We start from the raw sequence: 72089 nt of genomic DNA, 5'->3' as shown, positions 1-72089 counted from the left end.
CTCCAGAAACTTGCGTTCTGTGAATGAACGTCGCCTCGTGGTTCCATCCCAAAGAGGGAAGAAATCACTTTCGCGAACGCTCACGCTCAATCTGCCCAGTTGGTGGAATGAACTCCCTAACTGCATCAGAACGGCAGAGTCACTCGCTATTTTCAAGAAACGACTAAAAACTCAACTATTTAGTCTCCACTTCACTTCCTAATCTGCAATTGCCTCTCTGGATATACCACTAACTGTACCCAAAAAAAAAAAAAAAATTACTAATACTTTCCTTGTTAGACTTTAAAGACCTGAAACTTTTAAACTGTTTTTTTTCATGTATTGGTACATCATTATTCATTATTCATGCGCTGTTATTGTAAGGCGTTACCGATGCCTTTAAAAAAACTGGATTAAACGATTGGTTAAGCAAAATATTAGAGCTCCTTCATTCCCAGCAGGCACCTTAATGTCAAAACGTCAAGGTCTTTAGATGAATAAAACTGTTCTTATATCATTTTACTGTGTGTGTCATTATTTTGGTGGTCAAAGGGGCATCAATGTGTGGATGTCTAAGAGACGTCAAGGTTTTGACATCAAAGAGATTTGCTTATTTGATATGTTTTAGATGTCATGCACCGAGATAATGTAATGACAAAAATTCAAGACAACAAAATTTTTTTTGTTGCTTTAACTTTGATGAGCAACTATGAACAGCAGCTACGCTAATTATTCTCTTTTTTTTTTCTCCATTTCCATCTGGGGATACTTATCCCGAGTTCTTTAGATTATGCGGAGTCACTGATTAGATCCAAGACCAGCGATGAGATGATCCCAAGGTGTCCATATCCAGGACCAGGCAGTATCCTGAGCTGCTGATTCCAGTGACGCTCCAGGGACAGACGAGTCTTTGCTGAGGCCACCTTCCAGCCTCTACCGCTGAGACTGCAGCTCTGCACAAGATTTTGGCCAGCGGAGAAATTAAAGAGGTCGTGCCCAACTTAGTCTGTTTCTCTTAAAGTTGTTTTTTCTTCACTCTCCTATTGGTGAAGTTTTTTTTTTTCTCTCTCCGTTGTCGCCTCTGGCTTGCATGGTTCAGGATCTGTAGAGCTACACATCGATGAATTTGCTCTTCAGTGTTTGGACTCTCAGTAATGACTTTAAACCACACTGAACTGAGCTAAACTGAACTGAACTTAAAGACTAAAAACTGAACTACACTGTTCCAGTTACTATGACCATTTATGTGAAGCTGCTTTGACACAATCATTGTAAAAGCGCTATACAAATAAAGCTGAATTGAATTGAATTGGATAATAGGTTTATCAGGTTTCAACTTAAATGTTTAAGTAATGCAAAGTTTGACTTAATATTTGAGTCAGTTTGATTGATGTATGTTGAGATGACTAGAACAGTTAATTTGATTCAACTAAAACAATTTTGTTTACCGTATGTTTGTTGTCAATTTTATTTCGTTTTGACATCAAGGTGGCCGCTGGGTTATGTCTGTCAGCCTTGTCTATTTTCTTGTTTCCCCTGAAAGATTTTTTGAGACATGTTCATACTGCTCTAATGAAGAATGGGGATTGGGTGCATCAAGCAAAAAAAAGGAATTTATTAGATGGTTAAATATGAGGTTTGCTATTAGCAGATCTCATGTGATTGACAGATAGATCCCGTCCTAATGCTAATCAGAGAAGAGATGTTATTGATTTTATAGCCACTAATTTACTTTAAGCAGAAACTATATACTACATACATAAACTAAAAACTTATAATATACTAAATATAAACTATAAAGTAAAAACTATTATAACTCCTGTTGTTTTTTATTTATTTACCTTTTTAAATATTTCCTAAATGATGTTTGACACATCAAGGCATTTTCACAGTATTTCCTATAATATTTTTTCTTCTGGAGAAAGTCTTATTTGTTTTACTTCGGCTAGAATAAAAGCATTTTTTTAAAATAACCGTTTAAAAGTCAATATTATTAGCCCCCTTAAGCAACATTTCTTAGTTTTCTACAGAACAAACCACTGTTATACAATGACTTTTACCCTAACTTACCTAATTAACCAAGTTAAGCCTTAAAATGTCACTTTAAGCTGATTACTAGTATCTTGAAAAATATCTAGTCTGATATTATTTACTGTCATCATGGCAAAGATAAAATAAATCAGTTATTAGAAATGAGTTATTAAAACTATTATGTTTAGAAATGTGTTGTGAAAATCTGCTCTACATTGAACAGAAATTGGGGAAAGATTTACATTTGGCTAATAATTCAGGAGGGCTAATACTACTGAATTCAGCAGTATATGAATTATCACCTCTTTGCTGTTGGTGACACTGGCCTTAAAATCTTGAAAACGGGCCTTAATATTACTCCAAAAATGAATGGTTTCGCCCATCGCTAATGAACAGAACTTGCAGTACTTTGCACTTTCAGGAAAGCGTGGCAATCAATGTCCTTAAAAATCTCTCCTAAATATCTCCTCTTACGCGCATCTCATTACAGAGTCCCTCTGAAGAGTGTTTTCTAGTCTCAGCGGGCGCTGGCAGTCTAGTTTAGATCTGCTCTCGATAATGTCCCCAATGCCTGACCAGAGCGCACACACTCACATGCTTTTACACCAGCTTGTGCCAAATTTTATATACGCTCCACTCAGCAGGCCAGAATACAGTATGAGGCTGATATCATGCTGAACCTGAGAGCAGTCATACTGTTATAATCATACTGTTACTTGAAAGTCAACAGGACATCAAAACCGTTCTCATTTGCTTCCCGATTGCATGATTATCGGTTTATGGGGAATGATTCCAAGATGTCCTCGCTGAAGTCTGTATCATGTTGACGTACTAGAGAAGGTCCATGCATAGTGGATCTTGTAACCAACCCGTTTTGTCAGTTTGGTGGCTAATTCGTACAGTTCAGTCGTATGAAATTGTACGATTTTAAAAAGGAGGCGTGGCACCTAACCCCACCCCTAAACTCAACCGTCATTGGGGAATGAGCAAATCGTACTAAATTTTACAAATTAGATCGTACGAATTCATACGAATTAACCACAATCAAAAAGCTATGGATTGCCTTGAGATTGTGTTGGTAACACCCACTAAGTTAGCGCCCATGCTACTGTGACGGTTGGGTTTGGGGAGGTGTAGATGTTAATACACAACGTATTGTACTTAGTCCAGTATGTCATTAAGCTGTGAACTACAGCGAGGACCGTCTAAATGGAGTATATGCACAAGAACTTTTAAATTTCAGACAGCCAGCCCAATGTCTTCTAGTGAACCATATTTCCATTACAAAATTGTTACGTTAAAGATCTGTTTTCTATAAAATTTAGTGATCTTCACTGTCTGACACATGAAGTGGCTCTCAGACCGATTACAAAGCACTACATTAAAGGGTCATAAAACCCCCTTGTTTCAGCAGGGTGTTTTCACACCTCTACTTTGGAAAAAGTCAGAAAAGTGGGCGTGTCCAGCTCTGTTTAGGGGGGAGTGTCGGAGAAACTAAAGTGGGAGGGTGTGGGAGTGTCTATTTGGGCACGCGCGAGTTTCAGAGTCAAAACACACACACACACAGGAGAAAGTGATGGTGTTTAACCTATATGGACATCTGTAGTTTAACCTATGTGGACATAATTTTTTGCCAAATTATTAAATGGTGGACTTTAAATGCAGTTTGGCTTTTTCATTCAGGGAATTCATTCATGTCCCTCGTGACAAACGAGATATTTGATTCGAGGAACTGCTCTAAGCGTGTATTTTTCATGCAATGTTTGTTACCGCACGGCGAATGAGAGAAAAAAACCCTCCGCATTTCCCGGAAACTTAGATGCACACAGCAGGTAGCGTCAGAAAGCCGCGTGTGTTATTCCGGTCACAAAATGCGGTGAAAACTCTACACGAGGTTAAAGTTTGGTTGTGGTGCAAACATGTTTACACTCGATGCTATAGTTAACTTAGTTCGATACGAACAAACTGAATAAACAAAGAGCACTGGTCGCTCACTTACCAAATCTGTAGAGACAGGACAATCACCAGCAACTAGAGCCGCGTCTTTATTAAGAGGAGACTACAAGCGAATCCGAATCTCAGCGTTAGCAGATGAGAACAGCTCTCAGGTAAACAATAATCCTCCTTAGACACGTAAGTTATTGTTGTCGAGCGTCGCGTACACTGTTAATCCACACGTGACTCCAGCTGCGCTCTCACAGAGAGAAAATGAAAACAAAACTTAACTGCAGCAGACTATAAAAGCAACACTTCACGCTTGTTTTGCCAACACAACGTGGCGTCTCTGTCATCTAAACACTGTGACAGTAATGAATATTAATGAAGTTGCACAATAGAGCGTGCTGATTGGTTTGAACCAAGCTTTACTCATGTATTAATGCAACACACTGTAAGACGTAATAAGACACACTCTGGCACAGGCGTCCAGTCTGCACGCTGGAATACACGCTATTATGTCATGACCGTGACGCCGCTTAAAAAATTCGTTTCAAACCGGAAGTACAAATTTTGCTTGAAATAACGCAAAAACAACCAATTTACACTTTTTAGTGAAATATAGGTGTCCTAATAGTGTTTATAGCAGTGTGGGACACATACACGACTGTCAACAGCTCAAAAAATGTGTTTTGGTGTTTCGTGACCCTTTAAATTCTATTTTCCCTGCCATCTCCTTAAAATATATACATTTATTTTACCGCAGTATTTTCAATGGAGTTTCTGCACTCACCTGCTGATCCTGACGGCGCTAGAGTTTACATGGTCTATCATCTTGCTTTACGATTGAACCACTAAATCATCTGTCTCAAACTCAATTCCTGAAGGGCCGCAGCTCTGCAGAGTTTTGCTCCAACCACAATCAAACACAGCTGATGCATCTAATCAAGGTGTTCAAGACTCTTTGGAACAACTTATACATGACTAATATAACATGAACTATGAACAATACTTCTACATTCATTCATTCATTCATTTTCCTTCGGCTTAGTTTCTTTATTATTCTGGGGTCACCACAGCGGAATCAACCGCCAACTTATCCAGCATATGTTGTACACAGTGGATGCCCTTCCAGCTGCAACCCAGTACTTGAAAACACCCATACACACTCATTTACACTCATACACTACAGCCAATTTAGTTTATTCAGTTCACCTATAGCGCATGTGTTTGGACTGTGGGGGAAACCGGAGCACCCAGAGGAAACCCACTCCAATACGGGGAGAACAAGCAAACCCCACACAGAAATGCCAACTGGCCCAGCCGGGACTCAAGCCAGTGACCTTCTTGCTGTGTGGCGACAGTGATAACCACTGAGCCACAGTGATGCCCCACATGACAAAACATTATTATTATTAGTCTAAAAAAAAGGTGTCCACTAAAAACTGCACATCAGGACAGCATTTATGAAGCCTTGAATCGCTGCAGGTTCTGGAAGAGAGCCTACAAATGCGAGTTTAATCATCATAATGACAGCAACATTGGCAGCTCCTCTCCTCTCCACATATTTATAGACATCACTGTCACCTTAACGTTCCCAGGAAAACACCATCATTACAGTTTCCAAATTTAGACCGAGGGTTTCAGAGAGAACATCCACAAACACAGAGACATACGGTTAAAGACAAAACCATTTTACTGTTAATACTTAGAAAATATATATTTCATGTGTGCTGTTTAAAGGAGGGATGATATTTCCAACACATTTCTAAACATAATAACGGATTTCTTTTATCTTTGGGATGATGACAGTGAGTAATGTTTGACTAGATATTTTTTAAGATACTGGTATTCAGCTTAAAGTGAAATTTAAAGGCTTAACTAGGTTAATTAGGCAAGTCATTGTATAACAGTGGTTTGTTCTATAGACAATCAAAAAAATATATTGCTTAAGGGGGCTAAAAATATTGACGTTAACCCCTTTGGACCCTGTGTCCATTACAATGGACATCACATGTAAGCTCAGGTTTTTGTGGTATTTCATCTAATTGAAAGCCTGCAGTACATAAAAGTGAATGACTGTCATCGAATCAAATGACAGAAAAGCTCGGCATGTTGTAATTTGAAAAAAATCCTAAACTCATTCCTAGAAGGGCAGTGTCCTGCATGGTTTAACTCCAATTTGCCTCAACACACCTGCCTGGAGGTTTCTAGTATAGCAAGAAAGAGCTTGATTAGCTGGTTCAGGTGTGTATAATTGGGGTTGGAAGTAAACTCTGCTGGACAACTGTTGCCTAAGGATGCGATGCAAACCATAGTTTGGGGTAGTTCCAAATGCAGCTTTATAATGAGAATGGTCAGACAGGTAAGGGTGGAAAACCAGCATTAACAGTGTAGTAGAGAATCCAGAAATGTAATCCAAAAACAGGCAAAAGGTTCAGGGCAGGCAGCAAAGAATCAAAACACGATAAACAGTCCAAAGTCAAAAACAGAGGAAACAAAGAGAAACACTTACGTTTGGGCAGCAGCAGCTAAACAATGCTCGGCCCATGTGTGTGGAACAGAGGGGTTTAAATAGTCCAAATAATCAGTGTGTGAGCAGCTTCAGCTGTGTGTAATCAGTCTGGATCTGGAACCGGTTGTGTGTGTGTGGCATGACTCTGTGTTGTAGTCCATAACATGGCAGAATTGTAGTTCATATGAGAATGAATGTTTACCAGTGATCTCTGGTGGTTAGATCACTGGTCAACATGACATAATCATGACAACATCAGCCCTCCAGGACCGGTTACACCTGCACTACACTAAAAAGCATGGCATCATATACAGTATATATATATATACATATACATACACACACACACACACACACACACACACACACACACACACACACACACACACACACACACACATATACATGTATATGTGTATATATATATATACACACACACACACACACACACACACGTATGTATATATATATATATATATATATATATATATATATATATATATATATATATATATATATATATATATGTGTATATATATATATATATATATATATATATATATATATATATATATATATATATATATATACACATACACACACACACACACACACACACACACATATATATATATATATATATATATATATATATATATATATATATATATATATATATATATATATATATATATATAACAATTTTATATGTAGAATTTGAAGAGCTTGAAGTCCTTGAGCTTATAGTAGATGGAAATACAGTTGCAATCAGAATTATTAGCCCCCTTTGATATTTAAAAAAATAAATAATTTCCAAACGAAGTTTAACAGAGCATACATTTTTCACAGTATGTCTGATAATAATTTTTCCTTTGGAGAAAGCCTTTTTGTTTTATTTCAGCTAGAATAAAAATAGTTTTACATCTTTTAAAAACCATTTTAAGGTCAAAATTATTAGCCTCTTTAAGCAATTTTTTTTCAATATCTTGCCTAATTACCCTGACCTGCCTATTTAACCTAATTAACCTAGTTAAGCCTTTAAATGTCTCTTCAAGCTGTATAGAAGTGTCTTGAAAAATATCTAGTCTGATATTATGTTCTGTCATCATGGTAAAGATAAAATAAATCAGGTATTAGAAATGATTTATTAAAACTATTATGTTTAGAAATGTGCTGAAAAAATATTCTCTGTGTTAAACAGAAATTGGGGAAAAAATAAACAGGGGGGCTAATAATTCTGACTGCAACTGTATCTTAGATGGAGTTATGAGGTAGATAGCAAGGGCAATATGTTTTTATTCACTTCATTTTAATGTTTACAAAAAGTTTTTAGAATGTTTTGCACTGTACATTTTACACTATCTACATTTGAATCTGACAAGCTTAGTTTGCGATGTTTACATTGTTCTATGTACATTTAATCTAAATCCCAAATATCAGAAATGGCAACAGATCATTAAGATTTAATTAATGTCAGTTTTAATGTTATTGGCTTAATGCACTTACTCGACAGATTTCATTCATTTATTTTTCTTTGGCTTAGTCCCTGATTTATCAGGGGTTGCCACAGTGGAATGAACCACCACTTACCTGACAGATTTATGTATTTTTAATTTTGGTTGCATTGTGTAATGTGTTTTACGTTTAGTAAAATATTTGCATTTTTAGTGATTTTCAACTACAATACACTGTCCCAATAGGTGGATTTAAAGGTTTTTGCAAAAAAAAAAAAAAAAAAAAAAAGCACAAGTGGATTTAGCTGGTTTTGACGCAAAAGAAAATCTACTTTATTAAAAAAATCATAATTGACAGAAGTGACATTTATGAAAAAATGGTTTTTTTTTTTTGTTTTTTTTTTACTAGCGAATAACCTTATTATTATATATGAAACGAACCGTCTGAAACTAATCAGAGGAGCCTTGTAGAAAATGCTCATTTACAAGAAAAGAGGTCTGATGGATTTAGAGGGTTTTGCATCTGAACTCTTCATATAGTTAAAGGGTGTTGAATTTTTATTATTATAATTTGGTCTCATTTATAGGAGCCTCAGAACTGTGAAAACATAATTGTAAACTTTTTAGAACCTTGGAACATAAATCGGGACAAGTGGTTAAAATGTTTTTATTATATTTTAAAAAATTATTCAAAGATGACTCCTTGGATTTACTCTTTTTTTACGTTAAGTGGTTGTAAACAATTTATTTGTGTTGAATTTCAACAAACAAGTTAAGTTGAACATTATTAAACTTAATTTGTTTGTTTAAATTCAACACAAATAAATTGTTTGCAACAGTTCTGCATGCAACACTTTTTTCAGTGCAGAAGAAAAAAATATTATACAAAATTCTGTGAAAAATTCCTTGCTCTGTCAAATATAATTTGGAAAATATAAAAAAAAACAATTCACATTTCACAGGGGGGCTACTAATTTTGCGTACATATTTTATAAACAGAAAAACGATGCAAATAAAGAAATCAATGCACATTCAACAGTCTGAACAGTAAGAGATTTATTAGAATATGACTCCAGTTACACTTGGTTCACACAATGCGCTTCGAACCTGAAATTATGTACATGGTTCGACAGCGTTGCTACTACACACAGATCCTGTGTCCAAGGCCAGATCAGCAGACATTCAGTCAATCAGAGAAGAAGAAAAATCACATTCATATTACTTCCTCAGGTCAATTAAAGAGAGAGTTCGTCCCAAACGAACATTATTTACCCACATCATGTGTTTAGAAACCCATATGCTGGTATAAGTTTATTAAACAATGCAATGAAATTTTCAGCCTGATCTCACGAGAAAACGTAAGTATTTTACGTTTTGCCAGTTTAGTGGCGAATTCGTAAGAGTTCAGTCGTACGAAATTGTACGATTTTAAAAAGGAGGCGTGGAAACTAACCCCACCCCTAAACCCAACCGTCATTGGGGATGAGCAAGTCGTACTAAATTGTACGAATTAGATCGAACGAATTCATATTAGCCACTAAATGAAAAAGTTACGAATTGCCGTGAGATTGTGTTGGAAATTTAATATATACAGTTGAAGTCAGAATTAGGCCGTACTCACACTAGGTACAGTTGCCTCGAACCGGGCCAAAGCACGCTTGTCCCCCCTCCCATCTCCCCCGACGGCCCGCGCTCACACCACAAACGGGCTTCGTCACGCTTTCGTCATCGCTGCTGCGCTGTTCAGTGAGAAGCGCTCTCTCACTCAGCAGCACAGTGAAGATTTCTCTAGTTATATTGTTTCAGTCGTTTGATATGCCGTCAGACATTTCGCCAAACAGTCCTTAGGGATGCGGGGACACGCAGTCAGATATTTCGCCGAACACATCCGCCACTTTTGGCGCTCATAAACAATCATAAAGCTCTCGTGCTGCAGGAATGAGGAGGTCTGCTGAAGCCGCGCAGCTGTCGTGCTGTGAGGAGTTCTCGTCTTTAATAAACTACGGCAGTTTGCGTTCACTGAACAGTAAGATTGATTAATAAATCCATATGAAACAGCCCCTTAAAAGTCACGTCTCGCTTTCAGTTTCGGGGTTTGGCGCGTTTTGCACTCACACACAAGCGTACCGCGCCAAAGCCCAAGTGTTATAACAGTGGTTTGTTCTATAGACAATCGAAAAAAAAATATTGCTTAAGGGGGCTAAAAATATTGACGTTAACCCCTTTGGACCCTGTGTCCATTACAATGGACATCACATGTAAGCTCAGGTTTTTGTGGAATTTCATCTAATTTAAAGCCTGCAGTACACAAAAGTGAATGACTGTCATCAAATCAAATGACAGAAAAGCTCGGCATGTTGTAATTTGAAAAAAAATCCTAAACTCATTCCTAGAAGGGCAGTGTCCTGCATGGTTTAACTCCAATTTGCCTCAACACACCTGCCTGGAGGTTTCTAGTATAGCAAGAAAGAGCTTGATTAGCTGGTTCAGGTGTGTATAATTGGGGTTGGAAGTAAACTCTGCTGGACAACTGTTGCCTAAGGATGCGATGCAAACCATAGTTTGGGGTAGTTCCAAATGCAGCTTTATAATGAGAATGGTCAGACAGGTAAGGGTGGAAAACCAGCATTAACAGTGTAGTAGAGAATCCAGAAATGTAATCCAAAAACAGGCAAAAGGTTCAGGGCAGGCAGCAAAGAATCAAAACACGATAAACAGTCCAAAGTCAAAAACAGAGGAAACAAAGAGAAACACTTACGTTTGGGCAGCAGCAGCTAAACAATGCTCGGCCCATGTGTGTGGAACAGAGGGGTTTAAATAGTCCAAATAATCAGTGTGTGAGCAGCTTCAGCTGTGTGTAATCAGTCTGGATCTGGAACCGGTTGTGTGTGTGTGGCATGACTCTGTGTTGTAGTCCATAACATGGCAGAATTGTAGTTCATATGAGAATGAATGTTTACCAGTGATCTCTGGTGGTTAGATCACTGGTCAACATGACATAATCATGACAACATCAGCCCTCCAGGACCGGTTACACCTGCACTACACTAAAAAATGGCATCATATACAGTATATGTATATATATATATATATATATATATATATATATATATATATATATATATATATATATATACACACACACACACACACACACACACACACACACACACACACACATATAAATGTATATGTATATATACACACACACACACACACACACACACACACACACACGTATATACATGTATGTATGTATATATATATATATATATATATATATATATATATATATATATATATATATATATATATATATATATACACACACACACACACACACACACACACACACATGTATATATATATATATATATATATATATATATATATATATATATATATATATATATATATATATATATATATATATATAACAATTTTATATGTAGAATTTGAAGAGCTTGAAGTCCTTGAGCTTATAGTAGATGGAAATACAGTTGCAATCAGAATTATTAGCCCCCTTTGATATTTAAAAAAATAAATAATTTCCAAACGAAGTTTAACAGAGCAATACATTTTTTACAGTATGTCTGATAATAATTTTTCCTCTGGAGAAAGCCTTTTTGTTTTATTTCAGCTAGAATAAAAATAGTTTTACATCTTTTAAAAACCATTTTAAGGTCAAAATTATTAGCCTCTTTAAGCAAATTTTTTTCAATATCTTGCCTAATTACCCTGATCTGCCTATTTAACCTTATTAACCTAGTTAAGCCTTTAAATGTCTCTTTAAGCTGTATAGAAGTGTCTTGAAAAATATCTAGTCTGATATTATGTTCTGTCATCATGGTAAAGATAAAATAAATCAGGTATTAGAAATTATTTATTAAAACTATTATGTTTAGAAATGTGCTGAAAAAATCTTCTCTGTGTTAAACAGAAATTGGGGAAAAAATAAACAGGGGGGCTAATAATTCTGACTGCAACTGTATCTTAGATGGAGTTATGAGGTAGATAGCAAGGGCAATATGTTTTTATTCACTTCATTTTAATGTTTACAGAAAGTTTTTAGAATGTTTTGCACTGTACATTTTACACTATCTACATTTGAATCTGACAAGCTTAGTTTGCGATGTTTACATTGTTCTATGTACATTAAATCTAAATCCCAAATATCAGAAATGACAACAGATCATTAAGATTTAATTAATTTCAGTGTTAATGTTATTGGCTTAATGCACTCACTTGACAGATTTCATTCATTTATTTTTCTTTGGCTTAGTCCCTGATTTATCAGGGGTTGCCACAGTGGAACGAACCACCAGTTACCTGACAGATTTATGTATTTTGAATTTTGGTTGCATTGTGTAATGTGTTTTACGTTTGGTAAAATATTTGCATTTTTAGTGATTTTCAACTACAATACACTGTCCCAAAAGGTGGATTTAAAGGTTTTTGCAAAAAAAAAAAAAAAAAAAAACACAAGTGGATTTAGCTGGTTTTGACGCAAAAGAAAATCTACTTTATTAAAAAATCATAATTGACAGAAGTGACATTTATGAAAAAACTTTTTTTTTTTTTTTTTTTTACTAGCGAATAACCTTATTATTATATATGAAACGAACCGTCTGAAACTAATCAGAGGAGCCTTGTAGAAAATTCTCATTTACAAGAAAAGAGGTCTGATGGATTTAGAGGGTTTTGCATCTGAACTCTTCATATAGTTAAAGGGTGTTGAATTTTTATTATTATAATTTGGTCTCATTTATAGGAGCCTCAGAACTGTGAAAACATAATTGTAAACTTTTTAGAACCTTGGAACATAAATCGGGACAAGTGGTTAAAATGTTTTTATTATATTTTAAAAAATTATTCAAAGATGACTCCTTGGATTTACTCTTTTTTTATGTTAAGTGGTTGTAAACAATTTATTTGTGTTGAATTTCAACAAACAAGTTAAGTTGAACATTATTAAACTTAATTTGTTTGTTTAAATTCAACACAAATAAATTGTTTGCAACAGTTCTGCATGCAACACTTTTTTCAGTGCCGAAGAAAAAAATTATATACAAAATTCTGTAAAAAATTCCTTGCTCTGTCAAATATAATTTGGGAAATATAAAAAACAAATAATTCACATTTCACAGGGGGGCTACTAATTTTGCGTACATATTTTATAAACAGAAAAACGATGCAAAGAAAGAAATCAATGCACATTCAACAGTCTGAACAGTAAGAGATTTATTAGAATATGACTCCAGTTACACTTGGTTCACACAATGCGCTTCGAACCTGAAATTATGTACATGGTTCGAAAGCGTTGCTACTACACACAGATCCTGTGTCCAAGGCCAGATCAGCAGACATTCAGTCAATCAGAGAAGAAAAATCACATTCATATTACTTCCTCAGGTCAATTAAAGAGAGAGTTCGTCCCAAACGAACATTATTTACCCACATCATGTGTTTAGAAACCCATATGCTGGTATAAGTTTATTAAACAATGCAATGAAATTTTCAGCCTGATCTCACGAGAAAACTTAAGTATTTTACGTTTTGCCAGTTTAGTGGCGAATTCATACGAGTTCAGTCGTACGAAATTGTACGATTTTAAAAAGGAGGCGTGGCAACTAACCCCACCCCTAAACCCAACCAACATTGGGGATGAGCAAGTCGTACTAAATTGTACGAATTAGATCGAACAAATTTATACGAATTAGCCACTAAATGAAAAAGTTATGAATTGCCGTGAGATTGTGTTGGAAATTTGATATATACAGTTGAAGTCAGAATTAGGCCGTACTCACACTAGGTACAGTTGCCTCGAACCGGGCCAAAGCACGCTTGTCCCCCCTCCCGTCTCCCCCGACGGCCCGCACTCACACCACAAACGGGCTTCGGCACGCTTTCGTCATCGCTGCTGCGCTGTTCAGTGAGAAGCGCTCTCTCACTCAGCAGCACAGTGAAGATTTCTCTAGTTATATCGTTTCAGTCGTTTGATATGCCGTCAGAAATTTCGCCAAACAGTCCTTAGGGATGCGGGGACACGCAGTCAGATATTTCGCCGAACAGATCCGCCACTTTTGGCGCTCATAAACAATCATAAAGCTCTCGTGCTGCAGGAATGAGGAGGTCTGCTGAAGGCGCGCAGCTGTCGTGCTGTGAGGAGTTCTCGTCTTCAATAAACTACAGCAGTTTGCGTTCACTGAACAGTAAGAATGATTAATAAATCCATATGAAACAGCCCCTTAAAAGTCACGTCTCGCTTTCAGTTTCGGCTGAAGTGAACCATGCTCAGGCACACCTCTTCCAACCAGGCCAGGGCCGGCCAAGTGAACTGTGCTTGAGCCCGATTCAGTGCACTCACACTTCTCAAACGATCCGGGAAACGGGCCTGGGCACGGTACGGATGGCATAGTGTGAGTAGGCCCTTATAAGCCCTTCTGAATTATTAGCCCCCCTATATATTTTTTTTGTCCTCAATTTCTCTTTAACCGAGAGATAATTTGTCAACACATTTCTAAACATAACATTTTTAGTAACTAATTTCTAATAACTGATTTATTTTATTTTTGCATTGATGACAGCACATAATATTTGACTAGATATTTTTCAAAACACTAGTCTTTAGCTTAAAGTGACATTAAAAAGCTTAACTAGGTTAACTAGGCAGGTTAGGGTAATTAGGCAAGTCTTTGTATAATGATGGTTTGTTCTGTAGACTATCGAAAAATATTGCTTAAGGGGGCTAATAATATTGACCTTAAATGGTTTTAAAACTGCTTTTATTCCAGCCGAAATAAAAGAAAAAAGACTTTCTCCAGAAGAAAAAACATTATAAGAGATACTGTGAAAATTTCCTTGCTCTGTTAAACATCATTTGGAAAATATTTGAAAAAGAGTTTCACAAGAGGGCCAATAATTTTGACTTAAACTGTACATTTATATTATAAATGATCTTTATTAATTTGACATTATAAAAACTTGGTATTATTTATTGATAATAAAAGCAAAAAAATGCCTAAATATGTAAATATAAAGCATCATGTAACTTTAGATTTTTGTTACTGTATTGAGAAATCACCATATGGGTTTGGATTGACATGAGGTGAGCAAGTAAATGACAAAAGCATCATTATTTGGTGATTCACTCCATAAATCTCTGAATTGCAAAACTACAGCGGTAATTGGAATATGGATTTGGATGTGTATTTCAGAAATCCGTTCATAGTAAAAAACAATGTTGTTAGAGCAACTCAAGTGAACAAACAAATGAACCAAAATGTCATCCTTCTGTGCAAATGAACTTTCTTTTAAGCATGTTCACACTTCTATGTTTTGTTAGATTAAAAAGAACACTGGCTCTGTTAGAGGGCCATTCACACAGAATGTGTTTTGCTTTTTCACATTTTCAATGTAAACATGCGATTGATGGATGTGTTTGACCATTACGCTCGGGTCTTTTGAAGCACGAAGTGGTTTATATGCTTTGTAGCGGTACAAAATCCATTTTAATTTGTATTTGAAGCGTTCAGATGAACCAAATCTTTTTTATACTGTTGACCATACTTTTTGATGGGGAAGTGCGCTTGTATTTGGGATTGAATCTTCCGATTAGTTGGCTATGGGAGAAATTACTTAAAATAAAAAACTGCAAAAAACATAAATATACATAAAAAAGTTTAATAATATAATGAGAAAATATCAGTTTGCAACATCAAGCAGCATAACAAGCTGTTTTTAATATCTAAAAATCTATGGAATGGGCGACGCAGTGGCGCAGTAGGTAGTGCTGTCGCCTCACAGCAAGAAGGTCGCTGGGTCGCTGATTCGAGCCTCGGCTCGGTTGGCATTTCTGTGTGGAGTTTGCATATTCTCCCTGCGTTCGCGTGGGTTTCCTCCGGGTGCTCCGATGTCCCCCACAGTCCAAAGACATGCGGTACAGGTGAGTTGGGTGGGCTGAATTGTCTGTAGTGTATGAGTGTGTGTGGATGTTTGCCAGAGATGGGTTGCGGCTGGAAGGGCATCCACTGCGTAAAACCGTGTTAGACGAGTTGGCGGTTAATTCCGCTGTGGCGGATTAATAAAGGGACTAAGCCAACAAGAAAATGAATGAATGAATGAATGAAAATCAATGGAGGTAAATGAGACCAGAAGTCTTGAGCCAAATTCAAGATTCAAGATTCCAATGTCTGAACTTGCTCATACATGAAGAATAAGGTAATGCCTTTTTTTATGAATATTTTGGTAGTCAGAAGGGTATCAATGTGTGGATGTCAAATAGACATTGTCATTGACATTGACAAAATTGACATGTGAATGCTTTTTTTTTTAGACACCATGTCAATTTGGAAGAACTTTGACTTTAACAAGCAGCGCTGCTCATCACTGTTAGTTCCTTAGCAGTGGACCAATCAGAAGAGTTTGGAGGCGGGGCAACCATTGCAAATTGTTGTATACAGGTGCTCTGACTGTGTCTTTTATACCCTCATGCTTTATGCTGTTTATATATATATATATATATATATATATATATATATATATATATATATATATATATATATATATATATATATATATATATATAATACCTTCTTCATAAGCTTGCAACTGATAAAGGTCCTAATGGGCACCTTGTTGCTATAAGAAGATCGAAAAAACTTGGCAAAATTGCAAATCTCTTTGATGTCAAAAGCTTGACATCTATTTGACGTCCACACATTGATGCCCTTCTGACCACCAAAATTTTCATTCATTCATTTTTCATTTGTTTTGACCGCTTTTCCGGTTCCGGGAAACGGGGACACCAGTCTTAGGGGAGATCCCCAGACTTCCCTCTTCCCAGACACTTCCTCCTGCTCCTCCAGGGGGATCCCGAGGCGTTCCCAGGCCAGCCAAGAGACGTAGACCCTCCAGCATGTCCTGGTTCCTCCCCGAGGTCTCCTCCTGGTGGGACATGCCACCTTACATGACTTCTCTCGATGTGGAGAAGCAGCGGCTCTACTCCGAGCTCCTCTTGGGTGACAAAGCTCCTCACCCTATCTATGCGCCCTGCCACCCTGTGAAGGAAACTCATTTCCCCCGCTTGTATCTGAGATCTTGTCCTTTCAGTCATGACCCAAACTCTGCCTATCAATCTCACGTTCCATCCTTCCCTCACTCGTTAACAAAACCCCAAGATACTTGAACTCCTCCACCTGGGGTAAGGACTTTCCTCCAGCCTGGAGATGACAAACCACCTTTTTCCAGTGGAGCACCATGGACTTGAAGTCGGAGGTGCTGATTCTCAGATCAGCCACGTCACACTGGGCAGCAAACCGCCCTAGTGCATGCTGAAGGTACCTGTTCGATGAAGCCAACAAAACAACATCGTCCGCGAATAACAGAGATAAGATCCTGTGGACCCCAATCCCGACCCCCTCCAGCCTAAGGCTGCCCTTTGTCACCAATTCTGTTCATAATTTTTATGGACAGCATTTCAAAGCCTTGCCAGAGTCCAACATGCACTGGAAACAAGTCTGACTTATTGCCGGCAATGCAAACCAAACTCCTCTGTTCATACAGGGACGGCCCTCAACAGATCGCCTCTGACCCCATACTTAGAGAGCACCCTCCACAGAATGCCACGAGGGACAGGGTCAAATGCCTTCTTCAAGGCAACAAAACACATGTGGACTGGTTGGGCATACTCCCATGAACCCTCAAGCAACCTGGTGAGGGTATAGAGCTGGTCTAGTGTACAACGGCCTGGATGAAAACCGCATTGTTCCTCCTGAATCCTAGGTTCAACCATCAAAATAACGATCCAAAAAAGTATTATACTATAATAAAAGAGTTATTCCTCTGAAAGCTTTAAATGCTAATTACAAAATTACAATGGATTTTGTATGGATTGGCAAAACAAAAAACATAAAAAACCAATGACAGATCAATTTTGTAATCATTTTTTTGATGTCGATCTGGGTAGTCAACTGACATCAAATCGGTTAGCATTTTTACATGGTTTTTAGTGAGTTTCTTTTTTTTTTATTATGATTTTTTTTTGCCATGTAGGTGCCTGCCGGGATACCATCACCCATATGTATATTCAGCTAGAGCATTCAGTCAAGCAAACAGTGTTAGGTTTGGTTGGTTTATATCATCATAAACGCTATTCTTAGAGCTGTATCTTTATGTAAAAAAAATAATAAAATAAATAAATGAATAAATAAATAAATTAAGTACATGAGAACCAAAATACAAGTGTAAACACACCATTAAAAGCAACACCGTCTCATTGGAAACACATGCTTCAGCCCAAATTTTCACAAAAAAACAACATACGTTTGACTGCAGCTTCTGTAAATTGAAAGCCATGGGGCAGTGCGATGCCAACAACATTTGCTCCTTTTCACATTATTGATATTTACAGGGACATACTATCGATGAATAAAGCATTATTTGTGTGCATTTTTTTGCACAACACACACACAACAAAGACATAAAACTGGCTGTGGTGTGTCGAATACATTTGTGTGACCTTTCCATCTCCATATGGAGACTTTTCTGGAGTTTGCTCAGAAGCTCACTCTGTACAATGATGCAGACTGATTGGGTTCGACAGAAATTTCCAATTATTGATGAATATATTCTGCTGTGTCATACAACACTGGAATTATAGGGCCTATAGCAGGGGTCACCAGTCCTGGTCCTGGAGGGCCGGTATCCCTGCAGGGTTTAGCTCCATCTTGCCTCAACACATCTGCCTGGATGTTTCAAGTATACCTAGTAAGACCTTGATTAGCTTGTTTTGTGTGTTTGATTAGGGTTGGAGCTAATTCTGCAGGACACCGGTACTCCAGGAACAAGTTTGGTGACCCCTGGCCTATAGATTTAGGCCCTGTCCACATGGACACAGATATTTTCAAAGCAACTGTTTTTTCTATGCGTTTTGTTGTTCATGTTCACAAAAGTTTTGGATGACTAAAAATATCAGGCCAGGATGAAAATTTTCCAACACTCTGGGTACAGTGGGTAAAGTTTAGATCGGATATGCGGCCGATATGTACATCAGTTATAGTAGCATTTTTATGACACTGTATGACAATTAATATTTTTAGCACTGTGACGGGTGGGTTTAGGGTTGGTTTAGGAGGGCTAAACATTTTGACTTCAACTGTACTTTACTGTACTGTACAGGCAGCTTATGGCAAACTCCACTGGACTGACTGAATGAGTGATGCTCACAGTTGCGTCCTATTTAGAGCACTCCAAGTCAGACACTTAATTCAATTAGGATGCTGCCTATGTAGGCGGCAGACATGCAAGGCAGCTCATTAGTTTTCTAACATCGTCTGAGTGTAAGAGCTGAAATATTGTTTCTGACTAACAGGCGGTTTTCACTCACGGCCCCACAGCTTGACTTCTCAGAAGTATCACTTATACTACGGGTGCCAGAAGTGAACATCATTAAGGGAAGTTCACATTTTTTCCTTGTCAAGTCCAATTTTTCGGGTGTTCAAAACACTGGTATGGAGAATAAGTGCAAGAAAAATAAACATTCGACGTTCAGAGAAAAAAAAACTGAGCTAGTGATTTGGCAATTCAAGTATATTATGATTTGTTATGACATAACAAGGCAAAGTATGATCACAATCAAAGAGAAATCAGCTACATACTATGATATAGTCAGTTTTGAAGAGCTGTATTGGCATTGATAAGCAACCGATCTGAAGGAAATAAAGTCACGTGTTACTATTCAAACAATTCAATTAAACAGCAGTAATAGAGTCATTTTACTGTCCTCAAAACCCATTTGTACAATCAAAACCCCTTAAATTAAGCAAAACTGCATAAAAAATACAATTCTGTCTTTATTTACTTGCCCTCATGTTTTTTTTTCTCAAATCTGTATGATTTTGATGTATCATTTTTGAAGAATTGTGTATTTTTTCGTCACAATAGCATACGAATATGAAATCTTCAGTATATATATATATATATATATATATATATATATAAATATATATATATATATATATATATATATATAACTATATATATTTATATATATATATATATATATATATATATATATATATATATATATATATATATATATATATATATATATATTTATATATAACTGTTATGTGTGTGTGTGTGTGTGTGTGTGTGTGTGTGTGTGTGTGTGTGTGTGTGTGTATATATATACAGCCAACAAAAAGCAGACACTACAGATCTAAAGTTTAAAAGATGCACGCCCAGCTGTTTAACTGTCAGCTTATGATTTAAATCCGGAAGAAAGTAGTTCCTCATACAAAAGGGTTTTTGAGACTCTCCATGTTTGATTTTGTTTTTATATACACAATTATGCTGTCGAACTGTTGTATAAACACAATATAACACTCGTAGCAGTGCGATTTGGCTGTATATCGGCACTAGTTGGAGCACTAAGGCGCGAGGCCGCACGCACGCCTCCCACCAGTGCCGATATACATCCATATCGCACTGCTACTCGTGTGATATTGCTCATATACACACACACACACACACACACACACGTGTATGTATATATATATAACAGTTCGGTCTGGTTCTCGAATCGAATTAGCTGATAGCCGTAGAATATTCTGCAATAACAGCACTCATACAGCTTCTTCACTCTTGAGTATTACTCCACCCACATTGAGTGAGAGCAGATCAATAAACTCTGTACAACTCACATATTACAGCTGTTGGACAACATAATGTACTTTTGGGCCTTTTTTTAGGCGTGAATGTTGTTGTTTAGATTGCAAATATTAGTTTATTTATAAGGATAGTGCCTATATTAACAATTTGTAATTTTTATGGCAGGTGGCATCAGCATGCTGAGCAAAGAAATTGATGGTTGACCGCCACAAGATGGCGACAGAGACCGCATAATAATTCCTAAGCAAGGAAAACTCAAATTATTATTAATCAGATAAGTGACATTCTAAAGCTGTGTTGACACCAGATGTGGCATGCGCGGATAAATCGCACTATTCGCACGTAAATAGACCCGTGAACAATTCGAGTTTACTGGCTTCATTCGCTTGTCAAATCCAATTCAATTGCACGTCAAATTTATTTCGCAATAGATGCAGATGAGCGTCCTGATTCGTTGTTAAATGTCTAACATGGACTTTATTGCAGCAGCGTTGCTTATGTGCTTTATGAAGGCTGAAAAACAGCGTAGATTCATTTGGAGCCGTGTCTGAGTCCACTAGATCCTTTCAGAGGTGCAACCAGCTCTGTGAGTTCATAAACTCCTCCAGAAACTAAGCTTGGATGATGGAAGCTTTCAGGGAGCCCAGTTTGATGGACTGTTGTCGGGTGTCGGCAGGAGGATTTTGGACACCAACAACAGGCATTATGCTATGTCATAATCACGCCCCTACAGGACAAAGCTCATGATTGGTTAACACGACGCGAATGTCCGCTGAAGTTCAGATTTTCCAACTCGAGCATTTCGCGTGATAAGCGTCTCTATCACGCAAATGAATCAGCGCGAGTTGAATATTTTGGCATGGTTGGAAAAAGTAATAAATTACAATCTGTATTCACTTCAAAAATAAATAAAGCGTAACTAAATGTGTTACTTACTTTTTAAGGGCGCAATGTGAATATAAATGTGCTATGTTATTTTATTGTAATTTGCATTTTTTAAACTTTTTTTTAAAGAGATAAGGTAGACTAAACATTGTAATATATTACTTTTTTTCGCAACAGTGCGCATCATTTGCGGCATATTTGTGTCTTTGCATTGACTCAATATGTAAACCACTTGCGGTTGATGCTTCATCCATGTCTGGTGTGAATGCAGCGATAGTCGATCTCTCTTTTGTATGTTGTAGTGTTGTTTTTATACCATAATAATCTGTTAGTGTCTGCTTTGCTTGTGATGTTCTGATTGCACCAGAGAAACACTGAGAAATCTCTGTAGACTGATGGCATTTCATGCCGATCAGCCTTACAATCTTAAAATGTGACCAAAATCTGCTGTTTTTTCATCACTTTAGATATTACATTAGAGAATCATTCAAACACCAGCTCTAAAGGGATGTTGGTGAATTAGCAACGGTTTCTACTGTTCTGATGTCGGCTGCAGATGTAAATGAATGGCGGAAGAAAGTAGTTCCTCATACAAAAGAGTTTTTAGAATCTCAGTGTTTGATTTTCATTTTTATATACACAATACTGCCGTCGTACTGTTGTATAAATGCAATATCACACTCGCAGCACTGCGATATAGCTGTATATCGGCACTGCTGGGACACTAAGGCACTAGGCCTGTGGCCTCGAGCCAATGTACGCCTCCTACCAGTGCTGATATACAGGCATTTCGCATATAAGTGTTTTTTGTAGTATGGCTGCAGAAAATGTGAGTAATAAAACCAACAACAACAACAACAACAAAAAAATCATACGTTTGAGGGACAACATGAGAGTAAATGTATAATAAACAGAATTAACATTTTTGGGTGAAACATTCCTTTAAAGTTCACTGAATGCGCACGTGATGTCACTCATTGCGCTATATCTGAATATATGTATGTATATATTCCTTATAAAAAGGCATTGCACGAGCCCAAACATTCCAGCAATTTCCAATGATAAATCCAAATCATTGTTAAAACATTCTGTCGGCGTATTCATCAAAAAAATAACTCTCGTTAAAATTCTCATAATTAAAGTAAAAAATATAATGCGCTTAAACATAAAGCTTTACCTTTAGTTTTTGTTGTAATACCAGGAAGAGGAAAAAAAAAACATACATAAACATATCAGTATATTATATTCCCGACTATAAAACAAGGGTGCATCTTTGAGCCTACAAGTAAGGCCATCTACTACATAATTTATCAAGTTATAAATACTACTGTAAATAAATAAAAAAAACACGTCAAAATTGCAATCCTTAACTCTTTTTTTTTGTGATATATTTCAATCGACATTCTAGGAAAGACTAAGGCCGGTGGCTGAAACCTAAGCACAGATTTCCACGAATGTTTGTTCCAGTGTCTGTAAATACATTGATACGGACACCGTCTGACAGGCGGGGAAAAAATAAAGATAGAAACCTCAAGACTTCATGGTGCAAATGGGCACTACGATGACCAGTATCACAGTGCAGGCGGCCGCGAAAATCAGCGCGCCAATTTTACACGCCTTGGCTCTGCGAAACTCCGCCTCCTTGCGTTTGAGCAGCGAATCATAGCCTGGCGTGTAGATGTCCTCCATCCAGTACTCCAGATTGTTAGGGTTGAGTGATTCCTGGACCTAGAGAAGAACAGAAAAGAGTGTCAGCGCTTCCTCTACGGGCAAAAAAAAAAAAACCTAGCACAAAAAGTCATCTCAAATCCGGATAAGGTTATTTATCATGAAATAGTACAATTCTGTAAATTCAATCAGTTAACCCAATGACTACCCCCCATTCACACCTATTATGATGAAGTGCTTCGAGCAGTTGGTCCTAGCACATCTAAAAGACTTTCTGCCATCCACACTGGACCCACATCAGTTTGCCTTCCGTGGCAACAGGAGCCCAGTAGATGCAGTCTCCATAGCACTTCAATCTGTACTCAAACACCTGGATAATACAAACACTTATGCACGAATGCTGTTTGTTGACTTCAGCTCAGCATTCAACACTGTCATACCCTCCAAGTTACTGATGAAACTTAGAGACCTGGATATCGACACGTCTCTCTGCAACTGGGTTATGGACCTTCTGACTAACAGACCTCAGCATGTTAGATCAGGCCACATCTGCACCACCACCTTCACACTCAACACTGGTGTACCACAGGGCTGTGTGCTGAGCCCCTTCCTCTACTCCCTTTTTACCATCGACTGTAGGCCTGCGAACAGATCTAACACCATCATCAAATTTGCTGATGACATCACAGTGATTGGTCTAATCAGAAACAAAGGTGAGACGGCCTACAGGGAGGAGATACAGCATCTGGCCACTTGGTGCGCCGACAATAATCTGCTCCTTAACACCAACAAGACCAAGGAGCTCATTGTGGACTTCAGGAAGGGAAGAACAGGCTCACATGATCCCATCCACATCAATGGGATGGCCATTGAGCCTGTTTCATCTTTCAAGTTCCTGGGGACCCACATCTCAAAGGAGCTTTCCTGGACCACCAACACCTCCAGCCTGGTCAAGAAGGCTAACCAGTGCCTATTTTTCTTAAGGCAACTTAAAAAGAACCAGCTTTCATCAGCCGTCATGGTGAACTTCTACCGCTGCACAATAGAGAGCATTCTGACAAACTGTGTCACAGTCTGGTAGGGAAGCTGCTCTGTTTCTGGGCATAAGGCACTGCAGCGGGAGGTGAAAACTGCCCAACGCATCACAGGGACCACACTGCCAGCCATAGAGGACATCCAGAAGAAACTGTCTGCGCCGACGCAGAATTCTTCAGGACACCTCTCACCCTGCTCTCAGACTGTTTTCACTCCTGCCTTCCGGTAGGCGCTTCAGGCTCCCCCTGACAAAAACCAGCAGACTGAGGAACAACTTTTTCCTCAGAGCTGTCTCCCTTTTGAACTCTGCCCCCCACTGACTCTTTTGCCCCCCAAATACACCCCCTCTCTACTCTAACTTATACTCTTCACAATCACTGCACTATTTAACATTTGCACATTTAAAAATTGCACATATTAATTGCACTACATTGCACCGATTCACTTATTTGAACTTTACATACCCACTGCACATATACATTTGTAATTATGTTTATTTATCCGCACTCTTCTGATTATTAATAACAACCTGTACATAAATTTATTTATTGTAAATCTCTGTTCATAGCTAATGAATAATGTCCATAGTACATTCATCTGTAAATATCACCATAGTTTTTTCTATAACTGCACTTTATAACTTATACCTGTATCCTGCACTTGCTACTATTGCACTGCTGGTTAGACCTAAACTGCATTTCATTGCATTGTAGTGAGAATAAAGTTAAATCTAATCTAAAATAATCTAAAAAATGTCAATTTAAACTGTATAGAATTGCCTTGAAAAATATCTAGTAAAATATTATTTACTGTCATCATGGCAAAGATAAAAATAAATCAGGTATTAAACAAACCTTTATTTTGGATGAGAATATTTGCATTTAGTCTTTAGCACTAACTGCTAAACATTGAGTTGATTGCACTGAAGGCAAATGCTGAAATCCAAATGCAGTCTGTAATGAATTAATAAACAAAAGAAAACAAAAACAAAGCAAAATACTAAACAAAGCACAAAAAAAAAAAACTAAAACTCAAAACAAACTAAAGCAAAAAATCAACAACACAAAACAAAAAACAAAACATAAAACAACTAACAAACCAAAACTCAAATTGAAAGCAAAAAAAAACAAAACAAAGCAAAGCAAAACAAAACAAAGCAAAAAACTAACCAAAACTCAAAACTCAAAAAACAAAAAAATAAACAAAAACAAAGCAAAACTCAAAACAAATCACAAAACAAATCAAAAAACAAAACAAACTAAAACTCAAAACAAATCAAAGCGAAAAAACAACAACACAAAACAAAACATAAAAAAAGAAAACTAACAAACCAAAACTCAAGTTGAAGGCATAAAAACAAAACAAAGCAAAACAAAGCAAAAAACTAACCAAAACTCAAAACAGAAACAAACAAACAAACAAACAAACAAACCAAAAACAAAGCAAAACTCAAAACAAATCACAAAACTAAGCAAAAAAACAAAACAAACGAAAACTCAAAACAAAGTAAAGCAAGAAACTAAACAAAACTCACAAAAAAAACAAAACTCAAAACAAAACAAACTAAAACTCTAAACAAACCAAACCAAAGCAAAAAAAAAAAAAAAAAAAAAAGCATAAATGAGTACAGCCCATTTTTGAAAATTTATATTTTTTATCCATTTCTCAGTTCAATATAGGTCATATTTTTGCTACATTTGAACAAAATAGATTTATTAAACAGACACATTTATTAAAATAATATTTTAGTCACCAAAAATCTTTAGAAATAGAACGTTATTGCATTTAAATTCATGCAAAATATTGGAAAATAAAATTACAACCTACAAAACTGTAACAACATTTTCTAAACTTTTTTGTTTCTTTGCTCTTTTTTACTTTTTAAAAAATATTTCCTCTAACATGTAAATTTGGGTGTACTAGTTGTTGGACCGTGGTCTTAGTTGGATTAGCTGCAGATTTGCCTTCAGTACTGACTATTAATGCATATAAATAAATATAATATTGTAAAGCTTCCTGTAAAAAATATTAATTTAAATGAGAGATTTGTGAGGGGTGTACATACTGAGCTCTGTACACGCACACACATATAAATAAATAAATAAATAAATAAATATATATATATATATATATATATATATATATATATATATACAGTAAATATATATATACTGTCACATATATTGTCATATTGCACAACCGTAGCCTAAATTCCTGTGGCCAAAAAAAAAAAAAAAAAGGATTGTGATTATGCTGAAACGAAGGTTGTGGAAGATGAATGGAGCTCCTGTCCAGTCGGTACGCAAACTGCAGACAGATTACTGAAGCAACACATTCTGTCGAGATGGAATTTTTCATCATATTGCCATTTTAATTGAATACACAGTGAGCGAGTGAGGGGGAAATGAGAAAGAAGAGAGCATGAGAGAGAAAGAGAGACGTTCAGGTATGACAGCATGGAAGATGAAAACCACCAGACCAAAATAGCCAGAGCAGCTGAGAGGGGCAAAACAACTTTCATTTCTGATAAAACATGAAAAGAGGTGCTGGGTGGTTTCCAGTTTGATGATATACAGCCGCTAAGTTGTTGTGATTTTTTTAGCAGTGATTTTAGCATCAAAAAAACACTGAAGCACTGCAGTAAGAAATGCTTATTTTGCATTATTGTTTTTATACGCATGTCAATTTAATAAATAATATTTCTGCTACAAAACAAACGAAAGATTAGAATAAATCATTCAATACAAGGCTGAAAGCTGCAAAGCAGTCATCAGTAAATAAATATAAAATACATCTCAAGAAAAAATGGACAAAACAAAGCAAGAAAAGTCTCACTTCTATCACTCCTTAAAAGTTTTGGTTTGGGTTTGTGTCAATTTAAATGCTCAGTCTGGTTATGAGCTGATTTACATTTTTCTGTGTTTGTGGAAAAAAGCAGGCGAGCAGGATTTTTACGATGACTACTGGCACATTTCTTTGTTATGAGCCGCAGTTTCAGTTTAAACTTATTAAAGGCGAGCCTCTTTGGGGATGATGTGTACAGTGTTCGATTTTACATTTAGCGTACATTTGCGCTGAACACGCAGTTAATGCAACGCATCGAAATTCAGGCACCTTCTCAGAAAACACGCAAAATTTAGAATAAAGACCTGCATTTAGTACAAACTGAAAATTTCTCTTAATAATTGGCCTTGAAAATGTACTTCCTCGTCAGATGATGTTTATTACTTTTAATACTTTTTGCCCTAAATGTTGGCTTATTTCATTTACTATCTTTTACTACATTTTACAACCCCACGGACACCTCGTAAAAATGTAATTCTTCTACCTCAGCAAATTAGATATTTGATATTTCGCGCTGGTTCATTAGACCGTGATAATTTAGTTCTCTTTGACTCACTGTATAGAAACAATGTTTTATTCGTAAATGTTTTATGCAATATTCTAGTTTTGCACACGAATATAATTAGCATCTCTGGATAGAAACATAGCTAGTGAAGCATATGTAATGTAATCTGTATTTACTGTATTTAGTGCATGTATTAGTGTATGGCCATACATCTTCACTATCATGAGCGGGGTCTCTCCACACCACCACCAGTGTGCACAACGGCACATGCGACGAGCTGCAGGCCCGGAGACCCAACTGCACGCTCAGACCTATCGTTTTCTCAGACAGTGCCACCTGCTTTGGTTGGGTGAAGCGGCAGGTACTGAGACCCAACTGCAGGCTCAGACAAGCACTTCCTAGCAAGTAGCAACATCAGACACGCCAGTAAGGTTATTGATTATTAAAGCGATTCCTGAAAATGACCAGGTTTTATGGCATAAATCAATGTGGTGTAAAATATTTCACTAACAAACAATCATTTCAGTGTTTTATTTGATCAAAAATAGTGCCAAAAGATTTACAGCTTGCTTTTATTTTCTATGTTATTGTACCATTCTGGAACAATTTTCTAGCAATGTTTTCTGGCAAAATAAAAAAACGTTAAAGTAAAAATGTTAAAATAAAATGCATAATATATAAGGCAATTATTATTTGAAAGATATTTTAGTGCTATGTAGGTCTATTACTGTATTATCTATCTGAAAGTGCTACCAAAGACAATAACAGTTTAACAATTATAAATAAGTTCTGTAATGATTACAAATAAGTTAAGGTTAAAGCAATCATAATTTGATTGTGATGTTTATTTTTTCCCAGATTGATATTACAGTTCAAAAAGGTGATCTCTGCCAACACTAACCAACCCGGGCTCATTGTGGAAACGTAGCCCCGCGGACGTTTCTGCGGACCGCGAGATACATCCCGGGAGGTACGTATTCCAGCGTTTTTTTTTTTCGTGGATCCGCGAGAGGCCGCTGTGTGCGCTTTTCCGCGTCTCGGGCACCTCTCGGGAGCGCGCGCCGTTCGTGCCCCGCGCTGTTCTCACACGAAAAGCCGCCGGATCGGCCGACCAGGCTGCCCTCCTCTTCCTCCTCCTCCTCCTCCTTCCCTAAACCCGAGCGACGGTTTGCAAAAGCCGTCCAGAAAAAAAAAAGCCCTCGTCTTCGATTTCGATTTCAACTGCGTTTTCAGATCCCGCCGCGTTCTCACCCTTATTTTTCGGATTCCGTTTTTCATCTTACCTGATTTCTGGAACCGCTGTTTCCCGACTCGATCCCGGTCGTCGTCCCCGTGGCCGGCTCCTCCTCCTCCATCCTCCGCTCCGCCGGCGCAACGCTGTGAGCTAAGTGGACAAACTGGTTGCATCAGGAAAGCCCTCCACTCGGAGGCGAGCCGTCGGCCGGCGTGCGTGAAGAGGAGGAGCAGAGCGGCGTCACACCGCCCCGCAGCGTTCGCTCGAAAAAAACTAAACGCGTCCGTACGTACCTCCGGCCTCGTAAATCGCGGTCTCCAGAAATATCCGCAGAGCTACGTTTCCAGAATGAGCTTGGGTTGACACTAACAAAGTGCACCAAAGGCTGCAAATATTTTGACGGTTTTTTGCTCGAGAAATGAAAAATCTCCCCAACAAGAATGTAAAGCATTTATTTTATTTGATGTTATTTTCTACGTAGAAACATTATCATGAATCTAATTATTTTTCACTGCATTGTTTACAGCGTGATGATTTGTAGAACCTCATTAAAAAGAACACAAAAATAAAGTTTCTTGTGAGAAAATTACCCAGAGTATAATTTATTGTATGTGAAGAAATTTTTTGTATTTGAAGATAATATTAATTCCCTCAACTCAATACGAAACCGATAAATGCTTAAAAAAACTATAAATGTCTGAAAAAATTGAAGTAACTGAACAATATCTATTTACAAATACAATGAATAAAAATTTAACAGAATTAATGCCATAAATCAAAATCTAGTATGTTTAATATTTTATATAATGATGTCTTCAATCATAGTGTAGTATTTTATGATAGAAAAATAGTTTAGGTTACAGTTTTTAAGCTGCTGAATTCAGGTTAGTCTATCTTTCAAACAGCAGGTGGCACTGGAAGGTCTGGAAGTACAGGTCTGATCCGTCTAGCGAGCAGGTCTGAGCACGCGGTTGGGTCTCCGGGCCTGCAACTTCATGCTGACGCATGCGACGGCAGCCACAGGACAACGGTGCCAGTGCGCTCACCACACACCAGCTATTGGAGTGAAGGAACAGTGATAGAGCCAATTCGGTAGATGGGGATGATTGAGAGGCCGTGATGAGTAAGGACCGATTGAGGGAATTTGGCCTGGACACTGGGGTCACACCCTACTCTTTACGAAAAGTTTTTTAATGACCACAGAGAGTCAGGACCTCGGTTTAACGTCTCATCTGAACAGTGCTCACTGACAGTATAGTGTACCCTTCACTATACTGGAGCATTAGGACTTAAACAGGTTGATTACCACTTCCAACCTAGTTTTCTCATGTGGTCTCCCATTCAGGTACTGACCAGGCACAGCCCTGCTTAGCTTCAGTGAGTAACTGGTCTTGGGCTGCAGGGTGATGAGGCTCTGATGCATATATCTCTGATATTACAAGGCCAAAGGCAAAAGTGTGACTGACCGTCAACATCATTCCTCAGACAGTTTATTTCAGCTCAATAAATATTGGCAGCACTTTTTAACTGAGTAGCTTGCTTTATCAGAAATTTCAGGCAGTCAGAAAATCAATGTCTCCATGGGAAATGGTCAGCGCAAGCCTTTCAACAGGAATGTTTACTCTTTAATTGTGTCCCTGCACAGGGGCTCTGAGACTCTGTGGCTTATAATTAGCACAACTTTAATGCCAAAAGTCAGAGTCAAAGCTAATACGTGAGAAGTCACTCAGAAATGATACACTAAATGAAAGAGAGCTCTGATGGCTTGCTGTGAGCCTGCATTTAAAGCAAAGGTAAATATACTGTCATTTCCGCTTTCCATACTATCAAATATGTCAAATATGTTCCATCTGTCTGCATGGTCTCAGGTAACATGTATTAGATCTACGTCAGTTTATTCTCAAATAACACAATTTGACTATTAAAAATAATCTAAATGTATACTAATAAAGTTAAATACATAAAGGAAAATAAATACATGCTTTTTAAAATGCTAAGTTTTTTTAAAATGGCCTGTCAAAAGTAAACAAATATACATATATATATTACTAATACTGGGTAAATTCAGCATAGTTTCAGCAGGTCAGTCTTTAAGACTGTGATTAAACTGAGAGAAAGATTAAAAGATTTGCCCAAACAGTATATACAGTTGAAGTCAGAATTATTCGCCCCCTTTTCTTTTTTAAATATTTCCCAAATTATGTTTAACAGAGCAAGGATTTTTTTTTTACAGTATGTCTGATACTATTTTTTTCTTCTGGAGAAAGTCTTATTTGTTTTATTTCAGCTAAAAGCAGTTTTAAATTTCTTTAAACACCATTTTAAGGACAATATTATCAGCCCCTTAAAGCTATATTTTTCTTTGATAGTCTACAGAACAAACCATCATTATATATTAACTTGCCTAATTACCCTAACCTGCCTAGTTAACCTTATTAATCTAGTTACACCTTTAAATGTCACTTTAAGCTGTATAGAAGAATCTATAGAATCTAAATATCTAGTCAAATATTATTTACTGTCATCATGGCAACGATGAAATAAATCAGTTATTAGAGACGAGTTATTAAAACTATTGTATTTAGAAATGTGTTGAAAAAAATCTTCTCTCCGTTAAACAGAAATTGGGGTACAAAATGAACAGGGGGGTTAATAATTAAAGGGGGTTAATAATTCTGACTTCTACTGTATATGGGATCAACAGTTTTATTCACCTCACCTACTACTTCACGCCCTACTAAACAAACAAACAAACAAGCAAGCAAGCAAGCAAACAAACAATCAAACCAACTTACTAATAAAATATTTAGCTATATGCATGTTAAATATTTAATACTTATTAATAAATTATGGTATTATTTATGTTAACATGAATAAATAAATAAGTACTTAATTAATAAACCTGTAATATCAGTAATGACTAAGGTATTTAATTTATTTATTTACAAATATTAAACATTCAACAATTAAATAAACATTATTACTAATTAGATTCCAGAATCAATGGGCACTTTGCAAATGGGCAATTTATGCAAACTTTAAAATTTTTTAGTTTCAGAGAAAAAGATTTAGCATCGGATAGCACATCTTCCCGTAGATCAAATTTACTACAAAACTATAGCATGTCTAAATAAATAAATAAATAAATAAATAAACCATTTAATAAACATATATTGAAGAAATAATTATATATATATATATATATATATATATATATATATATATATATATATATATATATATATATATATATATATATATATATTTAATACATAATTTTTTCTGATTAACTGAATCATGTAAGGGCAACAGGTTTACTCTTTTTTTGTAAAATAAACTCAACTAATCGCTTAATTAAAGTAATAAGCACATAATTTACAGAAATTAGGTTACTGGATTTAGTCAGTTGGCATTTCAGTGTGTAGTTTGCATGTTTTCCTGTGTTGGCGTGGATTTCCTGCGGGTGTTCCAGTTTCCCTCACAGTCCAAAGACATGCGCTATAGGTAAAGTGGGTAAACTAAATGACAAGTGTGTGTGAATGAGAGAGTGTATGGGTGTTTCCCAGTAATGGGTTGCGGCTGGAAGAGCATCCACTATGCAAAACATTTGCCGGAATAGTTGGCGGTTCATTCAGCGGTGCCAACTACTAAAAAAGAAGGGACTAAACCAAAGGAATATCAATGAATGAAGGTTAATTTTAAAGAGCTTCTTTAAGAGTTTTCTTAAAGATTACACCTAAACTGAGAAAAAGACTTAAAGATTTGCCCAAACAGTATGTCATCGTCAAAGAGCATCCATAATATCAGAAGCACGCGATCTGCCACTGCTGAGACAATGATGCCATTTTCCATGCCCTTAATCACCCTCCTCCAGGCATCTTTGCACCCAAAGCGTGTTAAATCCTGCCATTTTTACACATGCCTTGTTTCTGAATATCAGATGGCATTAATGTCAGCGATGGCCATCACCATTGACACTTTCATGCAATGCCAAACACATTTAACGGCACGAACACTGAACGCATTAGCCAGCTCTGTCTCAAATAAGCTCACCGTAATCTTATATCAATACCAGCAGTGAGCAACAAAGATAATCCGATTTGCTTGTGTGGAAAAAATGCCACAGAGAAAGGACACGGCAATCACTAGTTGTAAAGGTGACCAGAATTGCTGTTTTCTTTTCATAACAATACTTAAAGAAACACTCCCAATTTTGTGCAAAACTACTGCCCTATAGAGTTAAACTGGTTATTTTTAACACCTTTAATCCATTCAGCTGTTCTCAGGGTCTGCTGGGAGCACTGTTAGCTTAGCTTAGCATAATCATAGAATCAGATTGGACCATTAGCATCTCGCTCCAAACCTTCAAAACAAAGTTTCAATAATTTTGTTATTTAAAGCTTGACTCTACTATAGTTACATTGCCAACCAGATTTTACCAAGTAGGACATGTTCCTAGATTAACATCTATGTTAGTCCTGAAAAAACATTCCAATCGACTAATCAGAATAAAGAGATACGTTTACAGCGTATCTGTAGTTTAGCCTCGCAGTTAGGTTTATGAACTACTAAATGATTGCTATCTACTTTCAGCAGGATGTCGCACCAGGTCATAAAGCTAGAATCATCTCAGACTGATTTCTTTAACATGACAATGAGTTCACTGTATTCAAATGGCCTCCACAGTCACCAGATCTCAATCCAATAGAGCAACTTTGGGATGTGGTGGAAGGGGAGATTTGCATCATGATTGTGAAGTCGACAAATCTGCAGCAACTGCGTGATGCTATCATGTCAATATGGAGCACTGTTAGCTTGGCTTAGCATAAATCAATTGAAAAATGTATTATCAAATCTCATTAAGCTTTTCTTCACTGTATAATTTAAACATTCTGATTAAAGAGCAGCGAATGCCTCTCTCATTTGGATTTTTCATTTGATCACATTAAATAACAGAGGTGCCACTGAAATCTGCTTTTCTAACACTCATTTAGGACTAAATTTGTTTAGTTTAAAAGAAAATCCAATATATATAAATAAGATTGACATGTTTAGATATTATTATTATTATTATTATTATTCATTCATTCAATTGGGGCGAAGCAGTGGCACAGTAGGTAGTGCTGTCGCCTCACAGCAAGAAGGTCGCTGGGTCGTTGGTTTGAACCTCGGCTCAGTTGGCATTTCTGTGAGGAGTTTGCATGTTCTCCCTGCGTTCGCGTGGGTTTCCTCCAGGTGCTCCGGTTTCCTCCACAGTCCAAAGACATGCTGCAGGTCAATTGGGTAGGCTAAATTGTCTGTAGTGTATGAGTGTATGAGGGTGACAGGCTCAGACTACAGGCTGGTCAGAATGTGTAAAAAAATCGTTAGCATATGAACAAGTCTAAATAGAGGTCTTGTTCCAAAGAGCCAACACCGCAGAAGAAGAAAATTATTTAATCATTTATTTATTTTCTTTTTTGCTTAGTCCCTTATTAATCTAGGGTTGCCACAGCGGAACGAACCACCAACTTATCCATGTTTTACGCAGCGGATGCCCTTTCAGCTGCAACCCATCACTGGGAAACAGCCATACACACTCATACACTACAAACAATTTAGCCTACCCAATTCACCTGTACCGCTTGTCTTTGTACTGTGGGGGAAACCGGAGCACCCGGAGGAAACCCACACGAACGTGGGGAGAAAATGCAAACACAGAAACGCCAACTGACCCAGCCGAGGCTCGAACCAGCAACCTTCTTGTTGTGAGGCGTCACCACGCTCTGCTGCGCCACTGCGTCGCCTATTATCATTATTATTATTATTGTTATTATTATTAATTAGATTTTTAGTATTATTATCATCATTCCTATTATTATTTATTTTATTATATATTTCAAAGTGCTTTCATGCCTAAATAAAATGAAAGCACAGAACACATTCACATTTAGGAGCAAGGGGCGTCCCCTGGTAGTTCGGCGTTATAGGTTGCCTATAGTAAGGATCAATTCTTTGATATTTATTGCCAACCTTCCTCGAAAGATTGAAAATACAGGAGAAGTACAGGAAAATACATTTATAGGATGATAGCGGGATAGAATTGTGAAATACGAGAGAATTCTGGGAAAAACAAGAGATATGACCTATACCTAAACCAAACTACTCAAATAATCAATGACAAATCAGGAGTCATAATATAAATGTTCCTTAAAAAAAAGTGTGATCAAAATAAATACATGTGCAGTGGGATTGGATAGAGCAATAACTAAAATATTGTACAAAATAAAGTATCAGTTATTCACTTTAGTTGCTAAAATTTTCAGAAGGTCGCTGGTTCGAGTCCCGGCTGGGGCAGTTGGCAGTGAGTTTGAATGCTCTCCTCGTGTTGATGTGGGTTTCCTGCGGGTTTCCCCCACAGTCCCAACACATGCGCTATAGGTGAATTGAATAAATTAAATTGGTTGTAGTGTATATGTGTGTGTGTGTTGATGAGTGTGTATGGGTGTTTTCCAGTACTGGGTTGCAACTGTAAGGGCATACACTGTGTACAACATATGCTGGAATAGTTGGCAGTTCATTCCGCTGTGGTGACCCCTGATAAATAAGCCGAAGTAAAATGAATGAATTTTAGTTGCTCCATGTTTGATTTTAATTCACCATAACCAGAATAAATGAAAGCACAATTAGCCTAATTTAAACAAAAGTACATTACAGAGATAATAAACCAAAGCCTCGACATTAAAACCATCATTAATGGTAATGAATTCCGTTAACATTTCCGTTTTCTCGAAACACAATCTGTGAGCTGGAGACTAATTAAGCCATAATAGAGCTGGATTGTGTATTTCCAGGGAATATGAATGTTAGTTTGTAGATAACGCATTTTTGATGTGCTTACTCAACAGTACTGAACTCTCCTGCGACAAACCTGTGATTCACTGTCTTATGAAGCCTTCTCTTGCTAATTAGCATGGCAACTGGTTCTGCTTCAATTCATCGAACAGACTGTTCATCTGGTGTTTAGCTTTTAATAGATGTAAACGCACACTTGATAGATTGAGCGTACAGCTTCAAAGGTAAACGATTCTACAGTGTGTGTTTGGAATATGTTTTGCAAAGCAATGGGAAAAAAGCATGACAAAACAAAACAAACGATTAATTGTGACAAATATGTAGCTAGCTTAGCTAAATGAAACACATAGGAGCAACATTCTGACAACGTACCTCTATATACATTTCTGAAGATCGCAAATTATGTACCCAGAAGTATGTATGGCCAGCCTGATCTCACGAGAAAACGTAAGTATTTTACGTTTTGCCAGTTTAGTGGCTAATTCGTAATTCGAGTTCAGTCGTACGAAATGGTGCGATTTTAAAAAGGAGGCGTGGCACTTAACCCCACCCCTAACCCCAACCGTCATTGGGGGATGAGCAAATCGTACTAAATTGTATGAATTAGATCGTACAAATTCATACGAATTAGCCACTAAATGAAAAAGTTACGAATTGCCGTGGGATTGTGTTGGTATGGCTACATTTCGTCTTTACAACAAACGCTACGGGCTGGTATGACACCATTACTTTTCTGTTAATTTTTATGTGCTTTTGATAAATACTATTGGTTGGGTTTAGGGAAGGAGTAGGGTGGGTCAGTTGATTGATCAGTCAGTCAGTCAACAGCGGCCTGACTGGTGGATTTATGCGAGAAGAGCAGGTGTGAAAGGCACTTGCAGGAGAAATTTGAGATCTCAAAAAGCGTACACAGCGGCCTCCGGCGGATTCGTGAAAACAAAAACAGCAAAAAAAAAAAAAAAAAAAAAAACGTAGCTCCTGGGACGTATTTGGAGCTCTCCACAAATGTATATAGGGGTACATAATCAGGCTGAGCCTGGGTTGCATAGAAGTAAAATAAAATAAAATATTGAATGCAATATTATTAGCTGTAATATCATCTCAAATATATTATTATTTATTAAACATGATTTATTTATTTATGATTTTTTTGAAAAATTATAAACTTTTAATAATATGTATACAGGCATTCATTCATTCATTTTCTTGTCGGCTTAGTCCCTTTATTAATCAGGGGTCGCCACAGCGGAATGAACCGCCAACTTATTCAGCAAGTTTTTACGCAGCGGATGCCCTTCCAGCCGCAACCCATCTCTGGGAAACATCTACACACACACTCATACCTGTACCGCATGTCTTTGGACTGTGGGAGAAACCGGAGCACCCGGAGGAAACCCACGTGAACGCAGGGAGAACATGCAAACTCCACACAAAAACGCCAACTGAGCCGAGGCTCAAACCAGCGACCCAGTGACCTTCTTGCTGTGAGGCGACGGCACTACCTACTGCGCCATCTCTTCAGCAATATCTTTAAATAAATAAAAACTTGTCTTCACTTATTTATAGATTAAGAACATGATATTTTGATTCACATTAGGGCGTTTAAATGTGGTAAACTAAGTACTAAAAGCCTCAAATTAATGTGTTGTTAGATTTAATATTGCAGGTCATACATATATTTAGAAACATAGGCTCATTCTGAAAACGTAGCCCTATACAGATTCATGGAGATCGTGATTTATGTAACCAGAAGTGCAAAAGGCTGAATTTCAGCTTTAAAATGAACGCTACCGGGCAGTATGACACCATTCTTTTTCGCTTACCAGCTTACCAGCTGATCGCTTACCTTCATATGGGTGACTTTCCCACTGTTACCAGTTTGCCCAGTTAGCTCGCCATGTATGTCGGTGGACTTGAGACGCAGAGAGGAGCTGACCACGACGACGTGGTTCAGAAAGCAGGTCAACAAAATAAAAAAGAGCCAAAAAAAAAAATAAATAAACAAGTAAATAACAGGGTGAGAATGTGGTAAAAATCAGGTGAGGGCTTTTATTTTTTTGGATTGCTTTTGACCAGTCGATAGGTCAGTCAGTCAATCAGTCAGTCAGTCAATCTTTCCATTAGTCAGTCAGTCGACAGTGGCCTAATTAACAGCAAGTGCAAATGGCACTCGTGAGAGATATTTGAGATCCCAAAAATCGAACACAGCGACCTTTGGTGGATTCATGAAAACAAAAACTACAAAAAAAAAAAAAAGTACCTCCTGGGACGTATTTCACAATCTTCAGAAATGTATATAGAGGTACGTAAACAGAATGAGCCTGGGTTGATATTTAGAATCATAAAAATATATAATAATTATAGTCAGCTTGAGGTAGACCTTACCTGCCAACACTCCCGTTTTCCCCAGGAGAATCCAGTATTTCAAACCAATCTCCCCCAACTATCCCGTTTTGTTATTTCTTTCGGAAAACTCACATACCACCCCCCCCCCCCCTTCTTTTTTTTTTTTTTTTTTTTTTTTTTTGGTACAGTCTGTAAACACCCCGAGTCGCCAACTTTGGTAAAGTACCCGATTACAAAGGCTGCCTAAAACCCCTTGTAACCTCAGAGATTCAGAGATTTTCAGAGACAAATGTTGGTAGACATGTAGAAATAAAGCTTATCTTACAGGATAAATCAAACCTAAGAAATTACAGAAATTAACATAACTTCAGTCACACTTTACAACTAATTATAAACAATACTTGCAAAACATTAATTAATCATACTTCAACATTTATTAATGGACTATTAATTTCCAAATGCACAGTGAGTTAACGAATTGACAATAATCAGCTGTATTTTCATTATCTCACATAAATTCTGTAATAAATGTATTGTTCATTGTTTGTTGATGTTAGTAAATGCATTTATTAACATTAACTAATACAACCTTATTGTTGTGTTACCAAAATTTCTTGTGACTATAAAATGAATGAAAGAAGAAAAAGGTCAAACTGTTTAAATAAACGGCTGGTTTTAAATGTAAATAAATATTAAATGCAAATAATTTCATCTGCTTCGAGTTACAGTTTTTGCCAAATCCAAACTATTCTTTGTGAGTCTCCTGTTGTTGCTGAAGGTTTGAATGCTCTGTGCCGGGTCACTAAGAACCACTGGCACGTGACATTTCTCAAGCTGTCTCCTGTCTTCCTGACATTCTCTCACGTTATGCCTGGCTAAGCAAGCCTTCAGGAAACCTACAGACCTTGCAAATGGGCAAAATGAGAGACACACACCACCCCGTTTCAGCTGAAGATGTAAGGCACGTTTGGTGTGAAGATGTAGGGCACAGATGCTGCGTGAGCAAGGAGCAGGTCAACGATTTATTTCTTATTTTTTCAGAAGGCTCGTTTTTTAAAGCCGCCATTTGCTTTTGTCCATTTCAAAGCCAATATCTCTCTGGGGAGAGTCAATAAAATAGCGTAGATTATGGTCTTGTTTGAGAGATGCTCATGTCTGATTCTAAAGCCTTTTATTGTGAGCTCCTTCTATCAAAAGCATGCGATTATGTCTGAAGACAGATAAGTATCATCTGAAACAGACAACTGTGAGCTTTGATCCATTTCAAAAAAGAAAGGATTTATAGTTATCATTGTATAAAAGGACTAATCTTAAGTCTTTTAAAACGAATACCCCATTTTTTTAGGGGTGGGGGGGGGGGGGTGGGATGGGTCAACAATTCAGTTAATCTCCGGGTCTGGCGGGAGCACTTTTAGCTTAGCTTAGCATAAGTCATTGAATCGGATTAGACCATTAGCATGTTGCTCAAAAACAAAAAAGTTGGATAATTATTCTTTTTAAAGCTTGATTCTTCTGTTGTTACACTGTGTGCCAAGGCGGATGGAAAATAAAAAGTTGCTCTTTTCTAGGTCAATATAAAAAGGAATTATACTTTCATTCTGATGTAATCAGTGGTGGAAAGAGTACTGAAAAATCATACTTAAGTAAAGGTACCATTACTTGCCTAAAAAAGTAGCACAAGCAGAGTAAAAGTATCTGTTGAAAATATTACTCAAAGTATGAGTAAAAAGTAGCCCTTTCCAAAATACTTAAGCGTAATGAGTATTGAGCATTTCGCTGTGAAAAGTTGACGCATTTACATGTAATTTGTGGATGTGTGTGTAAACGTAACATTCTGTAGTGCCTTTAGTTATTGCCCAGCAGGCACACAACATCACAAGATGTTAATATTAGGTTAGATTTAGGTTGTGATGTCAAGTGACCAAAATTCATTGTCTAGCCAGAGTATAAGGATGTTTTATTGATGACCCATAACGACGAGAAATGATGTTAAAATTTGGTTGATTTTTAGATTGTGTAAGAAAGTGACCAAAATCCAACATCTTAAACCATCGTCATATTGACGTCAAATAATTACATTTATTTGTCAGGTATGGCAACCTGAAAAATGAATTACCTTTGGATTCAGTGACATGCTTTACATGTTTGTTTTATGTTTGGTTATATAACTGATTGTCATTCATATCACTTCATTTTTGCATTGATATTTAATAACTCTTGTTGAAATACACCATGAAATATTTTCTTTGTTCTCCATTTCCACCTGAGGATACTCATCCTGAGGGATTGTGCAGCGCCATTGATGTGATCCAAGACATGTGAAAAGATGATGATGCCAACCATCGAGGACCTCAAGGACAACACATACAAAGAAATGATGCCAACCATAGAGGTCTTCTAGAGGTCTCCATAACCTTGGACCAGGCTGTATCCTGAGCAGCTGCTGTGGTGGTTATGGAGGAGTGGAGAGCATGAGACTGATTTCTGAAAGACCACATTAACAGATGAGTCTCCACACTGAATTGGATCCCGAAGGGCCACTCTGAACATCCGTCGGTGACCTATATACACACATGAAATCTCTCCGCGGTGGACATTCAGCGTTCTCCAGCCTCCAGCACCTGAACTGTAGCTCTGCACAAGAAGTTTGGTCAAAAAAGAAAAGGTCGTGCCCAATTGAGCCTGGTTTCTCGCATGGTTTTCTCCTTTACTTTCGTCAATTGGTGAAGTTTGTTCCTTGCCACTGTTACCACTGGCTTGCTTGGTTTCGATCTGCGCATCGATGGATTTGCTCTTCAGTGTTTGGACTTTCAGCAATGAAAATAAAACCATACTGAACTGAACTTCAACTCTGAAAACTGGACTGACACAGTTTCAATTTACCAGAACTTCAATGTGAAGCTGCTTTGACACAATTCACATTGTAAAAGCGCTATACAAATACAGATTAATTGAATAAGGGATTCAAAAATAATCTCTTAAAATGATCCAATAAAGCCAAAGCTAATGCAAATGTCTATCTAGTAAATCACTCAGAACAGTTTCAGTCGATTAATTTAAAATTGTTTTGACTCATAATTCAGAAAAGTTTTACGACGCAATCCTGCTTTTTGTCCACAGATTCCAGGCTGCAAACAGCATTTGGTCTCACCACTGAAATGAAGCCAAGGGCCTGCAGTAATTGCACTGTCGACGCTGAGTGATTTTAATAAGGATCATTAATATTTCATAGCACACGAGGGTCACCTACTGCTCTGACGACCTTAAAGCTGCACCGCCGGCATGTGGCACAGATGCATTGATTGAAAGAAAAATCGAAGCCTCTTATTCCCATGAGCCTTAGCCTTTGAAGCTAATCCCACACACAGCAAAGCCTCGAAAAAAAAAAAAATGGCAAGGTTACAATCAGAGTGAGGTCACGCTCATTTGAGCAATGGTCTGCTGTAATTGCCAACAACGAGTGATTTTAGAAGAAATCCTTAATATTTCACAGCGCACAGTCCTGTTTGGGTGTTGTTTGTCAATGAATTTTCAGAAAACAAATCATTCAATCATTCATTTTCCTTCAGCTTAGTCCCATTATTTTTCAAGGGTTGCCACAGCGGAATGAACCACCACCTATTCCAGCATTTGTTTAAGGCAGTGGATGCCCTACCAGTACTGGACACCCATACACACTCACATTCACACTCGTACACTACAGCCAATTTAGTTTTATCCAATTCACCCAGAGGAAACCAACACATGCAATCTCCACTCAGAACCGCCAACCGACTCGAACCAGCGACTTTCTTGCTGTGAGGTGACAGTGCTAACCACTGAGCCACCATGTCACCTGAAAACAATTAAGTAATTCTTTTATATCAGGGATTCATGTTAGTGATTCATTCAGCTGTTCACTCAATAATCTCTTGAACTGAATCAGTCTAATTTATGGACAAACCATTCAGGCGAGTTGTGAATGAAGAATCAAAAATCCATGGGTCCAATGTTCCATGCTATTTGCATGTGTTGTGAGAAAATGCAGGCAATTTTTTAATTTGTGTGAGTTGTGAGAAAGTGTAGCACTTTTTTTTTTTATGTGTGTTTGCGTTGTGAGGATTTGCAACATTACACTACCTGACAAAAGTCTTGTCATCTGTCCTGGTTTTAGGAACAACAAGTAATAACTTGATTACCAGTTGATCATTTGGTATCAGAAGTGGCTTATATGAAGGCAAAGGCCTCTAGATTACACTTATTTTACCACAATAAAATATGATCATGCCTTGATTTTTAATGATTTAATTAGGACAGTAAGCTCTGACTCTGCTTAGACAAAAGCCTTGTCACTTAATAGAAATAATGTCCAGTATAGGATATAAAGTCATGCTGCAGTGGAAAAAGAATGAATATTGTGTCTGAATACATCATGAGCTTGGAGGACTGCATCCATACATCTCTGCGATGACTCAAATCACTTATTAATAAAGTCATCTGAAATGGCAAACAAAGCTTTCTTGCAGGACTCCCAGAGTTCATCAAAATTATTTGGATTCATCTTCAATGCATCCACCATCTTACCTCAGACATGCTCAATAATGTTCATGTCTGGTGACTGGGCTGGCCAATCCTTGGGCACCTTGACCTTCTTTGCTTTCAGGAACTTTAATGTGGAGGCTGAAATATGAGAAGGAGCGCTATCCTGCTGGAGAATTTGCCCTCTCCTGTTGTTTGTAATGTAATGGGCAGCACAAATATCTTGACACCTCAGGCTGTTGATGTTGCCATCTACTCTGCAGATCTCTCGCAAACCCCATACTGAATGTCACCCCAAACCATGATTTTTCCTTCACCAAACTTGACTGATTTCAGTGGGAATCTTGGCTCCATGCTGGTGCAGTATTTGTGATGATTAGGATGCAGCTTAACAGAGGATTCATGGGAAAAATCGAGCTTCTGCCACTTTTCCAAATGATCAACTAGAAGTCGAGTTATTATTTGTTTCTCTTACAACTGGGATCGATGACAAGATATTGGTCAGGTAGTGTATGCTGTCATGCCGATGAGAATTTTTTCTTAATTTGCTGGTGTTTTTTTGTAATTGCAAGTGTTTTCTTAAATTGCAGCATGTTAAGCTATTTTGGCCACCGCATTAGGGTCCCATAATGCAATTCAAAAGCATAAATAAACAGGGAAAAACACAATAAAATAAAAATATGAATGACAAAACATGGAAAACAGCTAGCTTACGAATGTTTTTACAGTGTAGATGCAATTAAGGTTGGCATTTTTAAAATTAGTCTCCAGTAACTAGTGCTCCATTTACAGTTGAAGCCAAAATTATTGTCCCTCTTCTGAATATATATATATATATATATATATATATATATATATATATATATATATATATATATATATATATATATATATATATATATATATATATTTCTCAAATGATGTTTAACAGAGCAAGGAAATTTTTACAGTAATTCCTATAATATTTATTTATCTGGAGAAAGTCTTATTTGTTTTATTTTGGATAGAATAAAAGCAGTATTTTTTAAAACCATTTTAAGGTCAATATTATTAGCCCCTTAAGCAATATTATTCTTTGATTGTCAACAGAACAAACCATCGTTATACAATAACTTGCCTACACTCTAAAAAAACACAGGGTTAAAAACTACCCAAATTGGGTTGTTTTTAACCCTACTGCTAGGTAAATATGGGACAGAACACATCAGGTTTTAAATTAACCCAAGTAATTGGGTTATTATTTTTAACCCCATAAATGGGTTGTTTTTTTCTACCCAATAATTGGTTATTTTTACTTAAATAATAGGTTATTTTGATCCAAAAATGTCCGCGAAAGATGACCTAGCAATTGTGCTGTTTTGACTAGGCGTCACTGAAGTACGTTGGGTGATGTCCAGCTTTCATTACAGGTGTACAGACGGTGGTAGAAAATAAATTTTTTAATTCAAAAAGGTTTGACTAAAGGCTGCTATGAGCATAAATCTTAATTTAATAATCTGAAAACGCAAGGAACCTGCGTTTATGCAACACTATTTTGATTGCATTTAAACTAATTAGCACATAATATGTGGTATCCCAGTCAGCCCCTGCTGTGAGTTGATTTGACCCAAAGAGCTGGGTTGACACTACCCAAGACTCTGAAAATAACCCCCAAAAATTACCCCAATGCCAAGATTTGGGTAGATAAAATAACCCCATGTTTTTTTAGAGTGTAATTACCATAACTTGCCTAATTAACCTAGTTAAGCCTTTAAATGTCACTTTCAGCTAAATACTAGTATCTTGAAAAATATCCAGTCAAATATATAGCAGTCATCATGTCAACGATAAAATAAACCAGTTATTAGAAATAAGTTATTAAAACTTTTATGTTTAAAAATCTTCTTTCCATTAAAGAGAAATAGGGGGCTAATAATTTGGGGGGTGGGGGATGCTTATAACTCTGATGTTAACTGAACCTAATAAAAAACAGTGTAAATCTGGCCAGGTGATCATGTATTATAAATAGAGCGAGTTCAGGCTCACCTGCAGGTCCAATGCGCTGAGCTTGTTCTTATCTCCTGAGTTGCGTTTGTACTCTTCGATGGTCCAGGAGGGCTGTGAGCGTTTCCCGTCCGCGTGGCCCGTCAGACGCAGGTCCGTGTAAAGAGGACTGCCCTTAACGTGAGTCTTGACAGTGGGAGGGAAGTGGTGTGGACTGAACACCTGCTCCACTAGGTAGGAGTCCTTGGGCGGCTTTGAGGAGCGGTGGCCCTGATGAGCTTCATACTGACGCTCCGCCTGTGGGGGAGAAATGGAGGAAAGGTCACCTTACATCTTCTGCTGATCCCATCAGAATGCTGGATGCATCTGAGAGAACGGCATGCCAACTGAACGGAGAGTTGGAAATAGGGCTGCACAACTCTGGCTAAAATGAGAATCACGATTTTTTTTTTTTTTTTTTTTGCTTAAAATCGAGGTCATGATTTTTTCACGACTCTGTAGATGTAGAATAAAAGTTAATATGAGTGGCATGTTATTAATGTTATTCTGAAACATATGATTTAAAAACAACTACATTAATATTAAGCCTATGTAAGTCTACTGTTGGTTAAAATGCCTAAATTTTGAATGTAAACACACTTTCAGCTATATGTCTCAGCAAAAATCATGCTGGCATTGCCAATACATACATACATACATATATATATATATATATATATATATATATATATATATATATATATATATATATATATATATATATATATATATATATATATGTATAAAAAAAAAAAAAAAAAAAAATATATATATATATATATATATATATATATATATATATATATATATATATATATATATATATATATATATATATATATACATATACACACACACACACACACACACACACAGTACAAGCTGGAATCCAGTATTGTGCTTGCAGGAATGACTGCAGACTTTTGACTTTTATGAAGAATAGTGTCTGAGTCAGGAGCTGATTCCAGTCCTGAGGGAAACCAAGGAGCTGCAGATTATACAGCGTGAACCGTTGATTATCTTGAACTGGGTCATTCTGTAAAACAAGGACCATTAGCGTGCTAAAATAAAAACCTTAATAATAAGAGGCTGATGCAGCTTTTATTAAAATATTTTTGAAAAATATATATAAACAACACAAATCTAGTAATCATTATAAATATAATGTTTTACCTGTCCTTATACCTATTTGTATAAGTAAATAAGTAAACCGATTAACATCACACCTGAAAAGTATTAGCAGTCAAAAACCAATGTCACTCATAAATATAGGTGATTAATTGTTCATTGACTCACTCATAAAGACTTTGATGAATAAACAATTTTTTAAACAAATCTCAGACAAACAACTCGATTAACTTATAAAGATTACACTTATTTTATTACTGGATGAATATGCATTTTGTAAACAAATATAGATTAAATGGCTTGATGACTCACTTATTATCGACTTAACTTGTTTATTCGCCATACAAAAATTACAACAGTGTTCATAGTGAGCTGTATACATTAATCTTGTGACATGAAAACTAGCTTAGAGTGCCGTCTGCTGAAAACTAGTCTAGAGTGCCGTCTGCTGTTAAAAACTAGCACAGAGTGACATCAGCTGTTAAAAACTTGTCTAGAGTGCAATTTGCTGTTAAAAAGTAGTCTACAGCACCATTCATTGTTTAAAACTAGTCTAGAGCACTTTCTGCAGTTAAAAATCAGCCTAGAGTGGAGTTAAAAACTAGCCTAAAGTGTCATCTGTTGTTTAAAACTAGCCTAAAGTGGAGTCTGCTTTTAAAAAATAGCCCAAAACACTATGGTAAAACTTCTGTTATAAACTAGCCTAGAGCACCATCTGCTGTTATAAACTAGCTTAGAGCATTGTCTGCTGTTATAAACTAGACTAGAGCACCATCTGCTGTTAAACACTAGCCTAGAGCGACATCTTATAAACTAGCCTAGAGCGCTGCCTGCTGTTTAAAACTAGCCGAGAGCACCATCTGCTTTTAAAAACTAGCCTAGACTGCGGTCTGCAGTGAAAACTAGCCTAGAGTGCCATCTGTTGTTAAAAACAAGCATAGAGTGCCATCTGGTGTTATAAATCAGTGTAGACTGCCATGTGCAGTTGAAACCAGCCTAGAGCAACATGTTAAAAACTAGCCTAGAGCACCATGTTAAAAATCAGCCTAGAGCACAATGTTAAAAACTAGCTTAGAGTGCCATCTGTTATCAAAAACTAGTTTAGAGCTCCACCTGAACTAGCCTAGAACTAGCCATCTGCGGTTAAAAACTATCCTTGAGTGCTGTCTGCTGTCAAAAACTAGCCTAAAGCACCATTCGCTGTTAAAAACTAGTTTAAAATGTCATCTGCTGTAAAAACTAGCCTAGAACTCTATCTGAACTAGCATAAAGCACCATCTGTGCTTAAAACCTAGCCTAAAGCACTGTCTGCTGTTAAAAACTTAGAGTGACATCCGTTAAAAAATAGCCTTGAGCGCCGTGTAAAAACTAGTATAGAGCGCTATCTGCTGTTAAAAACAAGCCTAGAGCTCCATCTGAACTAGCCTAGAGCAACATCTGCAGTTAAAAACTAGCCTAGAGTGCCATGTAAAAACTAGTATAGAGCGCTATTTGCTGTTAAAAAATAGCCTAGAGCTCCATCTGAACTAGCCTAGAGCAACATTTGCAGTAAAACAAACACTAGCCTAGAGTGCTGTCTACAGTTGAAAATTAGCCTAGAGTGTCATCTGGTGTTACAAACTAGTGTACATTGCTATGTGCAATTGAAACCAGCCTAGAGCACCATGTTAAAAAGTAGGCTTAAGGGCTGTCTGCTGTTAAAAAATAGCCTAGAGCAACATCTGCTGTTAAAAACTTGCCTAGAGCACCATCTGCAGTTAAACACTAGCCTAGAGTGCCATCTGTAGTAAAAAAACTAGTCTAGAATGCCACCTGCTTTTAAAAACAAACCTAGAGCTGTCTGCTGTTAAAAACTAGCCTAGAGCTCCATATGATGTAAAAAAAAATAGCCTAGAGCAACATCTGCATTTAAAACTAGCCTAAATGCCAGTTTGCTTTAAAAAAAAAATAGCCTAAAGCACTATCTAAAAAGTAGCCTAGAGAGCCATCTGCAGTTAAAAACTAGCCTAGAGCGCCATCTGTGGTTGAAAACTTGGCTAGATTGCCATCTGCTGTTAAAAACCAGCCTAAATCCCAGTTTGCTTTAAAAAATAGCCTAAAGCACTATCTAAAAAGTAGCCTAGAGTGCCATCTGCAGTTAAAAACTAGCCTAGAGCTCTATCTGAACTAGCCTAGAGCCCATCTGTGCTTAAAAACTAGCCTAGAGCACTGTCTGCTTTTAAAAATTTGGCTAGATTGCCATCTGCCGTTAAAAAATAGCCTTGAGCGCCATGTTAAAAACTAGTCTAGAGTGTCGTCTGCTGTTAAAAACTAGCCTCGAGCCCCATCTGCAGTTAAACACTAGCCTAGAGCGCCATCTGTAGTAAAAAAACTAGCCTAGAATAACCCCTGCTTTTAAAAACAAACCTAGAGTCCAATCTACAGTTTTAAAAACTAGCATAGAGCACCATCTACTGTTAAAAATAATCCTGGAGCACCATCTGCAGTTAAAACTAGCCTAGAGCACCGTCTGATGTTAAAAATTAGCGTGGAGCACCATCAGCAGTTAAAACTACACTGTAAACCCTAATGCTGTAACTAATTAATTGAATTGAGTTCTATTAACTTAAATCATTAAAATTCGTTTATCTTAATTAACCTTGATGAGTATTTAGAACTTTTTCTTATTTTTGAGTTTGAAAAAATTTAATCTTTCAAGTAAGGTGAACAATTCTGCTGGGTTTAATTTATACAAAATGTCTCTTTAAAGTTTCATTAACTCAAAATCTGTCAGCCCAGTGATTTTGCGTCTGACGTCATCCAGGTTCACGTACGTGCTCATGATTCATTCGTTTTTTTCAAGATGGCGGATCGGCATCGCTTCACACTACAGTAAGTAAAATATTTACAAATCCAAGAAATATTAAATGTATGTTTTAATTAATATAATCACAGTAACAGTTCAATGTAATGTAGAGTTAATCAGGGTGCGTTTACATGTCGTACATTACAGAAAACATGTTTAGCCTCACTTGTTGCTAACTAACGTTAACATTACTGTTTAAAAAGTTAGAATCAGTGCAACGTTAGCGTTAGTTGTAATGTGTTAACTCTGAATTTTAACAGAGTGTGATAAAGACAAAAATATTTAAAATCGGCAGATTACATTTTTCAAAAAAATTTAAATCTTGGCGCGAGTATGCCTTTTCTCAGCCTGTGCTGAAGTTGTCATGGAGACGCGCGCTCTCACAACCGCATGTCATGGCGCTGCGCTGAACTCCATCCAGTATGTAAATGTGGTATTATCTTCGCGATCTGTAGGCACTTCGGAAACGAAAGGCGCAAGAAACGTAACGTTAATCATAACTCAAATGATCTCCGCCTAAACACTAAACGGTATTTTCTGATGACGCGCAAAAACGTAGTCTGAAAACTTAACTCTGTCACATTGTCACATTGCTTGCTGATCCATGTATGAGGATAGCCTGACGGAGAACATTTAAGCTGCGCTCCTCACCTGAGCAGGTAAAGAGCAGAGCTTCAATTTACACTACCACATTGAGGTAAAGTTGGTTTTATATTCATACATTCATTTAGTAACAACTTGTGACTCGCTCCATAAATTGTTTACCATGGTACTTTGTCTATTCGTTCTGAAATCACATGCAAGTATGACATGAAAACAATATTACACTAAATGCACTATTTTTTTTCACTGAACAATGTTGTACTTTGAAAGTCATTGGCTGCTAATATGATTTCACCATTAAGAATATGCAAAAATTATCTTTCTGAAATTATATTATTAAGGAGAAAGTCTGAATGTGTAAATATAAAACTAACTTTACCTCAATCACCAGCACTGATCAACACTTAATATTTCCTCGCGCTTAAGACGACATCTCTGCATATCAATGATTACCTGATTAATGCGATCAGTTAAATGAGTTTAAATGTCATTTAGGTCAAATGTATTTTAAAGGTATGATAAAAGTTTTTTTTTTTTCAATCTATTTTTTAAAATGTTTACTCTGGAGAGAATATAAACAGCCTAAAAAACAAAGTATGCATATCTATAACACATTAATACAAAATTATGTTATTAAATAAAATAATAACAAAACAAAATATTTAAGACGTGGTAAACAAGACATAGTTTTCTGATGTGCAAATTTTGTAGCTTAAAATATATTTATATCTTAAAAATATAAATATTTTAGTATATATTTTTACATCATTAGACAATAAGGTAAGTTTTGTTATTTCTAGCTTTTAAAATCAGGCCTTAAATTTCTTTGTCGTCCTATTCTGTTTTAGAAATTTCAATACTGTTTAAATTAAATCTGTGTTCATCGAATCAAAGCAACTAACATGATAATCAGCTCTATTGCTAACCATTTTGGAGGTTAACGTTAGACATCATGCAATTGTACTACTCTCAGCTAAATGACACTGTGACTTTGTGTACATACAGGATTGAAGGTCGGGTGTTGCTGACTACAGATAGGTTCTTAAATGGAGGCATGTGAAAGGTGGGTAAAATATTTATTTTGAACTACTATGCCTGGCATATCCAGATAAAATAAATATTACAGTGTATTTATCAATGATACTTTTGCAGCAAGGAAAGTGAAACTTCAGCTAGACCTTGAGTTCAGTTTACAACATGAAGATCCTGCTTTCAACATCTGATCAACACCTGATTTTCATCTGAGGTAAAAAATAGATAAGTAAATGAAACATAATAATAATATTAATACATTTTTTCTAGAATTGTATATTTTGTGGTGTGGGTTTGTTTTATGAAATTCTCTCTTGTTTCTTTTTGCTGTTTGCAGAGTACCAACATGTTACAAATGAGAATTTTCCCCACAAATTCTTTGCACAACTGGACCACCACCTATTTCATTTGATGACAATTTTAAGGCAAACAGCATCCAAAACTGGCAAGACAGCAGATTCCCTGGCTAATCTTTTAAAGGTTTATGATGAGCAGGTATGTTTGGGGTCACGTGTTAAAGTATACATTAAAATATAATTTGAATTTTTTTTTTTTATATAATTTTAAAAAAATTGATTCTTGATTTCCAGGAACTGCATGATGTCAGTTCATGACGGACTACTGTTATCAGAGGTCTTTTGGTCTTGCTGCGTGAGCGTGACTTAAGATTCTTTAGGAACACCCTGGTAAGACTTTGTTCATTTTTTTCACAATTAGGCATGTTTAATGAAAAGATGAAAGTTTTGAAAACTTTTACTTAATAACATATTTGTAATCACGAATAGTTGATGAATCATATAATATTGGCTCAGTCATTGTGATACTGTCCTTACATTAATATCCTTGAATTATATTTTTAGATTGATAATCCTGCTGACTGAAGATGCTTTATTGGCCCTGCATTCACTGAGGGTCTCTGTTGTCCTGAAGAATGAATTGGACACCACCCACAGCACACTTCCAGACCTTTCTTGTCTTGTATGGATTAATGTATGCTCTTCACATAATATATAGTAAAGGACTTTGAACTTGTGCAAAAAGTTTTGCTTGGCATGGATGATGGAAAATAAAAAGTCTCGTAGCATGGAAACCTTAAAGAATGAGTTAATGTAGAGCTTTTTTTTTTACTTAATAAAGACTGTCTCTGGGGTAGTAACTTCAAAACATTTATTTACCTTTAATTGGTAAGTATGCATTTTATTATATATAGGGATAGTTTGTCCAAATGTAAAATTCTGTCATTTACTAACTCTTCACTTGTCCCAAACCTGCTTGAATTTCTTGTTTCTGTTGAACACAAAAGTTAAGTAAAGCTGACAACCTGTAACCACTGACTTTCTAATAGGAAAACAAATACTGTGGAAATCTCAGCTTTTTTTTTTTTTTTGGTCAAAAATAACCTTTTAAGTGTTCAACAGAAGAAAGAAACTCAAACAGGTTTGGAATAAGTAAATGACAGAATCATAGTTCAACCAAGACTGAATATATATATAATCTGCTCTCCGTTAAATAGAAATTGGGGGAAAAAATAAATGGGGGAGAATAATTCTAACTTCAACGATATATATATATATATATATATATATATATATATATATATATATATATATATATATATATATATATATATATATATATATATATATACAGTTTCTGTGTAGTTTACACTAAACGAGTCACTTCACAGAATGTGCACTTATTATTTTTTTAACGAATGCCTTAAGACTAAGTTTTACACTTATTAATGTATTATTAAATTTTATCAAACTTATAGTTGTTTTTTCTTGAGGCTCTTATGTCTGATATCATATTTACATTGTGGGTAATTTTTATTAATTTTAGAATAGTGTTCATTTTCAATCTCTTTATGTCTAATAGTTTTTATCGTTTTAAGACATTTGTAATTGCATAGGAGACAAATTTGAAAGTACTGTTGGACATTTTTCCTTTAAAAATAAATGTCTAAAATGGTATTGTCTGTGTGTTTTAAATTACAGATTTATTTTGACAGATTTATAGGGTTTAAAGATTAAAATAATGGCTAATTTTATTTGTGAAACTGACGATGGAGAAGTTAATTTTAAAAAATGCAATCAAAATGTATGAGCTGGGTGATTTAAGTATTTAAAGTTGAAAGAAATTAAAGCAATTAATTTAATTGGTATTAAAATGTATGAGCTGGGTGACTAAGTATTTAAAGTTGAAAGAAATTAAAGCAATTAAGTTAATTGGTATTAAAATGTATGAGCTGGGTGACTAAGTATTTAAAGTTTGGAAAAATTAAAACAATTAAGTTAATTGCAATTAAAACGTATAAGCTGAGTAACTTGGGTATTTTAAGTTAGGTGAAGTGTCTTGCATGAGTACAACAAACTCAAAACTTAATGTTTCTGTTTACTTAAAATAGATAATTTCATAACTTAAATAATTTGACGTAACTGATTACCTCAAATTTTTTGAGTTTTGTCAACTTATTCGGGATTACAGTGTAGCCTAAAGCGCCGTCTGCTTTTAAAAACGTGGCTAGATCGCTATATGCTGTTAAAAAATTAGCCTTGAGCCCCATGTTAAAAACTAGAGGGCCGTCTGCTGTTAAAAACTAGCCTAGAGCTCTATCTCAACTAGGCTAGAGCCCATCTGTGCTTAAAAACTAGCCTAGAGCTCTATCTTAACTAGGCTAGAGCCCATCTGTGCTTAAAAACTAGCCTAGAGCACTATCTGCTGTTAAAAATGTGTCTAGATCGCCATCTGCCGTTAAAAAATAGCCTTGAGCCCCATGTTAAAAACTAGCCTAGAGCTCAATCTGAACTAGCTTAGAGCAACATCTGCTGTTAAAAACTAGCCTAGGGCTCTATTTTAACTGGCCAAGAACACCGTCTGAAATAGCCTAGAGCAACATCTGCTGTTAAAAACTAGCCTAGAGCTCTATTTGAACTAGCCAAGACCGCCGTCTGAACCAGCCTAGAGCAACATCTGAAGTTAAAAACTAGCCTAGAGCTCTATTTAAACTAGCCTACAGCGCCGTCTTCTGTTAAAAACTTGTTTAGAGCGCCATCTGCAGTTAAACACTAGCCTAGAATGATGCCTGCTTTTAAAAAACAAACCCAGAGCACCATCTACAGTTTAAAACCTAGCCTGGAGCACCGTCTACTGTTAAAAACTAACCTAGAGCAATGTCTGCTGTTAAAAACTAGCCGAGAGCACTCTATTCTGTTAAAAACTAGCGTAGAGTGTCATCTACTGTTAAAACTAGCCAAGAGCACTGTCTATCTTTTCAAGAGAGAATAGTGATGCATTCTAAAAATCTCTGAAACAATTTTGCAAATAACTATAGATTTTTTGCCACAGCTCTATCTACACATATATACATTCCTCAGCTTTTTTGCATCAGTTCCCTGACTCTACATTGAACAAATTGCTTTAAACCAATTTTGAGCCAAAATGCCAAAGTCTGGAAAAGATAAGGAAAGGTTTCCTCTCCATTTCAAAAGCACCAGGAGGACACACTGACCTATTTCAGTTTTGCTACCAGCAGTTAATAACTGTTATCTGAATCTACAGTACACGATTTCTATATAATTGCAGCAGTTTTTGCTCGGCGCTGTCATTTTGGTTTCTCATTCTCTGTACATTTTCTATCTCTCCTCCAAAAAAAAAAAAACATTTTTTTTTTCACTTTCTCCACTCAGATTTAAGGTATGTTGTTGTTCTGTTTGGCCTGAGCGAAGGTGAAAATTAAAAAAAGCCACAGGAGTGAAGCCAGAGAGTGTTGAACCTCCTCTTGCTTCCAGCAGGGAAATACTAATCAAACAAGCACACATGCAAATGAAGGAAGGCCAACCGAGAGCAGAAAAAATACGATCTTTCCGTTATTTAGACGAGGTTTGTTTTTTTTCCATGCCAGCAAAACAGCAGCAGTGAAATAATAGGTGCTGTAGGTCAGACTCAATGTCATCCTGAAGACGTGACTCACTGCATATGCTCAGATTTCATCATCATCTCGTATACTGTATCTGTTTCTTCATACTGTGGCAGAGGAATGGATTTACACAGCCTATTGCTAATGTAAATTCATTAGGTGAGACATGATTATTAGTGTTGTTGCTAAGCGAGAGTCATCATTAAAGCTGCTCAAACTCGTGTTAGTGTTTTAAACTAATACCAAAGACTAATGAAACTCTGGGTAATTGTTAAAGTTTTGCTTCTTTTCTTTTGTTTATTTTTTATACAGTATTTTTACAGTAAAATATCCATCAAGCAACATTACTACAATGACGCGAACCAGCATTGTTGACTAAATATGTAAACAATTTTTTGTGGTATTGGAAAAATAAATAAATAAATATGGATAGGATATAGGATGAAGAGATGGATGTACAGATTAGACATTTAGAAACTAAAATAAAACAAAACAAAATAAAATAAATAGATAAAATAATCAATTAATCAATTAATAAATTAAAAACAAACAAATAAAAATGAACTAATTAATGAATTACCCAGTAATCAATTAATTTAAAAATACATTAAAATAAATAACTAATACGAATAATTTATTCACAAATTTTACAATTTAAAAAATAAATAAATAAATTTAAAAAGTGCTTGTAAAAAATACTTTTTCAAACTTGCATATAGGAATTACTGGTTCATTGTCAAGAAAAAAAAAGGTAAATCAAAAATAAATAAAAACATAATTTTTGGTATTGGAAAATTAAATAAATAAATGAATAAATAAATAAATAAATAAATATGGATATAGTATGAGATGGCTAAATGGATGGGGGGATAGATAAAAATAAACTAAAATAATTAAATAATTAAAATAAAATAATTCATTAATAAATATTTTTTTTTATTAATTAATCAATTCATTAAAAATACATTAAAATAAATAACAAAAATTCAAACTTACATAAAAAATAGGAATTACTGATCCATTGTTAAGAATAAAAAAAATGGTTGACTAAATATGTACAAAATCCTTTGTGGTATTGGATAAATATATATATATATATATATATATATATATATATATATATATATATATATATATATATATATATATATATATATATATATATATATGGACAGGATATAGAATGGCCGAATAGATGGATGGACAGATAAATCAATTAGAAACTAAAATGAAATGAAATAAAATTAAAATGTTAATGGGGATTATGGGGTGGGCAGTGGGTAGAACGATCTCCCCACAGCAAGAATGTCACTGGTTCAAGTCTCGGCTAAGCCAGTTTGCTTTTTTGTGTGGAGTTAGCACATTCCCCCCGTGTTGGTGTGGGTTTTCTCCGGCTGCTCCGGTTTCCCACACAGTCCAAACACATGCGCTATGGGTGAGTTGAATAAACTAAATTGGCCGTAGTGAGTGTGAATGAGCGAGTATGGGTGTTTCCCAATACTGGGTTGCAGCTGGAAGAGCATCTGCATATGCTGGATAAGTTGGCGATTCATTCCGCGGTTCCTGATGAATAAAGAGACGAAGCCCAAGGAAAACGAATGAATGAATGAAGTGATCAAAATGAATGAAGTGATCAAAATCAAAATAGTAATAAATTATAAAGCACAAAATATAATAAAGGTCCCCACAGCAGAATAAACACCCATAATATATTACCACAAATAAATAACATGACACTGCAAGTTTGACAATGTTCTCATCAATATTAAAGGCGCCTTTCTTTAGCACACTTTGTCTAGCACAATTCAAAGCTGAATACACAGTCTTAATTAATACCTCATTGAAGATATCCTTCAAATGAAGCGACTGAAAGCACTGCTTGTTTATACTCCGCAAGCCAGCTTTTAGCTTGACCACTACTGACAAGAGCTTATCGCTTGGCTAGCTGGCACTTTTATTTGAGTTGCCCTTTATCAAGGACACTTTGTGAGAAAGAACGGATGCTGTGCAAAGTGGCTGTTTGGAAATGACAGTTCCTTTGCATCTTCTCACGCACTAAACTGAGACGCTCATAAAGAAGCCATGTTAAAAAAAGACTGGCGTAACAGCTTCATGTGAATTAGAGACAGGATGAATTAGACGGAAATACAATAAAAGAGAGAGCGACTAGATGCGTACTGTAAGACTCCCATTAGCCTAGAAAAAACATTTACCAAAACACTCACAGCTGAATAGATGTTTGGCAGACGAGCTGCTTGCCTGGGACCAATTGACAGTGCTGATTTCAATAGATGAGAGTGATGCTTTTATATGAGAGATGAAAAAGACAAAAATATAATAGAAATATCCAGCGTGTCATGAATCAGAAACACGACTCCCATCTGCTATTGGTCAGAAATGCTGTGAGTAAAGACCCCCAAATCTCACAACTAATTGAAAAAATGAAATCACTATACAATTAGATTAGGATAGAATAAAACATTAAAATATGAAAACTATACTTGAGAATAGAAAAGAACACAACAGAGATGGGTAGAATAGAATAGAATAGAATAGAATAGAATAGAATAGAATAGAATAGAATAGAATAGAATAGAATGTAATTAAAAATATGAGAACAATACTTGAGAATAGATTAGAACACAACATAGATGGGATGAATGTAATAAAATAGAATATAATTAAAAATATGAGAACTATACTTAGAAATAAACTAGATCAGAACAGGGAAAGGTAGAATAGAATAGAATAGAATAGAATAGAATAGAATAGAATAGAATAGAATAGAATAGAATAGAATAGAATAGAATAGAATTAAAAATACGAGGACTATACTTGGAAATAAAATAGATCAGGAAAAAGCAAGGTACAATAGAACAGAATAGAATAGAATAGAACAGAATATAATAGAATGGAAAAGTAACCCATGATATGCAACATGTTTAAAAATAAAAGAACTATACTTTGGAATAGAATAGAGCAGAGAATGGTGGAATAGAATAAAATATAATCCAATAAAGAAGTAACAAATAAAATACAACAGGATTGAACCACATAAGAACATATTTTGAAACAGATTAAAACAGAGAAGGGTAGAATATGATATGATATAATATAATATAATATAATATAATATAATATAATATAATATAATATAATATAATATAATATAAATAGAATAGAATAGAATAGAATAGAATAGAATAAAACATAATTAAAATATGAGAACAATACTTGAGAATAGAATAGTAAACAAAAGAGACGGGTAGAATAGAATAGAATAGAATAGAATAGAATAGAATAGAATAGAATAGAATGAAATAGAATAGAATAGAATAGAATAGAATAGAATAGAATAGAATAGAATAGAATAGAATAGAATAGAATAGAAAAGTAACCAATGATATGTAACATGTTTAATAATAATAATAAAAAACTATACTTTGGAATAAAATAGAGCAGAGAAGGGTGAAATATAATAAAATAGAATAGAATAAAAAAGTAATAAATAAAATACAACAGAATTAAACCAAATAAAAACATATTTAAGAATAGAATAAAACAGACAAGGGTAGAATAGAATAGAGTAGAATATAATAAAATAGAATAGAATAGAATAGAATAGAATAGAAAAATTACCAATGGGATACAACAAAGTTAAAAATATAAGAACTATATTTTGAAATAGAATAGAACAGAGAAGGGTAGAATGGAATCTAATAAAATAGAAATCAATGAAATACAGATTAAAAAATAAGAACTATATTTTGGAATAAAATAGAGAAGAGTTAAATAATGTAGAATAGAATAGCAGAGAGTAGAACAAAATAGAATAGAGGTATGTAGAACAGAACAGAATAGAATTCAAAACATGAAGAAAACAACTGAATAGAATTCAATTTACAAAGGACAACATTGCATAACAATATTATGCTGTAGGTGCACACCAAGATGAGCATAATAGAAAAGAAATAGCAGAATAGAAAAGCCAATGCAATACAATTAGTTTAAAATATAAGAACTACCGTTATAGAGTAGAACACATAGGATGTAGATAAAATAGAATAGAATAGAATAGAATAGAATAGAATAGAATAGAATAGAATAGAATAGAATAGAATAGAATAGAATAGAATAGAAAAGAATAGAATGGAATAGACAAGCAACCAATAGAATATAACAAATAAAAATATGAGAACTATACTTGGGAATAGAATAGAACAGAAAATTATAGAATAGAATAGAATAGAATAGAATAGAATAGAATAGAATAGAATAGAATAGAATGAAGAAAACAACTGAACAGAATATGATACTGTAGATGCAAACTAATAAAAGCAGAATAGAACGAAACAAAATATAAAAGAAAATTCAATACAATTTAATTAAAATATAAAAACTTTATATTGTAATTGAATAAATAAGAGAAGAACAGAATGCAAAGAAAACACCTGAACAGAAAAGCATTAATTTAATAATACTGTAGACGAGAACAAAGAACAGTATAATAGAACAGAACATAATAGAACAGAAAACAACAGAACTCAAATAACAAAACAATAAAATAATAGAATAGAACTAAACAGAATGTTGAAATAGAGAAGTAATAAATAACTTTGAAATTAAAAATAGAAGGGTAGCACATAATAAAACTATACTAAAATAGATTACAGTAGAATAGAATAGAATAGAATAGAATAGAATAGAATAGAATAGAATAGAAAAGAAAAAAAAAACTAATTTGACCAATGGAAACCAGTTGAATACATTGGAATTAACAATATAAGAATATTATATTAGAATATAGTAGAATATAGAAGAATATAATATTAAATTTAAAAGAATAGAATAAAATAGAGATATATTTTCTATTTCGAACCTACAAATAAATGCCACAATTTAATGAAAATGAGCATAAATAGTTGATTATATATTACACTCAGATTTAATATACACACTTCACCTAAAAATAAACCAGACCACAAAAGAACAGCCACAGAATGGTAATAGGCACTGGGCTGTTATGTGTTCTCATTAATGTGAATGAAATTTGATTAACCACCGGCTCCCTGTGCGATCATTCACTAAAATTATCTACAGCTTGGATCGTCCCAGAGAGGCAGGAACATTTGGCACTCGCAAGTTCCCCAAAAGATCAGAAGGGACGATACGGGAACTGGCAGGATTCTAACCAGGGCAGCTAGCCAAGAAGACGAGAGCGAGAAGCAGAGGAGCAAAACTAGGAAGAAACTGAAAATATTCCCAAGACGAATGAAGGGATAGTGTTGCTCTGAGAAGATAAAAACAGAGTACAACTGAACAAGGTAAATGAGAATAGAATAGAATCCAAAAAAAAATTAATAAATTTATGAATAAAAACAAAACATTCTGTGTAAATATAAACAGCTATACTGTGGGATAGATTTGAGAAAAAAGGTTGAAAAAAAATAATAAAACAATAAAAGTAAAAAAGAGCAGCACACATAATTATACTGTGCATGCAAACAGAGAGGGATAAAGAATAGAATAGAATAGAATAGAATAGAATAGAATAGAATAGAATAGAATAGAATAGAATAAAATAGAATAGAATAGAATAGAATAGAATAGAATAGAATAGAATAGAATAGAATAGATAAGGCAATGTAACAGAACAGAAGGAAAAACTAAACAGAAAATGATACTGTAGAGGCAATCTGTAAATGATAGAACAGAATAGAAAAGAATATAGAATAGAATGGTATACAAAAAGAAGAAAAAATGGTATAGAATAGAAAGAAACAAACAGAACAGAAAATTAGAAGAATAGAATAGACAAATATGAAAGCAATGTAACTGAACAGAGCTGAAAATTATACTGCAGATGCAAACTGACATTGGTAAAGTACAATAGAATGGACTACAATAGACTAGATTAGATTAGAATAGAATAGAACAGAATGCAAATATAAAGCAATGTAACAGAACATAACAGAAAGTTATACTGAAGATGCAAACTGAGATTGGTAAAATAGAACAGAACAGAACAGAATAGAACAGAACAGAACAGAACATAACATAACATAACAGAACAGAATAGAATAGAATAGAATAGAATGAAAACAAGTAAATAATAGAACAAAATACAAAAAAAAAACAAACAGAAAATTGTACTGTAGTGGCAAACAGAGTGCTAGAATAGAATACAATGTAAAAATTTGAAAGCAATGTAACAGAAAAGAACTTAAAATTACACTGTAAATGCAAACTGAGAATGGTAGAATAACAGAATAGAATAGAAAAGAATAGAATAGAATACAAAAAGAATTAAACAATAGAACAGAGTTGAAAGAAAAACTACAGAACAGAAACCTGTACTGTAGAGGCTAACTGAGACTAAAATAGAATATAATAGAATAGAATGAGATTAGAATAGAGTAGAATGCAATACGAAGAGAACAATGAAACAGAATAGAAAGAAAAAAACAACAGAAAACTACTGTAGAGGCTAAAGCAGGTCATACACCGGATGCACCACTTGGTGCCGCGACACGGCGCGCACATGACAGTTAAAAGTATAGCACACCAGACGCACACATTCGCATGATATTTAACGTGAAACTAATCAGATGTCGCTCTGCAGTGCGTTGCCTGTGTACTGGTGTGTGACCCTCTTAACTGAGAATGATAGACCAAAACAGAATAGAATAAGATTAAAACAGAAGAGAATGTAATAGAATAGAATAAAATGAAACAGAATGAAAAATATGAAAACAATTGAACAGAACAGAACTAAAAATTACACAGTAGATACAAACTGAGAATGTTAGAATAGAATAGAATAGAATAGAATAGAATAGAATAGAATAGAATGGAATAGAATAGAATGTTAAAAGAAAACAATGTAACTGAACAGACCATTATACTGTAGATTCAAACTGACAGTGGTAGAATAAAATATATTAGAATAGAATAAAACAGAACAGAATAGAATAGAATCGAATAGAACAGAAAACAACATGTATCTCAGCACATTACAAGTAGTCCTGTGAAAAAAGATGGTCTCCTCTTCCTGTTGTTCCTAATGCATGTGATTAGAAATGAAGGCCATATTCTACTACCCACAGAGAGACCGCTGCAGACAGCCTGCCTTACTAAAGACGCAGGTCATGACATCCTTTCAGTTCACTTTTTGTGAAATTTCATGTAATAACGAGAAAATTATTTACTGTTTTTTTTTCAATACCTTGAGTCCTATCTTCTAGAACCAATGATGGAACATATTTATCTTGAAGTATTCATGGATTTCTCAAGCTTGTTTATATTTAGGCTTTTCAATACAGCAAAGTACTGAACCCTCGGCTTGCAGGCATGTCAACATATTACCTTGAGAGCTGCTGAATAGTTTACAGGACCAATTTGCCATAAAATCCCTGCTCCTCTAGGGAGATTGAATTAAAATTATTTGTCTGCTTTTCTACTGTGCCCTGCGCTCAGTCTGTGCCCCCTGTCTGGGCTAAAAGTACACCTAGATGTAGAATAAAATGGGTAAATTGGGTGATAATTGCACCGCAAGAGACTGTGGCTGTACTATTAGAGATATGATATAAAAGCTAGCTTGCTTCCAGAACAACATGACTGCGTGTACTTCGCGAACTGATTGAGGGTAATTGAGCATAACAACCTAGGGGTGTCAACCAATGAAAACCATGTAAAGGTGTAGGAGTGATTTGACAACCATAACAACCTTTCTCGTAAATATTCATAAGGTGACGTAACATTCGTAGTTTTGTCTAAAATCAGGTATGTGGGCACTTGCCATAATGATTTGTTTGTTTATTTGACTACAGTTTTTGCGTTTACATAATAACCAAGCTCTTACAATGTAATGACTACTTCCAATAGTATAAAACAGTTGCTACTGCCCAGTAATCAGTAACTGGTATATAATGGTGGACTTGCTAAAATGTTACATAACGCATCAAAAAACTCACACTGTCAAAAGTGCTGGGTTTTTGAAACTCAATGTTGGGTCAAATTCTCAAACTCAACTCAATTGAAATTCGATTAAAAACAACAAATAACACAATGTTGAGTTTGTCCATATTTGACCAAAAAATGGGTTTTCACAATCCACCATTCCTTAGAGTGTATAGAATTTAGTTTCAGCAATTCTACTCCGATTGATTGATGATCACAACAAAGTATAGATTGTTTATGTCTCACTAACCTTACACTAAAAAATCTTGGGTTGTTGTAATCCAAAACTGGATCAAATAGCGCTTTGAGTTTAAGAAAAGAACATTACAAATAAAATGTATTATTATTATTATTGTTGTTATTAAATACAGACAAATCCAATATTGGGTAAATTTTATCAATTAAATTTAAAATTTTAACCTAATGGTTGAGGGTGGGGTTGACGAACCAGGAAGGCTCATAGTGGGTTCTCAAAGTATGGTAAAACGAGAAAAACCTCCAAAAAAATAATTATGGCCCAACTCACTGATGTAAAGCGATGGTTTATTTACAGTGTAGAGAGTAAAAACCAAAATAATCCAAAAACTCAGCAAAGTAACAAAATAACTAAAAATCAAAGAATAAATAAATAAACTAAATAGAAATTCCGCTAATATACACAGACAGGTCACAAATTGCATATGACACCACAATAGCTTGCTCGCTTGCCAGGTTAACTGACCTCGAATCGCTGTTTGGGGCTGCCCTTTATAGGTGAAGCCCCACCCCTTTAACAAAAACCAACATGCACTAATTAAAAGGTAAATAAAAACATCTGTACATGTTCTCAAGTCCATTTTTTAAAACACATTAGACCCCAAACAGTCACAATTAATCAAAGTAAACCAAAATAAATTATTGTATAAAGATATAAACATGAATATATAGATAAATAAAGATAAGTATAAAAAAGTTTCCCCCCCTATCCAGAAGACAATGAAAGAGTCGGTTTCCAGTTGCTCTGGTGCGCTCCACAGTGAACTCGGCACTATTTAGCCAGGCCACTCGGAGGCGCTCTGTTTGACCGGCTGATGGAAAAGCAACTAGGAAGAATTTGTGTGTGAGAACCAATGTGCTGATGGCTGACGTGAGCACCAGAATCGCCTCAGGTTTTCATGGATAACTTAGGTAAGTGAATGTGTTTGAATCTGTTTATCTGTTCTGTTATCATCACATTGATTTTGTCCATATTTGATCCAACTTTGGTTTCCATCAATCCACTTAGTCCCTTTATTCATCAGGAGCTACCACAGTGGAATGAACCACCAACTTATCCAGCATATGTTTTACACAGCAGATGCCCTTCCAGCTGTAACCCAGTACTGGGAAACATCCATACACACTAATTCACACACATACTCTATGGCCAATTTAGTTAATTCAATTCACCTATACCGCATGTCTTTGGACTGTGGGGGAAACCGAAGCACCTGGAGTAAACCCATGCGACCATGGGGAGAATACTCCACACAGAAATGCCAACTGGCCTAGCCAGGACTCGAACCAGCAACCTTCTTGCATTGAGATGACAGTGTTAGCCACTGAGCCCCCGTGTCATCCCTTTTGAAATATATTCAGGTCAAAATAAAAGAATTAGACATTTGAGTTAAATAGTAATCTGTCTAAGGGATTCAAATCTACGGTATTGTCTCAAGTGATCTAACAAGTTTAGAAAAATCTAGCATATAACACGGTGCAAAATCTAATTCAACACATAGTAAATACACAAAGAAGAAATTCATTTGTCTTACCTCTCGGGATTTCCTATGCCGTTCTTTGCCTTCACTATGTCGATCTCTTTCTTTGCCTTCCTCCCCGTTGTGACTGGAATAAGAAACTGTTCTCCAGTCTCGAGGTGAATTGGTGATGCTGGCCACTTTGGACTCAGTGGCGCTGTTCTCCTCATTAAGTGACCTGGATGACCTGCGAGTGAAAACGCTTTTCTTTAAAGCTTTTACCCTCAGGCTTTCACTCCCATCAGCTTCCGAGCAACACCACTCTGGACTTTTTTCCACCTTCATGTTGTGCCCAGTGGTGTGACATTGAAAAACATGAGGCGAGAGGTTGGCATCAGTCTTTATCTGTTCCACCAGACCACCATCACTCGATTTCCCATTCACCTCTGGCTCTTGAATCTTTTCATCCAGCCTAGTAAGCTTTGAGAGCACCTGAGAGATCTCCCCTCGCACCCCAGAAAGGGACTCGAGCTTCTTCTCAATCTCACCAATCCTGAGTACCAGTTTGCAAACACTCTCTTTGAGTTCATCATCAGAGTTCTCCAGTGACTGGAAAAGTCGGTCGAGTTTGATCCCAGTTTTGCCAATCTTAATAGTGTTTCGTTCAGGCGAGCTGTCCCCATCTGATTTAGTCACCTGAGACAGTGAGCCGTTGCTGTTATAGCATGATGGCTGCACAACTCCAAGAGATTCGCACACGCTCATATCATCCAGAAAGCGAAAGATGTCACTAATATTGTCGCTGACGATCTCAGAGTCTTCCTCTGAGTGTTTGAAGGGTGGCCTCTCTTTAAATTTGTTTTGACTGGGATAATCTTTCACCTTCCTGGACTCATGTTGTTCCGTCTGAGTCCCGACACTCATGCCGTTGTCCACATTACTTGACTGAAAAGATGGACAGTTGATACTCTTGTCCTTGTATCTTCTCCCAACCTCTCTTTTCTCAATACCAGGTCCGCAAGCAACAGAAGACATGTCTTTAGTTTTGCTTCCATTGGACTTCTTGGAGAAACCTGAGGGAGAGGCAGTGGGCTTGTCCTTTGCACACTGAAAGTGTTGGTCATTCTCCATGGTGCCAATGTTGTGACGGTGATTGTCCTTTGGCACTTTGCCGTTCAAAAAGGACCTCTCAAAATCAGGACCTTCTTCGGTATTCAAACTCAAGCTCTTGACAGGCCAGGCTGGTTGTCTGCCATGCTTACTAGAAGTCCTCCTGTTGCTCACACACTCAGAAACTGTTGTGGGTCCAAAGTAAGTGGACGCTTGCAAGTCATCCAGGCTCTCGTGCTTGACCCGCCCTTTGTTCTGGAGGGGTGAGTTGACGGGTTCAAAGTAAGGGTTGCTGTATGGCAGCTCAAAACTATGATTGAAGAACGTGGGAGGCTTGCTCAGCTCCCTCCTGTGGTGGTAATTGCCACCAGATTTGGGATTCGCTCTGCACTCCGTGGTGATCACATGGGGCGAAAAGGCAACAAGGTTGTGGAAATCCTCTTTGAAGATATTCCGCTTTTGCACACAGGAGTGCACGGTAAAAGGCTCTCCGCTGGACACGTAAACATCCTTGATCCCTGGGTTGGCGTGGAGAGATTCCTGGTCTGTGGTAGACTCGCTGTCGATGTCCATGGGGAAGTAAGTGCTCTGCATCTCGCACGGAGGAGGACTGACACTGGCATACTGTGGCAGATGCTGTAGTTTATCCAGCGAGGCTGCCCTACATTTCAGATCCTTGGTGACTCCCAGGAGGAAGTTGGGGTCTGAGGTTGGTATAAACTGCTGGCAGCTGTTGCAGTCAGATTTGGGTGAATTTCGAGATACGTGATGACCCCTGGTGTCCAAAAGTTTGTACGCCCTGTCATTGTCATTGTATTTATACACATCCGTGTCAGATCGACAGGACTCAAATGACTGGTTCTTGTGAAACTTGGGTCTTGGACCCATTGGCAGCTTGTCTTTGGCCATACCTCCATTCATCTGGATGAGATTAAACATGGTAACGATATCAGCCGCCACCATGAGCTTCTTGGATTGTTGGTCTTCCACCGAGCACCTCATCTTGTCCTTGAATAAGGTTGCGGGGAAAGCTGGATCTAAACATGCTGTGTAGAATAGCAGACTCCTCAGCTTAGCCAAATGGACCAAGTCAAACCTGGCACAGAGGGATTTACAAAGGTCCTGGTAGGAAACAGTACTGTACTTAGTATCCAATTCCTCCAAAATCCTCACAAGGAAGAGGGAATACTCTGGCATGGCATCCATTGTTGTTTTGATTGTTGATTTTGGGAAGAAAGGACAGCCTGCAGGGGACAGATGAATGATTAGTGACTGAAGAAATGTGAGCCATCTGCCAAACTACGATAAAAATCACATCAAGATGCAGGTCTGTGACCAACACAGACATACTCTGAATATTGATTAACCATTATGATTTTTTTTTTTTTATCTTTACAAGGAGCTCCAAAAGTTTTAAAACAAAGTAAAACAAAGAAATGTTATGACACAAACCTAACATAACATAGGCTACTTAAGATTAGGAAATTATTAATGTTACCTGATTTATTTAGTTTCTATATTGCAGTGCTTTTATTTCTTCTGTTTGCTGACTTTTTTTTGTCATACAAGTACATTTGTGAATACATTTATCTGACTTGATGCAATAATTAGATAAATCATGAGATGCTCTTTGCAACTCATGCAATGCTGAACAACACAAACTGTGTTGGAACAGTCCATACTCAGGTTCACATAGTCTTTTTTAACATTTCTGACAAATTCATTTTAAATAACAATGTGAAATTATGTATATGCCATGTGCATTTTAATTTCTGAATAAATTTTTAGAGCTCTTGGTTAAAAAAAACAAACATGTAAAATAGTTCAACTATACAGAATAGATAATTTAATGAGAGCCTTTTTGTCAAGCCACACAGATTTATATGAGCAGTTTCAGACAATATCCAGATATCTTCTGAAAGTACAACATGAAAACGTGAGATTACCAACATTTTCTCAAAACAACGTTTTAAGCACAAGTCTAACTTTGCTCTAAATTGATCTCAATGCTGTCAAGAACAATCAGAGAGTAATTTTCTTACCTATGGATTTGGACTCCACTGTCCCTCCATTCTTGAATTTTCAAAAGGAAAAAAATAAAGAAACACATTTAATCTATTAGCATAACAGAGTAAACTACAGAATGCTTAATGCATGCACAAAGAAACAGCAGCTATGCAGTTTCAGTTGCATAATATGACTGTAAATCAATTTGCAGCGCAAGTATGCATGTATAAAATCCTATCTGCTGCAAACCTCGAGAAGAAGAAAAATTGATGGTCAAAAAAGAAACAGGAAAGCTTAATAAACGCATTGTCAAACACAACACAATGTTATTTAAAATCATGCCAAACAAATTTGAAAATGCAAGAATTAAAAGCACACACACACCTATTAAACGGTCCCATCTGCTGTCCTCAGTATCGACAGCGCGGGAGGGAAAAAAAACTAAACAGAGATGCTTCAACTCAAAAGTGCATTATTAATCCATAGGCATTTCTTTGCGGTTGCACGGCTTCAGCATCGTACATCCTCTAGTCCTTCTGACCATTGGGAATGCTAAGGAATGGCCTCTCTTCATCTGTATCCCATCCGGATTGCGGGGGGAGTTTGGTGAAGGCGCTGCTCTCTCTCTCCATCTGATGAAACCCAGAAAGCTCAACTCGGCTTTGTTTCCACCTAGAATGACGTAACAGCACCTTAAAACCATCCGCGTGCGCGTGGAGACAGGTTGAGGAATTGACAAACGGGAATTGTTGTTATTATTGGATCTTATTATGCGTTTAATAGAAAGCGCAGCGTCAGTGGCTCGTCAGGCAGATCGGAGGTCGCTGCTGCAATCTTCAGCGCTCCTCTAAACAGACCCCGCGCGTGTTCATTCAGTTCGTGATGTGGAAAAGGACGAAATCACGATTAAGAGAAAGAGAAACTAATGCAAAAGTGATGAGGATGGAGCCTCCGGGTGATAAATGTAATAACGGGCAGAACGCGCATATAGTTAATTTTAACGCGTTATATAGGGCAGGTCACAATGGAAATCTGCTATTAAGCTTTATAAATGCGTAAAGCGCATAACGCATGAATTGAAAAAAAAATGAATAAATGCTTGGATGGATAGATAGATAGATAGATAGATAGATAGATAGATAGATAGATAGATAGATAGATAGATAGATAGATAGATAGATAGATAGATAGATAGATAGATAGATAGATAGATAGATAGATGTAAAAATTATATGATCAGTTAGTCATGACAACATATGTTTTTAGTTCATTGTGACGTATTAAACTAATTGAATCATGTTCTAATGGTGACAGGTTTCAAACGTTCTTTAAAATATCTCCTTTATGAGTTTCTGTCTTCTGTTGAACACAAAAGATTTTATCTTCAACAAAGCTGAAAACCTGAAAATACATAGTATTAGTTTTCCTACTATGATAGTCGATGGTTACAGGTTTTCAGCTTTCATTAATGCATAAAATATCTTCTTTTGTGTTCAACAGAACAAAGAAACTCAAAATGGAGATATTTTAAAGAGTGTTTTAAACCTGTCATCATTAGAACATGATTACGTTACAATAAACAAAAACATATGCTGTCATGACTAACTGATCACATCATTTTTACAGCCTTCTATCCATCCATCCACCCACCCACCCATCCATCCATCCACCCACCCACCCACCCACCCATCCATCCATCCATCCATCCATCCATCCATCCATCCACCCACCCACCCACCCATCCATCTATCCACCCACCCATCCATCCATCAATCCATCCATCCATCCATCCATCCATCCATCCATCCATCCATCCATCCATCCATCCATCCATCCATCCATCCATCCATCCATCCATCCATCCAGTGTTTGTTTATTTTAGTAATTAACTGTTGACTAGATAGATAGATAGATAGATAGATAGATAGATAGATAGATAGATAGATAGATAGATAGATAGATAGACAGATAGACAGATAGATAGATAGATAGACAGATAGATAGATAGACAGATAGATGTTTTATTAGTAATGAAGTTATGATACGTGCAAAAGCTTATAAGTTTCTTTTATTTAGCAAATAAAATGGACAATTTAGCTACAAATAAAGCAACAACAACAAAGAAGCTTACATTTTAAAGATGCATGGACAGTTATTATGTTCAATGTCATAGGAATGTAAATTAAAGTAATCGTTTTTTGGGTACTAATCTTTATAGATCATATAATTAGACATTATTGGTAGACCTGATATCAAAACCAACGACTAACTGAGTAGTAATCTGCATTAAAATGGATTAATTTACTGAATTCACATGAGTGACAATGCATCTTAAAGGGATAGTTCACTCAAAAACAACAATTACCTCTTTATTTACTTTAGGTATTTTAAAGAATGCTTGGTACTGGGACCCATCGACTTCCACAGTAGGGAAAAATACAGTTTTTCCATATACTATTAAAGTCATTGTAGCTACCAGTATTTCTTCAAAGTATCTTCTTTCGTGTTGGTTTGAAGAAAGAAACTCAAATGTAAACAAGCGAAGGGTGAGAAAATGATGACAAAACGTTCATTTTTGTGTAAACTGCCCCTCTAATCTTTTCTAAATGATGCATTTAACCCTACTTACCTACTGCAGTGTTGATAACAATGTGTGTTTGTGTATTTACCATCCTTTCAGAACACATAGTACAATCTGATTCATAATAACCACAGACATGCATGGCCATAAAATAAACAGTGAAGCTAGTGAATTATAGTTAGGTTACATCTCAGAGACACCATAAATTCATAAGCATCAGATGCCAAGAATATTATGCATAACAATGTGTCTGCTAATAGCATTAATATGGTAATCCGGCACCCAGCTTGCACAGGCTGAAGTGCTTTAGTGAGATTGTTGGTTGACACGTGAACTTTCCAGGTAGTCTGTCAATTAGTTTGTTTGCACTACTCACATCAGTGTCAGAAGCAACTCTTGCCACCAAGTCAAGTCAATATCATTGCTCCTGACGAATCAATATTGCATTACTGTTCACTCAGCACTCAGCTATACTCTTAAAGAGGAACCTATTATGATCCTTTTTTACAAGATGTAAAATAAGTCTGATGTCCCTAGAGTGTGTATGTGTAGTTTCAACTGAAAATACCACACAAATAATGTTTTATAACTCTTTGAATCTGCGCCTTTTAGCCTTTGATCTTAATTGTGGTGACATTTTGGTGACTGCCACTTTAAATTCAAATGAGATTTTCAAAAGAGGGTGGAGCTACAAATGCCTAGGTGTCAACATAGTGGCAGATTTATAACAAGACTAATGTCCTATGCTAATGAGGGAGAAATCATCACCTGTGGGCGGGGCTTTCACCGTCTGATGACCCATACAAAGGGAGAATGTCGATCGAAGTGTTTCTGCAGGCTGTTTTCATCAAGTGTGATTAAAAAAAAAGTCATTAAGACATTTTTTTACCATTAGAAGCTGGTTATAGTCACACACTTTTGCCACACAGTTGTGTTCAAACTCCTTTAAAAGCGATTTTTGCACAATAGGTCCACTTTAAGCATAGATTAACTCTTATTTTTGCAGACTATCACAAATATGTAGGTCTCCGGAGAACGCTTAAACACAAGAAGCATGCAGAGAAATGATCTAAAATCCCACTGCTATGAGCATGACTTCATCGTGCAATGTAATTGTAAATATGAATTACATGTTTAAGATCTTCTCGGCAGTCTAGAGAGGCTCCTGGGACCCCTGAAGACATTAATAATTCAAAAAGAAATACTATAACAGTCTGCAACAGTGGTTTGGTTTCAGGAGAAAGGATCAAGATTGGACATTAAGGTCAGGCGGTGTAAAACCTGTTCAGCAAATAGCGTAAATTAACTATTAATAGCATTTCTTTTAATACTTGTTGGAAAATGTGGTAATGTTTAATCTGTGTCTTTAAATGTGTCTTTTTTTGTTTTGTTTTTTTATAGAATAATTGTAGTCTTACACATTTGCCTTTAGTCTGGTTTTCTTAAACATCTTGTCACAACTCAAAGATGACGAAGGAACCCAAGTGCAAGTGACAGTTTTATTAACGCACACAAAGATAACACAGAGAGACTGGGTGGCTGGAAGTCGAAGGTCATAGAAGCAAATATTCACAGTAAACAGAGAATCAAGAGTTCATCAGGAAGAACCTCAATCTCCGTCAACAGAGCGTATCAAAAGTTCATCGGGGAGCACTCCAATCTCCGTCAACAGAGCGAATCAAAAGATCATCGGAGGAGAAACTTCAACCAGCACACTAACCAGCGAACTCAACGGGGAGAGCCTGACAAAGGACACAGAGACAAGTGAGGACAACGAACTGACAAGGTGAGACAGGAACGCTGAACATTTATAGCCACAGTAAATGCGCTACACCTGGAGCGCAATAATCAGCTGAGCGGTGCTAGGCGACCGATGACCATGATCATGTGACCGCCCAGCTGATAACATGAAAACAACAACAACACCGACAGCCACGCGACTCACACAAACACAGAGACAAACGCAGACACACACCGCAAACACAAATAAACAATTCGCACCACGCAGACACATCATAGAAGAGCAGATAGATCCACAACCGTGACATTACCCTCTCCCCTAGGGACGCCTCCTGGCGTCCCCAGACGAGCCTACCTGGCGATTGTAATCATCGATAAGAGAGTGATCCAGTATGTCCCCGGCCGGAACCCAACTTCTCTCCTCAGGACCGTAACCTTCCCAATCCACCAAGTACTGAAATCCTCGTCCCCTCCGTCTAGAGTCCAGAATGCGCTTAACCGAATAAGCAGTCTCCCCATCTACGAGGCGCGGCGGGGGGGGAACTGGTGTGTGCGGATTAATTGCCGTATGAAAAACGGGCTTTATTTTAGATACATGAAACACGGGATGAATTCTCCTGTACGCTGGAGGTAATTTGAGGCGGACTGCCACAGGATTAATGATTTTAGTGACAGTAAAAGGGCCAATAAATTTAGGAGCTAACTTATTACAAACGGTGCGGAGAGGAATGTTTTTAGATGAAAGCCACACTTTTTGACCGACAACGTAAACGGGAGGCTTAGACCGGTGGCGATCGGCTTTAGCCTTAGTGCGCTCCCCCACCTGGAGGAGGGTCTGTCTGGCCCTGTTCCAGGTGCGGCGGCACCTCTGGACAAAGGCGTGAACGGAGGGGACCGCGACTTCGGATTCCAGACTGGGAAAAACTGGTGGCTGGTAACCTAGACTACACTGAAACGGAGAGAGGCCCGTAGC

The 72089-nt window shown here is 36.4% G+C and overlaps 1 protein-coding gene and 1 long non-coding RNA gene across 2 annotated transcripts; one reads left to right on the top strand and one right to left on the bottom strand.

Moving 5' to 3' along the window:
• Nucleotides 1-22127: 22127 nt before the first annotated feature.
• minar1 (membrane integral NOTCH2 associated receptor 1) lies at nt 22128-67656 on the bottom strand. Its single transcript, NM_001423843.1, is given in 5 exon segments — nt 22128-23199; nt 44481-44735; nt 63754-66032; nt 66831-66861; nt 67180-67656. Coding segments are annotated over 3 exon segments (2694 nt in total). The 5' UTR covers nt 65995-66032; nt 66831-66861; nt 67180-67656; the 3' UTR covers nt 22128-23001.
• LOC137496147 (uncharacterized) lies at nt 50056-51138 on the top strand. The gene is made up of 5 exons (XR_011016248.2): nt 50056-50116; nt 50206-50299; nt 50423-50580; nt 50676-50771; nt 50946-51138. It is a non-coding gene; the product is annotated as an uncharacterized lncRNA (long non-coding RNA).
• Nucleotides 67657-72089: the final 4433 nt, after the last annotated feature.

This window comes from Danio rerio, chromosome 7 (genome assembly GCF_049306965.1).
Source record: "Danio rerio strain Tuebingen ecotype United States chromosome 7, GRCz12tu, whole genome shotgun sequence".
Lineage (NCBI taxonomy): Eukaryota > Metazoa > Chordata > Actinopteri > Cypriniformes > Danionidae > Danio > Danio rerio.
Note: the sequence above shows the minus strand (reverse complement) of the source record. Positions and strands in the feature narration are given on the sequence as shown.